The 60,948-nt window shown below is 39.7% G+C and overlaps 3 protein-coding genes across 5 annotated transcripts; 2 read left to right on the forward strand and 1 right to left on the reverse strand.

The window, feature by feature from the left end:
* The first annotated feature begins 610 nt into the window (after positions 1-610).
* Positions 611-15,985, forward strand: LOC124132364 (ankyrin repeat domain-containing protein 50-like). 2 transcript variants are annotated; one of them, XM_046496251.2, is made up of 6 exons: positions 611-718; positions 4,565-4,717; positions 5,625-5,673; positions 8,910-9,020; positions 11,705-12,400; positions 13,538-15,985. In XM_046496251.2, the coding sequence occupies exons 2-6, from the start codon at positions 4,613-4,615 to the stop codon at positions 14,452-14,454; spliced, it is 1,878 nt and encodes a 625-aa protein (XP_046352207.2). In that variant the 5' UTR covers positions 611-718; positions 4,565-4,612; the 3' UTR covers positions 14,455-15,985. The 2 variants fall into 2 exon arrangements, with proteins under 2 accessions (XP_046352207.2, XP_046352206.2); XM_046496250.2 differs by lacking the exon at positions 611-718 and adding an exon at positions 976-1,146.
* An 8,116-nt stretch (positions 15,986-24,101) lies between these two features.
* LOC124132366 (cardiolipin synthase (CMP-forming)-like) lies at positions 24,102-38,430 on the reverse strand. Of its 2 annotated transcripts, none has more exons than XM_046496253.2 (7): positions 37,920-38,430; positions 33,699-33,833; positions 33,098-33,227; positions 31,565-31,650; positions 29,367-29,435; positions 29,087-29,178; positions 24,102-27,526 (listed from the first exon to the last, which is right to left on the reverse strand). In XM_046496253.2, the coding sequence occupies exons 1-7, from the start codon at positions 38,421-38,423 to the stop codon at positions 27,433-27,435; spliced, it is 1,110 nt and encodes a 369-aa protein (XP_046352209.2). In that variant the 5' UTR covers positions 38,424-38,430; the 3' UTR covers positions 24,102-27,432. The 2 variants fall into 2 exon arrangements, with proteins under 2 accessions (XP_046352209.2, XP_046352208.2); XM_046496252.2 differs by having other exon boundaries at positions 33,699-33,836.
* Positions 38,431-38,625: 195 nt separating this feature from the next.
* LOC124132367 (glucosamine 6-phosphate N-acetyltransferase-like) lies at positions 38,626-59,673 on the forward strand. The gene is made up of 6 exons (XM_046496254.2): positions 38,626-38,856; positions 44,990-45,152; positions 55,272-55,334; positions 56,388-56,518; positions 56,651-56,712; positions 58,263-59,673. Exons 1-6 carry the CDS (start codon positions 38,809-38,811, stop codon positions 58,411-58,413), a joined length of 618 nt encoding a protein of 205 aa, XP_046352210.2. The 5' UTR covers positions 38,626-38,808; the 3' UTR covers positions 58,414-59,673.
* The last annotated feature ends 1,275 nt before the right edge of the window (positions 59,674-60,948 follow it).

The following is a 60,948-nucleotide window of genomic DNA, read 5'->3' on the forward strand; positions in this document are numbered from 1 at the left end:
TTTAATGCAATTATTCCTTAATTTGGAAGCAAAAATGTGAAAATGATAAATAGAATTCATCACGAGTGTTTTTTAATATGGGAAATATCAACCTCGTCCCGTTAATCGGTATTTGCCTCGCCAAAGGCTCGGCAAATACCGATTAACTAAGACTCGGTTGATATTTCCCATATTAAAAAAACACTCGTGATGAATCCTCTATATGTTGTTTAGCCCTATCCATCACTTGCTTGATAAAGGTGTTAGGATCTACACCGAAACGTCGCACCAATTGTAATAAAGAAGTTGTTCATCCATAGAACTCGTCTTATTCTATAGATAGTGTGATAGAAAACGCAGATTAATCTATTCTTTTTGAGAGAAAAGTACTACACTCGGTACTATATCGACGCATGGATACATTTATTATATTTTCTACACCGATCGTTTTCGATCAAAAGCACAAACAGGGTTCAGTATGATCCTAGACCGATCTTTCCTGAATAAACCGTCCGGGTTTGACAGTTTTTGGAAGCAACTTGTTTTATTCAGTTGTCATTTGGTTGGTTGGTTTTAGAAAGTGACACGAGTAGGTTCCCATTGAATCGACTTGTATCGACGCGCATGCGTACATGTCCAACAAATAGGAAGTTGGCCTAGACCCTGTCAAAGCTGTGATTCTAGACTATCGTAATAAACACTGCAATTGTTCAAGATCTACTTAGGCACTAAATCACGGGTAAGTATACGTTAGTAGATAACTGTTTCATCAGAGAAATGTAGAAAATGATCCTGTCAGTCTGGAAACAGAAGCTACAGTGACCTAGAAGGCCAAGCCCACCTATCGTTAGGCCTACTGTAAACAAACAACCCACAAACCATGACAAGTTGGGTTATGCCGACGGCAAACGATTAGATAAGGTCGAGATAGTCGCAATTCTGGGGACAGCTGGAATGAACTAGGTATTTCAAGACTTATTCTGGGTGGGACTAGATACATACCATGTGATCTTGCCCAACGTATATAAATTGTTTGATTTTTCAGAATTTAGTAGTTTACGTAGCTGACCTGTTAGGAGATAGTTACTAGACCTCTTTGAGAGTCGAAATAAGTTGGATTATTGCTACTGTAGACGATAGAAGAGGCCAGTCATGACAAGTACCCTGGTAAATTATGTCGTTGATATTTAAAAACATTTTTAAATATTACATTTAGAGTTTATATTAGATATGTGTTGACATATATGTTTATGATTCATTTTGAATAGATTAGAACCAGAAAATTATAAATTGTTTCAGTTTCAGACATTTGCATGGTAAGTCCACAACTGACATGTATTTTTATATTAATCCCACACTGACCTGTGTTATTGATGTGAACTGAAGGAATTAGTCTTGAAAGAAGGAGAGATTAGGATTCATTTAGAATCTAGACTACAATACTTCTGATTGTTTTTTACATGTCCATTAATGATACATGTTTTGAATGACCAACCTATCTCTTCAGATGTTACTGTTTTTATGTCTGTGTATCATTGTGTATTGGGAAACACATTTATTACACATAAGCCCAGTTGATTAATGAGCAGCTGAGGAATGACCCCATCATCATGATCATGTAAAGTGCCAGAATGTTCGGGCCCAAAAGTAGGTTTGCCAAAATCCTACGATCAATAGTTTGAATCCGAATTATGCCTGTCTATGGCTTTTGTATATATGCAAAAGCTGGACAAAACTTTTTTCTGGGTCCATGTATTTTATTAATACTGAAGATGGTAGACCTAAACAATAATACACAAACTTTTCATATACAAAATTGGTAACATCGTGTACGGCCTTTCATAGATGATAATGCTGTATCTTATCTGCAACTTACACATGGAACTAATAATCATATGTATGATAACTGATACTTTCAGATGTGTATGATTATTATATCCATGTGTAAGTTGCCGATAAGATACAGCATTATCATCTATGAAAGACCATACATGATGTTCCCAAGTATATTAAAAGTTTGTGTAATATTGTTTAGGTCTACCATCTTCAGTATTAATAAAATACATGGACCCAGAGAACGACTTTGTCCAGCTTTTACATGGTGTCGGAAGTGGGATATCTCACACTAATTAACTAAGGTCAGATACGTATTTGTGAACTTGTAGGGTGGTAACGTTAATTTGACATATAACATGTGTATAAAAATACTTCTTAATCAGGAATGTTTACAAACTTTTCCGAGCACAGTAGGAAACTGCCGAAGATAATGTAAGCAAAAGTGTGTGTCTGATAGCTACTTTACATATAGGCACAGCGTTATAAATTGGCATTAGTCCTATAGTGGGGTTAATCAAAGTGGTAAAGGCCTAGCGCCTTCCTTACTTGGGGCATTCCTGCCACATCAAGCCGACTCCCCATGGTATACCGTATTCAATGTAATAAGCGCTCCGCTCTAATAAGCACCCACGGCGATATTTGCTAATATATTGGCTAGTGAACAATACCTATTATCAATACCGATTGATCAATGTACACAACACTTATTTATTCGCGTATAATACCCACTCGTGTGTTATATTGCTTAATTATGAGCAATTAAATTCTGGAAAAATGTATCTCTCGTATATAAACATTTCAGGCTGTCAGCATAAACCACAAAATGTATCTTTCAACCCTGTTTTTTTTCCACCAAAATAATATTCTAATAAGAGCCCCCTATTTCTAATTTATTACTGTTCACAGCTGTCACAGACTCTGACAGGATTCGATAATACAAACTGAAATAACCTTACATGTGTGATAAACAGGAATAACCAACAGCTGACCGCAGTACAGTCATCTTCCCGAGGCAAGAGAGTTAACTGACTATAAAAGTCCAGTTTCCACCCTTGCTGAACTAGGCTGGTATTATGGAGTTACATTCTGGCTGGACTAACGAGTCTATGCATAGTCCAGTCAAAATCATGCAACGAAATCAAAATCCGGTTTGTAAACTGTCATGCAGATTTCAATCGATTGCAGGATTTGCAAAGCATGTGCACCGCCAACTCGTTGTCAGCAGATATTTTCCCAATCCTTTCATGTTTTTAATCAAGGTGCTCACGTGATTTGATGCATTTCGCGATGTAAGACCCGTTTTATCACAATATAGGTCTTGATTATCGATCAAATCGTCCTGACTGGGCGCCACCGTTTAGTGTGAAGCAAACGCAAGTGATACGAGAGGTGGAATCTGATTGGTCCATAGGAGAGGCTTAGAAGGGACATAACTGGTAATAGCCACTGGTGGCGCTACGATCGAGCCCTGTAATTCCAGCCTAGTTCAGCAAGGGTGGAAACTGGACTTGTTTAAAGTCAGTTAACTCTCTTGCCTCGGGAAGATGAAGGACAGTAGGACATGCATTATCAGCTGGTGATTCCTCCCTGAATCAACAACGTGTGTGGTAGGACATGAATCATTAAAGGAGTTTATATAACTCTAACCAGTGTCTTGAGTAATTGTGGGCGGTCGGTTAGCCTAGTGGTTAAAGCGTTCGCTCGTCATGCCGAAGACCCGGGTTCGATTCCCGACATGGGTACAATGTGTGAAGCCCATTACTGGATGTCCCCTGCTGTGATGTTGCTGGAATATTGCTAAAAGCGGCGTAAAACCCCACTCACTCACTCACTTGAGTAATTGTAAAATGTATTGTAAAATGTACATTTCTAGTAGGCTTGAGTCCACATATTGGTATGCTCCCTAGTCTATAGAATGTAGATTCAATTAATTAGCGTGCTCTGTTATCAACTAATCAGACCAAAGGTATTGATAATTAATGAGGTCATTCATTCTTCATAATCAATGGGCTGTTTGTGGACATCGAGTGTGATGCTATTATTAGCACAGGCTTGTTATTCTACTTGGATACAAGTTCAAGTGGGAGATGGGCGTGTGAGTGTAGGTAGTGTAACATTATGTTTGAGATGGTGAAAACACTTAGACTGTATCTTGTTATAATTGAATGGTGATTGTATAACTTAGAGATATGTTTACACATTCTGTGATCTATTGAATTGTTCTTCTGTATCCAAAATTTAGAGGAATATAAGTTCTATTAGATACACCACCGGACCCGTGAAGATCAGGGTTAGAATAGGTCAGCAACCCATTCTTGCCATAAAAAGGCGACTGCTCGTCGTAAAAGGCGACTAACGGGATCGGGTGGTCAGGCTTGCTGACTTGGTTGATGTATCCGTCCATCATGTTTTGTTTCTGGAGCAGAACTAAAAAACCATGAGACATATCTTAATCAAACTTGGCACATAGATAGGACTAGTGGTAAACTGTTACCTTTTGATAGTTTTGGATTTTTTGAAAATTTATTTTTCGAGTTTCCTTTGCAACGACTTTGACTTAGACTGAAAATGGCGGTAGCAGCAGATTTAAAAAAAATGTACAATGTTCCTTGCCTTGCACACAACCGTACATATCATATAGGCGAGGGATATGAGTATTTCATGCTTGTTATGTTATGTAAAGATGAAAATGTTTTAAATGAACCCAACAAACTGACGAAATGTTTTGATTGTTGCTTGTTTTGTTCAGGTGATCAATCAAGTACATCACAACCTCTTCCAATGCAGTCCTAACAGCATGGATCCTGACTTCCTTGACTCGGATTCGGATGACGACGCGGGTTTGGCAGTTATGCTGCAACGGTTTGGAATGTCTGCCAGATACCTACAGTCGAGGCTTGAGGTAAATCAGCTTCTGGTTACCATAGTTCCAAGATAGGATGTGTTACTTTAGAATTTCCAAGCCAGCTAAACTGAGGATTAGGTGGTCACAAATGTGGTCTGGCTCATGGATGTCTTCTTATCTCAAGGAATTAAATTGTTGCTCATGGTATCGACCACTTGCCTAGCCCAGGGTCACATTTTTACAGACTGTTGTGGTATAGCTGGTATATTGAAAAATGGGGTGTAAAACAACATTCACTCAGAAGTTAGAAGTTGCAAATATTACATGAATATGTTAAGATTATATGTTCTTAGTTTCTTCGTGTTAGGGGTCGTTAGGGGAACCCATTTCTGGTGTCCCTTGCCCTGATATTGCTGGAATATTGCTGAAAGCAGCGTAAAACCATACTCACTCACTCACTCATGTTAGGGGTCATTAGCTTTTGTGTGAGTGAGGGAATGTTGCATATATCTTATCTGTATTGAGGTGTTTTTCGATCATGTCTTCACATGTTACTTATTGTTTACACTCTGAAAGAAATTGACAACCGGTAATCCGGGGTAACTTGAACCAACTCACAAAACACTTTTGAGACAAGTAGGTGGTGCGCAGAAATTGGGCAAACATATTTGGTGGGTTACATGTAGAGAGGATGGACGCAGATTGTGCATGTGCGGGTCATGACGATGAAACTGATTTTGCTCCCGTGTACTCACGTGTTGCTCCTAAGACTATTAAGAGGTCGATGTGACAAGCGATACCAGAATTCTCTCAAAGTTGTTTGCTAGAATTCCTTTGGTGTACATGTACTTGTAATGTTTTAGACCAGAATTCTCTCAAAATTGTTTGCTAGAATTCCTTTGGTGCACATGTACTTGTAATGTTTTAGACCATTTAACATTATGTTTACTGTTATTCCTTTCAGAACGTTGTGGAAGATGACCGAAAAATAGATACATTGGTTGTATCGGAAGGTAAATCAATTTATTTTCTGTTCATATCTTGTTTTCTTTTTGTGATTAGTTGTAGGACAATATTAGGATGTTGAGAGAACCCACTGTGTATTGCGGGATATCGTGTCAGTGACGTGAACTGAATCTATCACAGTTCCATCATGTCTGATTAGCATTTTAATTTTTAAGCATAATTTTAAGTGTAATTAGCATTTGATTAGAGGAAATTGTAGCTTCATCGTTCAAAATATAAATCACAAGTGTTGGTAAGTGGTGTGAAACTTACGTGAAGCATATTGACATGTTATGATAGACCTGTAACCATGGCAACAGTTAATTTATTTTTTTTATCGGAATACATTAATTAGGAGATAAACATCTGTTTAATTTAGAATTAAGTGAACTGTGGATTTCTTGGTAATATATAGAATTTGGTATTTGAATTTGGAAGTGTTAATTCAGTGCCCTCAAATCTACTTGAAGTACTGGTAACTTAGCTCTACTGTTAAGAAACAGCCTCAATGTTAAATGCGCAGTGTCATGACTTCACATATTGACATGCTTGAGTTTAATGTTTTGAGAAGTTTGGCCAGTTATTTTTTCAGTTATTTCACCAATAATAACCAGAAAAGATTTATAGTGCTGCATATAAGTATACTCAAATATCATGTTCATCAAGCTTTAGGCCTTAATATCTCTTTGAGATTTTGTGACAAATTTCAAGCTCTCATTTCTCTGAAGTTTGTAACATCTACCGTATTCGACATAATAAGCGCCCAAGGCGCTCTCAAAATTAGAAATAGGGGGCTCTTATTAGAATATAATTTTAGTGAGAAAAAAACAGTTGAAAAACTGAATATTTCGTGGTTTATGCTGACAACCTGAAATGATACAAAAGAAAAGTCTGTGCGTATTACATGATTATACACGACGGATATATTTTTCCAGAATTTAATTGCCCATAATAAAGGGTGCATATAACACACGAGTGCGTATTATACATGAATAGATAAGTCTTGTGTACATTGATCAATCAAAGGGGTGCTAATTGGGATTGTTCACTAGCCAATATATTAACAAATATCACTTATTAGAGCGGGGCGCTTATTACATCGAATACAGTATATTATATTACCTACATTTGATGATAGCATGATTTGGAACTGTCTATGGAACAAAATTGAGAAATTGTTTTCTCATAAATATTTTAGCTTTTGCTGCTGTCAAATAGAGTTCGATTGGTAGAATGAAAGCAAAAATGTTAACCTCAAGACATCCACATCACAGATGATAATAGTTACACCTTAATTGCCTATAATTCATATCAACAGTTTTGAATGCTAAAATAAGGACTCAGTTACGACATAATGCTTCAGGTTTTCTGTGGGACTTAGTAAAAATGGATTCCTGAATGTTAGGTTTTATAAAATAAAAGAATTGGTTCTCAGGCAATGGCTTTTGAAAAAATAGTGCCAGCGGGCTGTGTCTTTTTGTTGTTGTTGAAACTGGTACGTAACCAAATAAACAGTTCAATCAACCTGGGAAGGGGCCTCCCTACATAAGGGAATACTAGAATACAGTATTTGACTACCATTTGACTACTAGTGCATGGATAATACACGCATATAATGATTTTATTTTACAACACGGAGATTTTATCACAAGCACACAACACCGGAAGAAGCATGTCAACAAATCCATACTGAAGTATGCATGTTAGTCCTGTTATTACACTATCTGGCTATAAAAGTGTTCATTGTGTATCTGGACTTATGTTTGTCATCCATTATATTACTTTTATCCAAGATTTCATTCAATTTTGTTTACATTAATTTCCGCGAAATCTTGTACGATTTGTGAATTGATCGGCAAATCACAAGAACTCGCCTTGAAACAAACATTAGTCGTTAGAGATACAATGTCTTCAGTTTTCCTATCACGCTATTGAAATTTCTTTTCAGTTATGTTATTGGCCATGACATTAAGTACCATGTAGAACTTGAGTTTATTAAAATTGTACGTAAATTTGTAGGAGCCATGCATTACTATGCACTTTAATCGAGTTTGCGTTATATTGGAGGGCGAAATAGCGAGAGAACACTGTATGTTTTAAACTAAATCACCCATAGATAGGAAAGAAGGTGTGTAACAGCTGGTTGCTATTTCCGGCTTATTTTATGAGACAAATAAATCTTGGACGCGACGTTAAACCCCATTTCACCTCACCTATGAAACAAATACACATGTAATCTTTATCTCTGCGTATGAAACATTGTCCGGCATACAGTACACAAATAACACTCAATTTGTAAATGTTATGTCTGGTGATGTTTTATCATAAATTTCATGTTTTCATTGACCAAATTTGCAAACGGTAAACCATTCACACAAACTCCTATTGATGCCATGACCATATCACGAGATGCGCAGTAAAGCAGTGCGCGTGTAAAGGGAAGTAACTGCATCGCTGTTTTGAATCACGTTTTTTTAAAGTATTGTAGCATTTCACTGCTGGGTTGTGTTAGGTATATTTAAGGATCTTTTTATTTGACAAGGGAAATAAAAAAGAAACGTGCGGCAGATTTTATAATGATGCGGGCAGTGCCTGAGAACCAAGACTATTATTTTTGTAGCCTTATGGATCTGGGACCCTTTCCACAAAGCCATTTTGGCGCCATGATTGTCCTAAGTCTATGGTAATGTATTGGACTTATGATCGTCTTCGCTAAGATCGGTTTGTGGAACAGACCCCAGACAGTCTTCCCCCCTGTTTCTTACCGTGCTATTTTCTCAACAGAATGTCCAAACCTCGTCTGTACCAACGATTCAACAGGTGCTAGTTATTTTAAGTGAGTGTGTATCAAGGGACTTCATACATCTGCTGGAAAGCAATTTCCAAGGCTTCTTATGTTAAATGAATTCTTCTTCTTTTGTATATATAACCGATTGACCATTAACCATGTTAATTGCAGGTTTTATTTCTATTTATTCTTAATAGTAGCAATCATCAACGTCTGATGGAAAGATGTGCATCTGCGAAATTAATAAATGATATTCATTAAAATATGTACAAGCATATTTCAAAAATTAATTTTACAAACTGTTTGGAATAAAATATTTGGAAATTAATTATTCTCTCCTGATATGTGAAAACAATTTCTAAGAGAAAGAGAAAAGTGGTTTGAAGTGGTTGTATGAGAGTGTTCGTCTCCAGTCGTCAGGATCTACAGTAGTGGATGTTGTTGTTGTTGTTGCAGAGACTCGCAGACTGCAAGCAGACATCTACGAGAGTGTCGTGCGAGGCGGTCCCGAGGACTACACGTTTCTGGCAGAAAACAAGTGCATCTTGGATCAGGTTATTTTCATAGGTAAGTTTTTCTGAGTGCTGGGTAGACATTCCCTGTAGGGATTCCGGGTAACCATTGGTCTCCAGCAGCCTCTGCTAGTCGTAAGTGGGGACGTAACGGATGGTAGTCAGTCTCAGTGAGGGGCGGTCAGGTAGCCTGGTGGTTAAAGCGTTCGCTCGTCATGCCGAAGACCTGGGTTTGATTCCCGACATGGGTACAATGTGTGAAGCCCATTTCTGTTGTTCCCCCACCGTGATATTGCTGGAATATTGCTAAAAGCGGCGTAAAACCATACTCACTCACTCACTCAGTCTCAGTGACTTGGTTGATGACGTGTCATCGTACCCCGATGGTGTGGATCATTGCTTGCAACATCAATCTCTGGATTGTCTGGTCCAGACTTGATTATTTACAGACCACTATCATATGTGCGGTGTAAGACAATAAACTCACATACCGTGAAGAGACATTGTTCTAGTGTTTTATCATGAGTGAGTGGAGGTTTGATGCTGGAACAGATAGATGTAGTGACATGATTATAGTTTACTGATTATTTAGACTTATTCTGGAGTCAACGAACCGATCATGAATGGTTAGTAGTAGGGTTGGGACGAGTCCAAATTTACTACCCGGGTTCCCGACCCTACCCGGGTACCCACTTCAAGTCTCAAGAGTTGGGAACAAAATGTCTGATTGGTAATTGTTTTACCACAGCCCTGGCTAAAACTATTTAGATACACATGTATCAAACAATCAGATCATGCGTTCACTGAAGTTGACTGAAGCTTTATCTTTTCTCAAGCATATATGAGTCAAAAGGAATGTGTGCATCATCAGAAAGAAATGCGAACATTAGCGACTTGTAGTGTAACCACTGAGCTATAGTGAGTTTTTGTCATTAAACAATACATCACGTGACTAACCACGGGTCCGGGTACTCCTGTGGGTACCCGGGTCCTACTCAGGACCGACCCGAGTACCTGAGTTACTCGTCCCAGCCCTAGTTAGTAGCTTGAGTATTCAATCCTGCGGTTGGGGTACAGTGTTACAACTACAGCCAGGTAGATCCTGCATGCTCCAACACCTGCAATCAGGTGATCACTTCTAGCTAGGTAGCACTTCACATGGGTATCTGTGCATTTCAATACATTGTGAAGTTGTGTCCCAATAAAAAAACATGTGTCAAAGACATCTCAAGTTAGTGAATGCAAGAAGCCCTCTTTCTGGATTGAATGATCCTCAGTGAGTTCTTGATAGAGAAAGTTAGGAATGAAGAGTCAGTGGTTAATATTGAATTGATTCTATTGTGTCTTTTATGAATTGTCTCTATTGTGTCCGTTATGAATTGGCTTTATTGTTTCTGTTACAAATTGGCTCTGTTGTATCTGTTATGAATTGCTCTATTGTGCCTGTAATGAATTGACTCTATTGTGTCTGTTATGAATTGGCTCAAGTGTGTCTGTTATGAATTGGCTCTGTTGTGCCTGTTATGAATTGGCTCTGGTGTGTCTGTTATGCATTGGCTCTATTGTGTCTGTTACAAATTGGCTCTAGTGTGTCTGTTATGAATTGGCTCTAGTGTGTCTGTTACAAATTGGCTCTATTGTGTCTGTTATGAATTGGCTTTAGTGTGTCTGTTATAAATTGGCTCTATTGTGTTTGTTATGAATTGGCTCTTGTGTGTCTGTTATAAATTGACTCTATTGTGTCTGTTATGAATTGGCTGTAGTGTGTCTGTTATGAATTGGCTCTGTTGTGTCTGTTATGAATTGGCTCTGTTGTGTCTGTTATGAATTGACTATTGTGTCTGTTATGAATTGGCTGTAGTGTGTCTGTTATGAGTTGGTTCTATTGTGTCTGTTATGAATTGGTTCTATTATGTCTGTTATGAATTGGCTCTGTTGTGTCTGTTATGAATTGGCTCTGTTGTGTCTATTATGAATTGGCTGTAGTGTGTCTGTTATAAATTAACTCTATTGTATCTGTTACAAATTGGCTCTGTTGTATCTGTTATGAATTGCTCTATTGTGCTTGTTATGAATTGACTCTATTATATCTGTTATGAATTAGCTCTATTGTGTCTGTTATGAATTAGCTCTGTTGTGTCCGTTATGAATTGGTTCTAGTGTGACTGTTATGAATTGGTTCTATTATGTCTGTTATGAATTGGCTCTATTGTTTGTTATGAATTGGCTCTAGTGTGTCTGTTATGAATTGGCTCTATTGTATCTGTTACAAATTGCTCTGCTATGTCCGTTATGAATTGGCTCTGTTGTGTCTTATACAAATTGGCTCTAATGTGTCTGTTATGAATTGGCTCTATTGTGTTTGTTATGAATTGGCTCTGTTGTGTCTGTTATGAATTGGTTCTATTATGTCTGTTATGAATTGGCTCTATTGTGTCTGTTATGTATTGGCTCTGTTGTGTCTGTTATGAATTGGCTGTAGTGTGTCTGTTATGAATTGACTCTATTGTATCTGTTATGAATTGGCTGTAGTGTGTCTGTTATGAATTGGCTGTAGTGTTTCTGTTATGAATTGACTCTAGTGTGTCTGTTATGAATTGGCTCTGTTGTGTGTGTTATGAATTGGCTGTAGTGTGTCTGTTATGAATTGGCTGTAGTGTGTCTGTTATGAATTGACTCTAGTGTGTCTGTTATGAATGTGTGTCTGTTATGAATTGACTCTATTGTATCTGTAATCAGATTGCCGACCTGGATGTAACTGTGTGCGGACATTCGAGAGCCACCCGCTCCGGGCCGAGGACACAGCCCCGGACCGTCTATCCCGTCCACTGGAGTGGATCAAGACAGGGAAATGTTCCTGTCTGCAGAGCAGCGAACACCCCATGCCAAGGAGGTGCGGCAAGACACTCGCCCACGTGGCCAGCGTGATGGGCAACCTGAAGATGCTGATGTTCCTCCAGGAACAGAACTGCACCTTCAACTACGTGACCCCAGTGCTCCACTACACTCCCCTCTTCCTGGCCGTCATGAAAAACCACATCCACATCGCTCAGTACCTGCTGGCCCAGGGTGTCAACATCAACATCCGGTCCAAGATGGAGCAGCACTCCCCTCTCATAGAAGCCATGCTCGACAAGAAGAAGGAGATCTTTGACATGCTGGTGCAGTCTGATGCCATTGATGTCAACACCACCAACTTCCGAGGCGAGAGCGCACTCATCGTCGCTACAAGGATGGAGAATGTTGAATACGTTGAGGCGCTGATGAATGCAGGGGCGAGTCCGGATGCTATGGATGTCCGAGGGACTACAGCCCTCATGCATGCCTGTCGACTGGGGTTTGTGGACATTGCCAAGCTTCTGCTACAGCTGAAGGCCAGTGTGGACGTGAAGGATGCTCGTGGGGACACGGCCTTGCAGTTTGCTGTGTATAGAGGTTGGTCGCATTAAAACTAGTTATTGGTTTCGTGGTTTCAAATGACCAAAGAATCCTGATTTTATTTTCATAAAATGCTCCAGGGCCCACTTGCACAAAGCGATCTTAGCGCTAAGATGATCGTAACTCCCATTCTTTAACATAGGCTTAAGATAGTCTTAGCGCTAAGATTGCTTTGTGCAAGTGGGTTCTGATCTTATTTTTGAGTAATATTTGATGCAACATATGTTCATAAATCTGGGTGGCCCAGTCGTCTAAAGCGCTGCGATTCGCTGTGCAGGGTTGCATCCCTTGGACACGCCAGAAACCTATGATTGTGGGTTCGAATCTTGGTTCGCCCCGATTATGTTTCTAGGTTTGTCAGCACCATACCTGTGCTCGTGGGTTTCACCGAAGTGGTAAACGTCTGAGACCTGCATCACATCGGGCTTTCCTCCCAAATTAAGCTGACACGCCTTGATATAACTGGAATAATGTAAAAGCAGCGTTTAACCCAATTCACTCTCTCATAAATCTGTACCCCTGTGGGTACTCCGGTCACAGGGGTCCTGATCAGATGGTCAGGCTCAGTGACTTGCTTGATGTGGATCGTTGTCATAATGTCAATCACTGGATCATCTGGTTCTGATTTAGTTAGTTCAGGCTGCCTTGATATAGCTAGAAAATAACTGAGTGCAGTGTTAAACTTCTGTACTAATACCTACCAAGATATCTGGCCCTTGAAATCCTGGGTGGAATAGGTCTTCAGCAACCCATGCTTGCTGTAAAAGGCAACTATGCTTGTCATAAGAGGCGACTAACGGGATCGGGTGGTCAGGCTCTCTGACTTGTCATCGTATCACAATTGCAAGGATCAATGCTCATGATGTCAATCACAGGATTGTCTAGTCCAGACTTGATTATTTACAGACTGCTGTCATATAGCTGGAATATTGCTGAGTGCGACGTCAAACATAAAAACAAACAAACCAAGATATCTAAGGGCGTGGAACTGGAATGGTTGTTTGTTTTTCAGTATGACTGTTTTAATTAACAGAGTGTTCGTGTTTTTTTTGGTAATCAGTATCTAAGACTAAACATAAAACTCATGAATTGTGGGCATGACTTTCAACTATATATGTACTGTTTTATCTCCAGAGGAGGCTGAGTTAGTTGATCTTCTACTTACGGGAGGTGCCGATCCAAACCACATTCCTGAAGACGGTTTCCCGGCACTGGTGGTTGCAGCTTACAGTGATTCCTGGGAGATCTTGGAACTGCTGCTGAAACATCGCGCAGACATCGCCGCCACCAACAGACACGGCTACACCGCACTCCACATCGCGGCCTGGAACGGTCATGTCAACTCTGTCAACCTGCTGTTGAAACATAGAGCTCCATGTGATACCAAGACGGCTGATCTTAACACACCCCTCTCCCTCGCTGCTCACGGCCGTCATTCGGATATTATCGACATATTGATACCCTACGGTTGTGATGTCAACAATTCCGACAAAGATCAAGACACTCCTCTACACTATGCATCCTACAACTCGGATGTCAATGCCGTGAGAATTCTCGTCCAAAATGGTGCCGATCCCAATGTAAGGAACCGGGTCAACGTGACTCCATTGTGGAATGCTACTTACTGTGGGAATAAGGACATTATTAAGATTTTGCTGAGCAAAAATGTAGACATGGAAGTCAAAAGTGTAGGCATTAACCAGCACCATCAGTCAGACGATGTTCTCTACATCTACAAGGAGGTTAAGACGCCTCTCTGGGTGGCCGCTGATCGTAATTACCCGGAGGTCGGCATGTTGTTGATTGCGGCAGGATATGACATGTCCGCTGAAAACTGGATCCTCTCAGACGCACTGCAAGAGGTCAAGGAGGAAGCATTCCGAAGCCTTCTTCACTACCATAAAACCACGCCCTCAAGACTCGTCAAAATATGCAGGCGATTTTTGCGTCAATATTTTGGCAACAATGTCGACACCTGTTCAAATCAGTTGGAAATTCCTGTAGTTTTGAAGAACTATCTTCAACTGAAAGATCTTACAGCTGACAATTGATATGAAACTGGCCATGTGAGTTGTGTTCAAAACCAGATAGACTTTGCTGTGATAAAACAAACTAGTAGTGCAATTTTGAAGAAATTCTGAATGAAGCCATGCTCTAGTGATGTTGAATGTGTATCAGTTTCCATTTGTGATTGTGGTTTGTTACATTGTGATTGTTTCATTCCGACCTTGCTCAGTAGTCAGCTTGTTTGTAGGACATTAGGGAGATAGGTGTTGCAGGGTCTTACACCTGCCAACTTAATGCAAATTGGCCATACGACTGAAAGAGTGTGATCGGAAAATGAATGGTAGCACACTTGTGAGAATATTTGGTGGGCTTATATTAGGCTCTGTTCAGTTCATTTTCTTAATGACATCTAATTCATAGTAAATACAGTTTATGCTGTATTTTTCAGCTTTTTATCAAATAATGTTTTTTTGAAGTTTGCCTACCACAAATTATAGCTCAATTATCATAACCAAGGAGATTTTCTTTGTGAGACAAAAGGCTCTTTGTGTTAAGCTACCAATTGTGAGGACTTGTTTTTGAAAATACATTAAGTATTATGTATATTATGTGGCATCTTTTAATGCATAATTTATCAGTCATTTGTGGCCGGTCGATGCTTTCTCTCAGGTTTGTCTGCAAGAACTGTTGATTGCAGAGATGAACTGGTAAATATTGACATGAAAACCTGGTTTGTTGATACTGGATAATCTGGCGTTTAACATTCTTGACATTTCTACTGATCTGAAACAGATGTCGGGGACGTCTCAGAGTCTCAATTTGCTGTGTGTTCGTGCATCACTATCAATGAAATATTGTTCAAAGCATCATAAAATCCAACTGACTCCTAAACAAATGTGAGGATTCCTAACGGATAATATTTCCTTGGGATTATTATTTTCAAACTGAAAAGTGCTGATTTGGAAGCTTGTTTATCATAAGGAAGAAAATTTAAGGATGTCGGCTTTTTTATTATGAGGAACACAATGTTTCAGAGTATAAACTTACCTTTTCATCAGGTGTATGATCAAGGAGCAAGTATATGTACTTCAAAATGTCGTGTTATTCATAGCAAAGAAGTTGACATCCATAAATTCTCTTCTCTTATGTGTATCACTTCTAAATCCCTTTCAAAGTCTTGTTTATCATGTTCACAAGATGGCATATCTGGAACAAAATGTCTCTTGGTGCTTATGAATAACATTATAAATAGCTTAATTACAGAATCTTACGGTAATATTTGTATAATAACAGAATATTGATATTTTGTTTGGTAGCTGGATGATGTCTTTCTATAAAGGTGTATTATAAATGTCACACTTTCCGGGAATTATTTGCCACGTTATGGAAGCTGACTAGAGTAATAATCCACCTACTTCTTAAAAGTAACTTAAGTGGTTTTCAGTTTCAGAAGGGTAGCACGGGTGGCCCAGTCGTCTAAGGCGCCGCGATTCGCTGTGCAGAGTTGCGTCCCTTAGGGACGCCAGAAACCTATGATTGTGGGTTCGAATCCCTGTTCGACCCGATTATGTTTCTAGGTTTGTCAGCACCATACCCGTGCTCGTGGGTTTCACCGAAGTGGTAAACGTCTGAGACCTGGATCACTTCGGGCTTTCCTCCCACATTAAGCTGACACGCCGTGATATGACTGGAATACTGTTAAAAGCGGCGTTAAGCCCAACGCACTCACTCAGTTTCAGAAAGTACTATCAGTTTCTGGAAGAGTATGATAAAATGCAAAAATATTTCTTCTTTTCACCATTAGTTTAAAGCAGCTCCCTGTTCCTGATCAGGACATGATACATACTTTGTAAACTTCATCACAGATGTTCTACATACTGTACTGCCAGCAGGGGGGAGCACGTTACTGTGTTGATGTGAAGTCTCGAGCAGATCACATGCAGTTTAGGCAGACAGGTGGTGTATAGTTCTATTCTGTGATGACTATTATGGGATGTTGAGCCAGTCAGGAACAGTCCTGTTTATGCGGTCAGTATAGTTGATCATGCTGCTGTCAAGGGTTATGGCCCCATGGGCATTCCAGATTTGAATTGCTCCCAAGCAACTTATATGCCATCTTCCCAAGGCAAGAGAGTTAACTGACTATAAAAGTCCAGTTTCCACCCTTGCCGAACTAGGCTGGTATTGTGGAGTTAGAATTTGGCTGGACTAACGAGTCTATGCAAAGTCCAATCAAAATCGTGCACCGAAATCGAAATCCGGTTGGTAAACTGTCATGCAGAGTTCGGTCGATTGCCTAGTTCGACAAGGGTGGAAACTGGACTTTTAAAGTCAGTTAACTCTCTTGCCTCGGGAAGATGCTTATATGCTAGTCGTAAGAGGCAACCAAATGGATCAGCTCGTCAGGCTTGGTGACAAGGTAGATTGGGTGTCCCCTAGGGCTGAGAAGGGTAACTCGGGTACTCGAGTCAGGTGGGTACTGAGAAGGACCCGGGTACCCACAGAACTACCCGGACCCGTGGTGCGTCATGTGATATATTGTTTTATGACAAAAATGATCTAGAACTCTATGGTTACACTGCAGGTCACTAGTCACATGTTCGCATTTATTTCGGACTATGCACCCATTCCTTCTGACTTTTATATGTTTGAATAAAGAGACAACTTCAGTCAACTTCAGTGTATGCATGAGCAGATCGTTTTAAATGTGTATCTAAATACATTTTGTCCAGGGCTACGGTCAAACTATTCCCAATTGGACAGTTTGAGACTCATGGCGGGTACCCGGGTAGGGTCGGGTTATATGGGGGCGGGTAGTATATTTGGACTCGTCCCAGCCCTAGTGTCCTCATACCCCAATGCCTTCGATTCAGTGAACCCACAAGTTAAGTTTCAGTTGGATTATCATGTTGAGCATGACGGTTGTTTCATAATTAGTAAATATTTGTATTATGATCTGTACAACGTATTAAGATCTGTACAATATTTGTATTATGATCAGTACAATGTTTGTATTATGATCAGTACAATGGCTGTATTAGAATGGCTGTATTATGGTCAGTACAATAATTGTATTATGATCAGTACAATGTTTGTATTATGATCAGTAAAATGGCTGTATTATGATCAGTACAATGTTTTTATTATGATCAGTACAACGGTAGTGTTATGATCAGTACAATGGTAATATCAAGATCAGTACATTGGTAGTGTTATGATCAGGACAATGGCTGTATTATGATCAATACAATGGTAGTGTTATGATCAATACAATGGTTGTATTTTCGATACAATGGTAATATTATGATCAGTACAATGGAAGTGTTATGATCAGTACAATGGTAACAGTGTGATCAGTACAATGGTAGTGTTATTATTAGTACAATTGTTGTATTATGATCAGTACAGTGTTTGTATTATGATCAGTACAATGATTGTATTATGATCAGTACAGTGTTTGTATTATGATCAGTACAATGATTGTATTATGATCAGTACAGTGTTTGTATTATGATCAGTACAGTGTTTGTGTTATGATCAGTACAATGATTGTATTATGATCAGTACAATGATTGTATTATGATCAGTACAGTGTTTGTATTATGATCAGTACAGTGTTTGTATTATGATCAGTACAGTGTTTGTATTATGATCAGTACAGTGTTTGTATTATGATCAGTACAATGATTGTATTATGATCAGTACAGTGTTTGTATTATGATCAGTACAATGATTGTATTATGATCAGTACAGTGTTTGTATTATGATCAGTACAGTGTTTGTATTATGATCAGTACAGTGTTTGTATTATGATCAGTACAGTGTTTGTATTATGATCAGTACAATGATTGTATTATGATCAGTACAGTGTTTGTATTATGATCAGTACAATGATTGTATTATGATCAGTACAGTGTTTGTATTATGATCAGTACAGTGTTTGTATTATGATCAGTACAGTGTTTGTATTATGATCAGTACAGTGTTTGTATTATGATCAGTACAATGATTGTATTATGATCAGTACAGTGTTTGTATTATGATCAGTACAGTGTTTGTATTATGATCAGTACAGTGTTTGTATTATGATCAGTACAGTGTTTGTATTATGATCAGTACAATGATTGTATTATGATCAGTACAGTGTTTGTATTATGATCAGTACAGTGTTTGTATTATGATCAGTACAGTGTTTGTATTATGATCAGTACAATGATTGTATTATGATCAGTACAGTGTTTGTATTATGATCAGTACAGTGTTTGTATTATGATCAGTACAATGATTGTATTATGATCAGTACAATGATTGTATTATGATCAGTACAGTGTTTGTATTATGATCAGTACAATGATTGTATTATGATCAGTACAATGATTGTATTATGATCAGTACAGTGTTTGTATTATGATCAGTACAGTGTTTGTATTATGATCAGTACAGTGTTTGTATTATGATCAGTACAGTGTTTGTATTATGATCAGTACAATGATTGTATTATGATCAGTACAGTGTTTGTATTATGATCAGTACAGTGTTTGTATTATGATCAGTACAGTGTTTGTATTATGATCAGTACAATGATTGTATTATGATCAGTACAATGATTGTATTATGATCAGTACAGTGTTTGTATTATGATCAGTACAGTGTTTGTATTATGATCAGTACAATGATTGTTATGTTAACTACAACACATAGTATATATTCTGTTTATTATGTTGTTATGATGTGTTTGTTATAAAACACCAAGATGGGAGACACATTTCCTAGACGTCTGTGATACCATTAATTTTCTTCAAAAGAGTTTAAAAGGCTGGTTATTTGTTGAATGTCAAGGTTCCTCTTGTTGAATGTCAAGGCCCCTCCTGTTGAATGTTTTTCAGTGTAAATGGCAGATGTTGATCTGATGCACTACTGACAAGAAAACTTAATCAATGTTTTAGTGCCCAATACATTAAAGTGGGAGATTTAACAAATAGAATTCACCTGTGAACATAGTGAGTAGAAGAATACATCTTCCTGAAAGGTATACATGGAAAGTTTGATTTCTTCCACATTGTAACCATGGCAACTATTATGAATGGAAAATATTTACTTCACAATTTATAGATTTTAACAGTAAATATGTCCTCAGAGAGGCCCAATGTATTTTGGGAGGAAATGGGTCCAAGAGTTTTTGAGAGGATTCTCACAGTAAAGCTTAATCCTTTTAATTAATGCCTTTCATCACACAAAAAGGCAAGAAAAAAACAAATTAAATAAACAATGTCTTGAATGTTACAAATGTCTCAAGTTTCAAACTTTTGCTACCCAAAATATTCAGTCTTTACTTAAAACCTAGGAACAGTTGTAACAAAGTTAGTGCATGAAATGCATGTTTTGCCATCATAGCTCACCATTCAGCCCTATTGAAATGTTAATTGCTCCTGCCTTGTATTCCATTTACTCCATCAAAACATTTATTACATTTTTTTGGGTATATATTTATTTATGATGAAGTATATATGTCCTCACAATAACTGACGATGGAAGTACTCCGTGAAACGTGCAGTGCATGCTGTCATAGTCGTGGTCCATGGTGCAACGCCGTGGCGCTGAAGTGTTTGTTCATTTGAGTGTAGAACGAATATGGAGCCCCACAATATGCATGGAGATGTGTGCAGAGTAAAAATGCACCCCTATATTTGTGTATTTCTCAGCTTCTGCTTTTTTATTGAGGTCTTTTTTCAGCAGACAAATGTGGTGGTTCCAATTAGTTGATTTAATATCGATGGAGCATGTATTTGTATTCATTTCTTGTCTTGTGTGCTCTTTGTTTTGTCATGAACGCTGAGTATCACAAATGAAATATGTTTGCATCATAAATAAGGGTTGGTGGGAACCATATCATCTGGCTTTTTCGGCCCAACTCTGATTATATTTAAGCCACGTACATCTTGTTCTGTACTTCCATTTTCTGCTGTGTCCGATAGAGCTGGGACGGGTAACTCGGGTACTCGGGTCGGGTGGGTACTGAGAAGGACCCGGGTACCCACAGAACTAACCAGACCCGTGGTAGGTCATGTGATATATTGTTCAATGACAAAAATGATCTTGAACTACATGGTTACACTACAAGTCACTAATGTTCGCATTTTTTTTTTTCTGACTATGCACCCAGACTTTTATATGTTTCAATTTAATAAGATAAAACTTCAGTCAACGTCAGTGTATGCATGAGCAGATCGATTTATAAGTGTATCCAAATACATTTTGTCTAGGGCCATAGTCAGACTATTTCCAATTGGACATTTTGTACGGGTAGTAAATTTGGACTCGTCCCAGCCCTAGTGTCCGACTCCATGTTCTCCCTGGATGTATACCATGAGTCAAGTCTTAACATGTCAAGTGATGCCATTGTATTTATGATAAATTATGATCAATCCACAAGCAAATTGAAGGAAAGTTCTCAGATTGAAGAGGAGATTTGGTTCTATGTCAAACCCTTCCAAGGAAATTAACGTCACTATAAAACATCATTTGTCAGAGCATCATGGCGCTAGTTTGGAATTGTATTTTCTTTTTGTGATCAGGTTTGGTGGTTTTAAAAAGTTGAATTCTACACCTGCAAGTGCTTGTAATACTTCGGTATGAAAGATGAAATATAAAGTTTTGCTCATTTTTTGTTTGTGTTTACGTCTGCTGTCTCTCCCTGTCTGCCATTTTGGATATTGTGTTGTCTGTCTGCTTGTTTCACAATAAATATATTTTGTGGGTTTAATGATCAAATAAACTTTATTATGTAAAACTGTCTTGTTTATTTATATGAAGTGATAACAATGCAAGCCAGGATCCAGGTCCAAGCACCATCCTTGTCCAGAAGGCGTTTGTCCAACAAGCATGGCAGACTTGGGAATCAGGGACACATTTAGCCCTAGGTGAGGGACACCACGCCCATGAGGGGAATTAAGCCAGGTCTTCGGTGTGATGAACAAACACTTATAAATCTACGCTAGAGTGGTTGAGGTATTCAGCAGTATTGCAGCATTGCTTTCAGTTGAGGTTTTGCAGGTCTTACGCCTGTTTAAGCAATTTCAGCTGGAGAAATGAATCATGGACTTCACACAAGGAGTGAGTGATTGAGTATGGTTTTACGCCGCTTTTAGCAATATTCCAGCAATATCATAGCGGGAGACACCAGAAATGGGCTTCACACATTGTACCCTTCAGGCATCGAACCCAGGTCTTCGCGCTAAATTTAACGTTTGAAACCTCACGCTGCGTGTTCGGTTCCAACTTCAATTTAGTGGGGTTAAATCTACAGGTAACCACCTCTCCAGTGAAAACACATTACATTTATCTCCTTATAGAACGCTTAACTTATATTTACGTCGTTCAGATATTTGAAACGACTACTTTTGTCGGTGTGTTGAAATTTTGCATACCAAAATCTCGGACAATATGGGTTAATATTTGCAGCCATATTTCAGACAGGAAATTTAACGTTTTACATCTCTCAGTGAGTGAGTGAGTGAGTTAATATTTAACATCACATCGGCAATATTTCAGCCATATCGTGACGAGAATTAATACATTAATAACAAATAAGTATATATAATTTATAAAAAACCTGTCAGCAAAGGACAGTACAATAACTAGAATATCACAGAGTGTATTAAAACTAGTTGAGGAACATATAAAAGCAGAAAGAATTAACAACACAATATAAAAATGGGCTAGAGATCGTCAGTAACTAAAGGGAGAACACCATACCAGGGACTATGGGGACTTACAGTGCCTTTGCTTCCTGCATGGACCCTGGCTGGATTGATATCAGTCCTTCAGTCACTGGCGATAGTTGACCAGTTAAGCCTTAGATTAAAATGACAAAAATACTACGTTTTAAAATTCTGGTATGCATAACAATACATTGAATGATGTGGGACTTACATACCCTCTTAGGGGGACAATAATTTTACGCTACTTCAACCCCCCTCGAGGGTACAGCCACTAACAATCTAAGTTATATATTAGCACTACCAATATATAAAAACATATTATGTACATCAAAATTTATGTATTAAATCAATTTCCTTTAAAAAGTGCAATACTAAATGAGAATTAACTTGACTAAATACATCTCTCAGTAATATTATAGTCATGATAGTCTGAGGTCAACCAAGGGCCGCAATATTTTTGCACAATGTTCACTTATCCGATCATATGAAAATGTGCGTCAGAAATATAACCTGGCATCATATAACACTTTTGAATGCACGAGGAACGACGAAATACACTGAGCACTTCGACATGCAGTTATCATATACACGGCGGAACAAGCTGATTAAACTCAGAATGTATTACAAATTGCAGCGCCACCTGACCTTCTTTATTGTCAAAGTTGTCCTTTAGCAGTTTATTGTCCTTTTTTGTGCACTGACGTTCTTTAGCACACTTTGTTCTTTCTTTACATACGATATCTTTTGTTTGCGAGTTGTTCATTGGCATAGTTTTGTATGTTGAATGCATTATTTTTATGTAAACAATGAGCTTTATTTGTAACATTTATTCTTTATTCGTAACATTTCACTATTATTTTGTACTTTTGTCCTTTATTTAAACTTTGTATTTTTATACCGAATGGCCGCCCATACTTCTGTCCACTTTTAGGTCCCGTGAAGATTCCGGGGTAGAATAGGTCTTCAGCAACCCATGCTTGCCGTAAAAGGCGACTATGCTTGTCGTAAAAGGCGACTACAGGATCGGGTGGTCAGGCTCGCTGACTTGGTTGATGCATGTCATCGATCCCAATTGCGTGGATCGATGCTCGTGATGTCAATCACTGGATTGTCTGGTCCAGACTCGATTATTTACAATTGCGTGGATCGATGCTCATGATGTCAATCACTGGATTGTCTGGTCCAGACTCGATTATTAACAGAACGCCGTCATATAGCTGGAATATTGCTGAGTGCGGCGTTAAACAACAAACAAACCAAACAAACAAACCACTTTTATCCACATAACCATGAAGGCGGTGCTAACAAGATGAGTCACAGAATGCAGAAAGCTGCTTGAAGATTCAGGGGCAGAACAGACCCCGTTATCACATGCCATATGTTTGTCTTGACAGCTGACTTATTGAGGATTGGATAGTTATAACATGTGACCTCAGCCTATTGTTTCACCATACCATGACAATGTCATTTGGTGCTCATACCGTCAACCACTGGTTTGTCTGGCTGGGATCCTTCTTTACACACTGACACAGAGAGAAAATTGCTGTCTGTGGCATAAAACAACATTCACTCACTTGTACTGAATGTTTCTTAACCTTGTTCACGATTTGTTTCCTAGTTTCACATTAATACCTCGCTTGGAATTTGAATCCTATTTATTACCCGTGAAGATCCGGGGTAGAATAGGTCTTCAGCAACCCATGCTTGCCGTAAAAGGCGACTTTGCTTGTCGTAAAAGGCGACTAACGGGATCGGGTGGTCAGGCTCGCTGACTTGGTTGATGCATGTCATCGATCCCAATGGCGTGGATCGATGCTCATGATGTGAATCACTGGATTGTCTGGTCCCGACTCGATTATTTACAGACCGCCGTCATATAGCTGGAATATTGCTGAGTGCGGCGTAAAACAACAAACCAACCAAACCAAGAATCCTATTTATACCTGACCTGTAGAAAGGAAGAACAAAAATTGTGTTTGATTGTTATTTTAATAGGATCACCATTATGAAGCACCATTGCAGAATAAGAATATTTTATAGTCACAGAATACCTCAGCTTTGAGAAGCATGTTCATAACATAATATGCAACTATCGCAATCACACCACTCCGATTAACTACTGCAACAACAGTATGATGCTAATATCATCATACAGCTTCAGTCTTCATCTTACAAAAAAAGACATACAAAATATAAATGTCAGATTTGTGCTCCTTTTGTGGGAAGCCATCATGTCTCCTCGGACCCACATGAAATGGACAGATTTAACTATGCTTGACAATTCCTAAACTCTCTAAAAGCAGTTTATGCAGAAATTGTGATTTGACCTTTCACCTTAACATTTTGGCTTGCTAGAAAAATCGACTTACCGTATTTGACGTAATAAGTGCCCAGGGCACTCTCAAAATAAGAAAAAGGGGGGGGTTATTGAAATATATTTTTGGTGAACAAAAAAAAACAGAATTGAAAGATCGTTAAGTTTGTGGTTTGGCGAACGCAGAAAACGAACGCTCTAATTTTTTTACCACTTTAGATATAAATGATAATGCTTGCATGTATTAACTTAAATATCTATGTTTCTGTGATACATGTATATTTATCCAGAATTTAATTGCCCATTATGAACTCACGAGTGCATTTTATACTTGAATAAGTAAGTTTTGTATACACTGATGAAATGAAAGGGGCGCTTATTGGGATTGTTCACTTGCCAATATGTTAGCAAATATCACCATGGGCGCTTAATAGATCAGGGCGCTTATTACGTCGAATACGGTAATACGGTACCATCTAGATTTGTTCTTATTTGGAAACCAGAAACCAGATGTAACCTTTGCATATGTAACGACATGTCTTAGCATTAAATTTTGCCAATGTTAATCCACCAATAATTGTCTAAATTACTTAACAGCAGTTTGAGAGGGTTGAACAGTGAGTCAGTATGGTTTTATGCTGCTTTTAGCAATATTCCAGCAATATCACTGCGGGGGACACCAGAAATGGGCTTCACACATTGTACCCATGTTGGGAATCGAACCCGGGTCTTCGGTTTGACAAGCGAACGCTTTAACCACTTGGCTACCCGACCGCCCCTGGTTGAACAGTATGTCAATTATATGACATCAAGCAGAGTCAGTTGGACTGTTGAGTAAAGCATAAAGTTATGCAGGTTGTAGGCTTTTACCATTCAGTAAAACTCAAGGGGACATTTATAGTGCTGTAAAATCTGGAATATTAGCAACACAATATTTGGATCCTGGCACAAGTAAGGGAAATAACTCTGCACAACGAAACCCACAAGCAGGAACAGCAGGAAGATTTGGTTCTGATTTAGGATTTACTCACAAGCTGTTGGTTTCTTTGAGGGTAAGGGACACAACTCGACCTAATAAAGATCCACCATGCCCTCATAAACAAATTAGGCAAATATCCATTAATATCTTTTCAGAAAACCCAAAATATTGTTGGCAGGACGGAGGTCAGACCGGTGTTGAGGCTACACCGGTAAAAGAACATACGTGTTTAAAAAATTCTAACATAACAAAAACAACTGCAAGACAATTTTCGAAACATAAAAACTTTAAGCAAACAAAATAAGTTTTGGTATGAAAAGATGCACGATGCAAGATGCAAGATGCAAGATGCACAAAGAGCAGCCAAACAGAGAAACAAGGTTTGCTGGGATATAAATGGAACCCATAAATGCAATAATCTAAACATAATAATTGTCTTAAAACAATAAGAACATTTTTCTGCTGTAGTGTATAATGCAGCACTTCTTAGAAAATAGTTCTCAGTGTTGAAACACAACTTGTGTGGAGTATCAAAAAAACATACATCTGTCAAATTCCACATCTCTAATAAATAATATTTATTTCCTACCTGCAATGAGAATGAAAGCTTCATTAAAACAATAGCTACCTGTCATTCATTATAATTTTGTATACAAGTCTTCCCATCAACAAGCACGCACACCTCTCGATAATCTGTCAACATGTCCATGTAAACAGAGTAATTGTCCTCAACAAATATGGCTGATCTTGTCAATCCTGACTGCCACAAACAATACAGTTATGAACATGGCGCCATCATGGCATCACGATCCACATGCTGCCTTAATGCCATCAGACCAACTGTAGAACCATGGAACATGGCGCCATCATGGCATCAAGATCCACATGCTGCCTTAATGCCATCAGACCAACTGTAGAACCATGGAACATGGCGCCACCCATGCATCACGATCCACAAGGTGTCTTAATGCCATCAGACGAACTGTAGAACCATGGAACATGGCGCCACCCATGGATCACGATCCACAAGGTGTCTTAATGCCATCAGACGAACTGTAGAACCATCGAACATGGCGCCATCCATGCATCACGATCCACATGGTGCCTTAATGCCATCAGACGAACTGAAGAACCATGGAACATGGCGCCATCATGGCATCACGATCCACATGGTGCCTTAATGCCATCAGACGAACTGTAGAACCATGTACGTCAATGACACATTCAGAAATCAATGTTATTGGCACTCTTGAGTTTTTAACCAAATCAGAAGCTAAATGGATGATAATCTGGATCCTCTCTTGGACTGTGCTGCTTAAATTGGAGATAAACTTATGTAGATTTTGTGTTATCATTACCATTCGCACAATCTTACATTCTGCACTCCCATAGCGCTGTACTCTAAAAATAGTCGGGGGCAGATTCGTCACTACTCGTAACCTGCAAGAAGACTCGCCCCCCTATCGACGAATGTTAGAAATGTTATAAATTACGATTTTACACCTCTCTTGCATCTAAAATGCACCCGAGATACAGTAAAATGTGTTAAGTCATACTGTATAAATACCGTAATTCTTGATGTGTCTTCAACAGCATCTCGAATATACATGACAAGGGAAAATATATGTGAATCATTACGCACTGAGTTGACAATTCTCTTCACTATGCCCGTTTGCACTTAAATGGAACCCAGTCACAAAAATAGCCACGAGTCGCTATTCGGCTTGTCTCGGAATAACATGAATTGGTCACGAATATGGGGGCAGTTATAAGCATTAATAGTTGTGTGGTGCTAATTAGGTTATCATAGGTATGAAATCATGTCATCAGTAAAAATCTATATCACTGTTTCTGCGAAATGACTTTGACTTAAAATGTCATCAGGATGTCCTCACGGTTGTGAGTATGACACCATGTCATCTCTATGCTATCAGAATCACACAACGGTATGGTTCACGTCACCATATTCTCCAGGATACCACATGACCAACTGTACCCACGATGCACCTCACTTCTTGCCCTGATTCAGTATCTTGACACTGTCTCTCCAGTAGACCACATACAGCACACCCGAGATGAACGTTGTGGACCCCGTTAGATACCTGTGACACAAACAACTTTGATTCATTTCATGGATATGTCACAATGATGCCTCAAATTTAGGTTTGGGGGTGGCAAGGATTGTTTCAGGATTGTGCTGAAGAAAATATTTCCAAATACAATTCTAAATGTAACAACAAACTCAATATATTTAGCACCATTAAAATGCAAAATTTCAACCTCAGGAGCAATTAAAATATTTATTTTTAAAAATGATATATTGTCGCAGTGGAGATTGTGAGTGTTGAAGGGGTCAATTGTGTCTGTTATGTTTAAAGCTGCTTTTAACAGTATTGCAGTTATATCTCGGCGTGTTCGCTTAATGTGGGAGGAAAGCCCGAAGTGATGCAGGTCTCAGACGTTAACCACTTCAGTGAAACCCACGAGCAAGGGTATGGTGCTGACAAACCTAGAAACATAATCAGGGCGAACCGGGATTCGAGCCCACAAATATACGTTTCTGGCGTGCCCAAGGGACACAACTCTGCACACTGAATTGTGGCACCTTAGACGACTGGGCCACCAGTGCCCCCCGGGTCAATTGGGGCATGATACAGACAGCAATATTTCAATCATGTCACACAACCAGAAGTACAATCCTTCAAGTAGTCTGTCTGACTAGTAATAGTCTCCGCCATGATCACAACCTCTATCCCCTCCAACACTGCTCCTTTAATAAGGATCATCCTCGATCGTCCAGGGTATTACATCTCCATTCTATTACAATAAACACCCTGGACCCATTCGCCATCATCCTTTGTTTCAAGTCCAGTTCGAAGGACACAATGTCAAAAATAGTGTCCAATCAAATTATTATTCTTTCACTTTTGAACCAGAGGTGACATCAGCAGTATTAGATTAGACTTTTGTGTGTCGTCTAAAAAATATATCCATAACGTCTTGTAACAAAATGACTTCCTTCCCCGATTCTTAGTACTTAGGAAAACATCTTTTCCAGCTAAATGTTGACCTATACCAAATATAGACCTATGCCAAACAACACGTTCAGATGGATGAGCCGAGTTTGGCATAGGTCTATATTTGAAGTCACGGCCTCAGTTCACATTCAGATGAGGCAGCCGTGAAGATCCAGGGTAGAATAGGTCTTCAGAAACCCATGCTTTCCATAAAAGGCGTCTATGCTTGTCGTAAGAGGCAACTAACAGGATTGGGTGGTCAGACTTGCTGACTTTGTTGATGCATGTCATCGATCCCAATTGTGTGGATCGATGCTCATTACGTCAATCACTGAATTGCCTGGTCCAGACTCGATTACTTACAGACCGCCATCATACAGCTGGAATATTGCTCAGTGTGGCATTAAACAACAAATAAAACAAACAAATCAGATGAGGCATAGTGATTGGTTATTGATTTCAAGTTCATGGGTGAGAGATCTTGAGTTCTAACTTAGTGATAAGACAGTGGGGCTAATGATGTCACTTCTGAAACAAAGATAGCGTTAAACTGTTCCAGAGTATCGTAATATATTATAACAGAATGAAGATGCTGGATAATCGAGGATGAGCAACTATTGTCCCTGGAAATCCAACTTGACTTACCATAGTCCCTGCAGCAGGGGATGATCAACATAGTTGAAGACAGGCGCAGCCAGGGTGAAGGCCACGAGAGAGAGCTGAAATGCTGTGTTCCACTGGAAAATAAAACAGAAAGACGGATTAGAAATGAAGGATTAGAAATGGGTCCTTCTAGTTTGTACTTGCTACTTTCTTCCTCAGGTGAAAGATTCTGGCTCGCTTCCTTTCATTACATGCATGAACACATCCTAATCCTTGTAAAATATCCAACAGAAGTTTGAAAATGTTTACTGAAGTTCCCTACCTTGCTAATCAAAAATGGTTCCAACTTTGCTGAGACTAGTGTCACATCAAAATATCTTGATAATGTTTTCTGGAAAAAAAGAGATAGAAAACTAAAATTAAAAGCAAAAAAGATCAAGAATTCTACCACTAACAAAAAATCTAAAATCAAACATTCAAACAAACTGCAGCAGAGAACAAGCATCACCAGAAGATGACAAATCCCCCCCGCCCAAATCAAATCATCTGACTGTTATTTAAGTCCAGCTTGATGAGAGATTTCTGTCTAATCTGTGTGTATACCATGGAATTGGGATTCGGAACTTAGCATTTCCTATGACAGGTAAAACTTCCATTTCTATGTAAAGTCAAACTTGTTGCCATGGAAATGGATAATATACAAATTGTAAAAATCCTTAAATAACAAAAGGCACCAGTCGACAACCTGGTCTTTGTGTGTGCACAGTTTCATGAAAGAATGCCTAGTTTTCAAGATATGGTTCGGACAAACACACCACGATGAACAGAGTCAAAGTCAAACTTGTTGCCATGGAAATGGAAACTATATAAATGATATGAATCCCGTAAAAGCAAAAGGAACCAGTCGACAAACTGACTATGCATGACACAGATTTACAAGAAACATTGTCCAAAAACAATATGGTGCTCCATTTTGTTTTTTAACGTGTATAATATAAAGGTAACGCTATTTTTCAGGGCATTATCACTTGCAGAAGCTCAAAGTCTTCCATTAACTCCCCGACAAAGGAAGGTAGTTGAAAAGACAGAGGGCTTCTGCAAATGATAATGCCCCAAAAAATAGCATTACCATTTTTATAGCTACAATGGATAGAATTTGTTATCAATAAAAATATACAACAATATTGGTTTTGAAACATTTACTGAAATCAACACATAACAGATGTCACTGACCCACTTTTACAAATATAAAAAACGTCATAGAACAAACCAGATGGCGTCACTATAGAACATGACGTCACCTAACCCTACCCTATGACGTCACCTAACAACGGGCGTGATAATGGCCTGTCGTCAAGCAATATGAGGGCATTATCAAGTGGCCCGCTCATTTTTGATAACATGCGGGCGGTTTAATGACAATTCTATCCATTGTAGATATAATATACAGTGAAACATGGTAATTCATATTCAGGCAACTTGATTTAATAAATTTTAAATAGTTTCCCTATGTTATCATTATTTCCCTGCTCTCGGGCATTTGTGTTTACATATGTGTGCTCCTGTGTTTGAAGAAGTCCGGACTTATGCCAGTTTCATAGTGCTACCCCACTGAAATGCCATGTCGTAGTTTAACAAGGATACCCCACTCATGACACAATATTGACTCCAGTTTGACCAATTGTTGTTTTATTCCCATAATGCCAAGAGCAGGCAGGGCAACAACAAGTACCACTTTTAACGCGACTGGGGATCAAACCATCAACTTTCCACTCTCTAAGCAGACACTCTATCCATTACACAACTGAGGTAATATTCATGTTAACAAGATATTCAGCAAGTATGGTGAGTGAATTTACCATAAAGCCACTTAAAAAGATGTCTGTTACATCACAGTGTGAGAGACCCATGAAGATCCGGGGTAGAACAGATCTTCAGCAACCCATGCTTGCCGTAAAAGGCGTCTATGCTTTTCGTAAGAGGCGACTAATGGGATTGGGTTGTGAAGCTCGCTGACTTGGTTGATGCATGTCATCGTATTCAAATTGCATGGATGTGATGTGATGCTCATGATGTCAATCACTGGATTGTCTGGTCCAGACTCGATTATTTACAGCCCGCTGTCATTTAGTTTGAATATCGCTGAGTGCGGCGTTAAACAACAAACAAACAAAACACAGAGTGAGATCTTCTTATGGGATGAAAACACAAAGTTATTGGATTGGTGTTTACAGGCGAAGGATCTAGAATAGGGTGAATCTGAGACTTGAAACCATAACAAGCAGATCCTGGCATGTTTAAGGGGCACAACTCTGCAGAGGAAAAATCATTGCAAAATCATCATTGAAAGGTAAAACTAGAGTAAGTAGATAGGATTTCTCACATCTGGTCAGAAATCTTAAAGCTACCATGTAACAAACAGAGTCAAAGCAAGTGGATGACAGTGTGAACATCAGTCTGACCCCTATTGTCATCAGCTTTTATAACCAGCATGAACATAATAAGGATGTAACTACTCACCGGAGGAGGCAGTGTGATGTATCTAAGGTAGAAGGCTGCAGCAATGAGAGCCACGTCCCGCCCTACTATTAATGCTGTTAGAGGCACTGAAACATCATCATGATCATATAAGTACTAACAAAAAAAAGTCAAACAACACAATTTTTTCATATGACTATAGTTAATTCGTCATTACACATGAGAGATTACATGAGAGATTAACTATAGCCATTTTAAAAAAGCGGGTGTTCTTCAACTTCTTTTGAGTAGAATATAACATTCACTGACATGGATATTAAGGGGCAACTCATGTATACCATGGTATACATACATATCTCCATCTTCCTGAGGCAAGGGAGTTAACTGACTTCAAAAGTCCAGTTTCCACCCTTGACGAACTAGGCTGGAATTATGGAGTAATATTTTGGCTGTACTAACGAGTCTATGCATAGTCCAATCAAATCCCATGGACATGGCAACTGCTGTGACGAATTTGTTCAATTGCAGGATTGCAGCATTTTACCTTCATCTGGGCGTCGACAGATATTTTCCAAATCTTTTTCGTGTTTTTTATAAAGGTGCTAAAGTGATCCGATGCACATTGGGAGGTGGTTGTCAGTGGGGGGAGGGGGGGCATAGAAGGGACATAACTCGAAATAAGATTGCTAAGATCAAGCCTAGTTCAGCAAGGGTGGTTCCTGGACTTTTACAGTCAGTTAACTCCCTTGCCTCAGGAAGATGACATATCTCTTGCAACCAAGTTTCAGAAACTAAATGTCATTATTATATCAGAACACAGTGGTTGGAATTAAAAAATATTGCATGGCTACCATCAGGACCCACAGCCTTTAGAAGCTGCAGACCCTGACTAAAATGTTCAGGCCTAGTAAAATATATGCAGCAAATTGTGACAAATAAGTCGACACATAAACTTACTGCAGGCCATAAGGAGTGAGTGTGTGAGTGAATATAGTTTTATGCCGCTTTTCGCAATATTCCAGCAATATCACGGCAGGGGACACCAGAAATGGGCTTCACACATTGTACCCATGTCGGGAATCGAAACCGGGTCTTCGGCGTGACGAGCGAACGCTTTAACCACAAGGCTACGAACCAGACACATATTTCAAACACTGCCAGAACCTATATATTTTTATTACATTTGAGGCACTTGAACTTGACACAAGTAAAAGTTGAGCAGAGACCATTTTAGACCCTGTTTGAAATGAGTGAGTGAGTGAGTTGGGTTTAACGCTGCTTTTAACATTATTCCAGTTATATCCCGGCGTGTCAGCTTAATATGGGAGGAAAGCCCGAAATGATGCAGGTCTCAGATGTTTACCACTTCGGTGAAACCCACGAGCCCGGGCCTGGTGCTGACAAACCTAGAAACATAATCGGGGCGAACCGGGATTCAAACCCACAATCATAGGTTTCGGGCGTGCCCAAGGGACGCAACTCTGCACAGCGAATCGCAGCGCCTTAGACAACTGGGCCACCTGTGCCCCCTGTTTGAAATGAATACAAGCATTGGAGAATACAGTTGGTATTTACAAGGTATAAGGTTGACCGACGTCAGTGTTAGAACCAGGACACTGACAAGTATTTTGTCGGCCATGGGATCTAAGGCAGAACCCAGGATGGAGTTTTGATTCTTGAAGTTTCTGGCAATGTAACCATCCAACTGAAAAAGATTAAAACCAGAGTGGAGGGGTACAATAAAATCGATAATGGTTTAAAAGGAAAAGAAGAAAAATGGCATATACAGGGTCAATATTGTATTTGAATCAACATTTTTTTTGGATTCTGGAACATCTAAGGGACACAACTCTGCACAGCTTTAGGCAACTGGAACATTTGTGCCACTAGTCAAAAATAAAATCGCCATGTCCAGTGGAGCCATATTGCAGCAAAGCTCAGAAAAGGGGGGTAATTTGTTTGTTTCAGAGGCCAATGAGAAGCGATTCTTTTGGTCCACTTCTTTTTCTTATTTTACTGTTCACCAAAAACTTGATTTTGCAAACACCAAGATACATCCTTTTTCAAGCTGAATTTGTCCTTCTCTTTCTTGTCTTTGTTAATTCAAAGACGCATATGGATGCATGTATGTCTTTGGTTACTTAAAATGGTTCTTAAAGACTTCCAGGCAACTTACCAAATCACTGACACCAGCAAAGGCAAAGAGTCCTAGTGCCCACTCAAAGTTCTCACTCATCACCATGTATCCAAGAAATGGCGCCGATAACATACGTCCCACTGTCAGCAAGTTTGGAATTGTGTAAATGTTCTCCTTCTGAAAACATTTCTCCGATATTTATAACATAATGAAATACTGTGTACAGCAATATTCTTTTTAACTGACAAAAAGGTTAGTTTCACACAACTAAATAACATTATCATGGTTATTGGTTTGAAGAAAATAATTTGATTTGTACAGCATGAAATCAAGTCATTATAATAAGTATCATAAACTATCAATAAAACATGTTTGTTTTGCTTGTCTGTTGTTTAATGCTGCACTCAGCAATATTCCAGCTATATGACAGCAGTCTGTAAATAATCAAGTCTGGACCAGACAATCCAGTGATTGACATCATGAGCATTGATTCATGCAATTGGGATTGATGACATGTATCAACCAAGTCAGCGAGCCTGACCACCCAATCCCGTAAGTAGCCTCTTACGACAAGCACACATGAGTGAGTGTGTTGGGTTTAACGGCTCTTTTAACAGTATTCCAGTTATATCACGGCGTGTCATCTTAATGTGGGAGGAAAGCCCGAAGTGATGCAGATCTCAGACGTTTACCACTTCGGTGAAACCAACGAGCACGGGTATGGTGCTGACAAATCTACAAACATAATCTGGGCGAACAGGCATTCGAACCCACAATTATTGGTTTCTGGAGTTCCCAAGGGACGCAACTCTGCAAAGCGAATCGCGGCGCCTTAGACGACTGGGCTATGTGTGCCCCCCAAGCACACATGAACTGTTAATACTGACTAAATGATATTAACGTATTCTCGTTAGAACAAGCCAACCAATGTATACAAACCAAACTTTAGTGGACAGGTAATCTGGTAGTGCATATGACAACTTAGATCAATCAACATCTGTGCATATGTGTTAAAGCAGGGTCTTTTGAAAGATGCCCACCCAGGGTTAGAAGTTAACACTAGAGGTCTTGTACAAATTCCTGCGGGCTAAAGTACTGTCGGAAATGCTAGAAAAATACTTTTCTGGTTTCATTTAATAAATACCAGTCATAGGACTGTAAAAGGAACATATATCAAAATAACGCAAATTGCTCTTATCTAGCCTGTCCTGACTGACATTGTGATTACCCTTAAAATGTAGTTTTACAGGTAAATTGATAAACTTAGAAAATATTTGTGTGTTGTCATGCAATTATGAAATGGCTATAACCTGAGGTAATTACCTGACACCTGTCCCGAGGTGATGACCTCACACCGTCCCGTGCATTCTCACAGGTGAAAATGTCACTGAGTTGGGGGTGGTCTCAAAATATTGCTGTTATTGTAGTTAATTGACATGCGTTGATGGGGAAGCAATTTAGGACATATACTGCATTATATTTGCTTGCAATCATGATGGAATAGTTAAAAGCTATGGAACGGGATGAGTATTGAAAGGTTGTGGTTTTGGAATCAAGAAGTATTTGTTGTTCTACAGATGGTTTCTTGAGGTAGCATTTACCTCCACTGATGACGTATATGAATCTGTACCTTTGAATGTCGTGTTATGTCTTGCCACCAACCCTTTACACGTAGCCAATATAGACACGACAGGGTTGAGCTCACAATGTCTGACTGGCGTATGTAAGACAACGTAACCATGTTGTGCCGCCAGCACATGTGGTTCGTACTTTACTGGTTTCTTATTCAGTCAAATTTTCTCCATGAGTTGAACTTTCGTTTCAGATGGTCTGAAGTCGACAGTCATATATACCTGTATGGTCGCCTTCAGACTACTCATGGTCGGCGCGACAGTATCTGATTCCGGGACGTTATATTAACTGGCGTTATCCATGACAGTGACACTGACGTTGTTAAAAATGGGCAATAGCTGAAGTTCCAACCAGTCTATGAACACATCACCTCCTATAATTTCCTTATGAAAATCACCAGTTTTCTTTTTCACCTTGAAAACTAGCACACATCCATCAATAAGCCCCATACCATGGGTTGCGGCGTGCAAAAGAATGACACGATTACCTTTACCTGATGGTACCATGGGTACCTGACTGTGATAGTTATGAATGGTCCGGAGATAATGTCACCTCATTGATAGGATGGAATATTTTGATGATCATCGCCACGCTCAGAGTATTGAAATCCCATCTCTTGGGGAAACATTAATTGTATCTTTAATTTCCTCCCAAATTCTACAAGTCGTGGTTACCTTCTGCTCATAAAACTTGTACACTATACGCCTAATCACCCTGTATCAAGGCTGTCGAATATCTTTTTACGTCCCGATTTCATTTTTGAGACCACCCCTATACCTGTTTTGTTTTATTTATCATACCATAGACTTGATGGTGTGAATTGAAAACCCCATAGCTTGGGCAGTTTGGTAATTCACCCTATCTAAATTAATGGTTTCTCTCTATTTCTCTCAAGTGTAAAGAACTTGTATACATTTCCTAGTACAGACTCCATGTCGTGTACCATGGCTATGGCTATGCAAGTGTAATGTAACATGCATCATGGGAGCAGTGTTGACAAAACAAACGCAGAGTTATTTTGTCATTTAAGAGTGAGTGAGTTTGGTTTTACCATGTTTATGCTGCTTTTAACAATATTCGAGCAATATCACGCAGGGGACACTTGAAATGGGCTTCACACATTGTACTCATGTCGGAAATCGAACCCGGGTCTTCGCCGTGACGAGCGAATGCTTTAACCACTAGGCTACCCGACCGCCCCTTGTCATTTAAGAAGATGCACATCTAGAATTTTCTCCCAATGATTTTTGTGTGTGGATTAGATTTTTAGGAAGACTACATTAGCATCTTTATAACGCATATGCGTATGTTTGAGACTGCTATCATTAGACTTTGAATAAATGTGAACTTCGTTTGAATTTATCTCCTGTAAACTTATCGATAGGACTCCTTGTGACTGAAATACTTCAAACCACAGATAGGTCGATCGGTAGTTACTCAATATTTCAATGACAAAGGTCTGTGAAAAATTCTATCCTTTTTTAACAGGCAAAAGGCATTTTTCTAGCATTTCCGACAGTACTTAAGTACAAATTTCCCCATTGTTTTAACGTTTAGCAGGGCATTTCTTCTTTACCATGTTTATCCAGGCAAGTAAAACTTTTGAGTTTAGTTCTAACCCTGAATATATATATCCAAGATTTGACATCATATATATATATATCATTATATATCAATATATATATATCTATATCAAAGACATCCATGACATAAGGGAAATCAACTCTGAGAAACCATATCTCCCCTTGGCCCTCTGAATGGGTTATAGCGAAAACGGCACCTCGGCAAAACGTCACCGGGCGAAAACGTCACCGATTGGCGAAAACGGCACCTCGACTCGAGCGAAAACGGCTACTGTGGCCTGGCGAAAAAGGCACCTTATTTTTTCTTTTACCTTGGTCAAATTAGTGCTATTAAACTTATATGGTAACTTGCAAACACCAATAATTGTGACATGCTAAAACAAGTGTACATTAGAAATTAGCCTCTATTCCAACTATAATCCAACTTAGCTTATACGCAACACAACTTATTGTGAAAACATGACATGCTTTGAAGAAAAATAATAGAAATTAAACTCAAGTCGTCTCTTACAAACACAAATAATTGTGAAATTGTGAAATAAAACAAGTAAGAAATTAAACATCTAATCCAATTTACTCGCCGACTGATTGGGAGGCGCAGTTAACTTAATGTGAAAACACTATACGCTTTCAAGTTTTAAGTACCTTTACTCAATTTAAACTGAAACTGTATTTAAGAGGCCTAACATGGTGCTGTCAGATCACAATTATTCACAATGGCCTTTCGATGTGTTGCATGAGAGAAGAATGTCAGAAAACAACAACATGCTGTGATAACTGTGACCATGTAAATAAACCATATATATATATTACTACAAAAATCGTTCTTATCCTTATTAAAAATAGAGGTGCCGTTTTCGCCCGACACATAGTAGACGTTTTCGCCAGAGAAATCGGTGACGTTTTGCTGGGGTGCCGTTTTAGCCTGCACCCCTTTGAATGAACCATGCATATGTTACTAGTGATTGTACAATAAAAGGGGCAGTAGGCTTATATATCATTTTGGGGGGTTTGTACATGCTTTGTATTTGAGCTATGAATATACCGGGGACGAGGTTGTTGCTTCTTTCAGTTGTTTCCCAGCACCACTGTTTATGTTTTTACATAAAACATCAACTTTTAATCTTCTACAATCGGTGCCGGACTGTTTGTGAAGAATGGTCGATATCACAGACACAGTTGTCTCATTTCTCCGACATATAAGTGATGCAAAGTTTCTCTGAACACTGACATTAGCTGCCTGCATGATATTGTTGGAGACCGAGACATTGTTCTGTTTATTTCCATACTTTTGTTTTGCGTGTGAGTAGGGACCACGGTCAACGTGAAATAAACTCGCATTTCGACAGTTTGTGACGAGTTTGAAGTTCGAACGTCCAGTAAGTGTACTCATATTGGGAACACCACATCTTTTCAGAATTATTGATGAGTACATCCTTTCAGAGCATCGACTACAAAAAGGTAACACAGATGACAAGGGCATGTCACACATAAAATCACGAAAATCAGCGGCATGTTTGGCAAATACACGCCTCAAGGGCGCAGCCATTTTGAAAGTAATCTTTAAAATTAATTAAGGACCAAAATTCCACAGATATTGTTATATTTGGTCATAATACCTCCCTCTATATCCTAAAATAGTTATTAAAAGATTACACATAGCTGTTACTGCAAATAAATGTTGTCTTATCATTACTGCAGCTGATCCGATTATCTTAGTCTGTTTAGAGATTAACAGCCGGGGTCACGAAAGGCCATAGCGCACCTGCTTGACCAATGACAGGAAGCCTAACAAACCGGGAAGGGCAGCGCTACCTCCAGTGTTGGATCGCATGTCACTTGAAGTCGTGATCGATCGCGACGTGGATATGTTTATTGACAAAAGGGTTAAACTTGAAACCCGGACACGTTGACAGAACCTAACTCTCTGTGGCATGTACAGACGATTGAAGATGGCGACCGAGAGTGGAAGTAAGACTGAGGTAAGAACTCGACCATTCGATTTGTTGACAGCCAGAGCCTCGACACGGCTGACACGTTATTATTGTGGTGACAGGTGCTTGGAGTGGCACATATATATATCTAGAGTAAGATTGATATTGATTTCGACCCAAACCCGTATTTCGGTGAATTGAAATTTAATATTTAATGCAACAAGGCGAATACCAACACTGTGGATGTAGGCCGCAAGTTGTATATTATTATGAAATTGTGTGAATTTATTAATAGAAAGTCTACTGAAAGTGATTTCGAGCATTTTAGCTTCACTTTCAGTAGACTTTCTATAGTCTTTAATACTATTCATAATTGTTTGCTTTTGACGAAACCTTTTTTGTTTTTTTGTATTATATTTCAATTAGATTCTATTTCTCTCATCTAAGGATGAACAGCTTTGGTCTAAAAGTTAGTATTGGCTTATTTCCAGTTATCGGTCTTTGTCCACAATATAAGATAGCTGCGCAATAATTCATAAAGAACAGTGAAGAACGAAATGTGGTATTTTTCACGATTAAACATTTTTCCACCATGACGTCATTTCTGGAGGGCAGTCAGGTAGCCTAGTGGTTAAGGCGTTCGCTCGTCACGCCGAAGACCTGGGTTCGATTCCCGACATGGGTACAATGTGTGAAGCCCATTTCTGGTGTCCCCCGTCGTAATATTGCTAAAAGCGGCGTAAAACCATACTCACTCACTCAATCATTTCTGGAGATTCGAACATGTGCTTGTAACTTGATACACTGTATATATGGTGACATTATTTTTGAGAGAGGAGTGTCTAGTGAGTTGTTCCCCATAGACGTAGCTGGGTAACGCAGATAAATATGATGGCTGAACGATCGCATCTCAAAGCTGGAGAGGCCCCTCATGGTTTATTCTCCCTGCAGTGTATTATTTTACTCCCACTCGTCATTTATTTCTTAATTAATTGCTGATGTAGCGCATGTGTGGTTATGGGAAGGTGTCTCTTAATAGTAATCTATTTGAAGGGATTGTCAAGTGGGGTTCAGATAACACTGAGAGCTAACCAGGAAGTCATCTTTCATGCCAGTCATTATTAGTAAAGATAAAACGAATTATGACCAGGATCAAAGGTCTATATGTGAGCTTATCCATCTGTTATATTTGTTCATGGTGTTAACATATTTAAGTTTACAAATGTAGTTTTTTTTTTAATTTATAAAAAGTCAGTTTGTGAAAAATGTGTAAGAAGTCGTGAAATTTGAACATTGATAGGATCTATAGTATAATGATAGGTTAAGATATATTCATGCCAGTCGTGAGAGACAATAAATATACCGTATTCGACGCAATATGCGCCCCTTTCTAATAAACCCCTCAGGGATATTTGCTAATATATTGGTGAGTGAACAATACCAATTAGCACCCCTTCCGATTGATCAATGTACACAAGACCTATTAATGCGCATATAATATGCACTCGTGTGTTATATGCACCTTCATTATGGGGAATTAAATTCTGGAAAAATATATTTGTTGTACATAAACAATTCAGGCTGCCATGAAATTTATCTTTCAGCTCTGTTTTTTTCACCAAAATGATATTCTAATAAGAGCCCACTATTTCTAATTTTGAGAGCGCCCTGGGTGCTTTTTATGTAGTGAATAAGGTGAAGAAATATAAGGCTTTTATCTAGCATGTCTACATTTACTGTATTTTTAAATGAAATCTCTAGGTATATTTGGATGGTGTATCGATAGTCTATTGGTTAAATTATGTGTTCGTCATGCCAAGGGACCGCCTCTGTGGTCTAATGGTAGAATGTCCGCCCGGAGAGCGGATTTGGTCCGGGGTTCGATCCCCAGCCGCGTGATACCAAAAGATGTTAAAAGATGGTACTTGTTGTTACCCTGTCTGGCGCTCAGCATTAAGGGGCTAAAACAAGGACTGGTCGGCTCGGAGTCAGTATACTGTGTCTGAGTGGGGTATTCATGTTAAACTGCGGCATGGTATCTCAGTGTGCTAGCACTATAAATCAGCATCAGTCCGGACTTGTACAAGCAGCCATACACGTGCATGCACGTCACTATATAAGTGCAATAATCTTGGACGCGACATTAAACCCCATTTCACCTCACCTCGTCATGCCAAGGGCCCAGGTTCAATTCGTCTCATGGGCACAATATGTGAAGCCCATTTCTTGTTATCCCAGCCTTGATATCGCTGGAATATTGCAAAGAGCAGTGTAGAATCATACTCACTCACTCTGCCTACATTTGCTTACAGAAAACTGATGCACATTATGACATTGCACCTGTAGTGAAAATGTTAGTTTTGCCAATTACTCAGTCATTTTTGCATGTATCGTTAAGAAATTTACGATGCAGTAAGTACCACAAAGTCTTGTTAATCCGACACTTGTTATTCCGACGATCGGCTTTAATGCGAGACTAATGATAGGAACCAGTTATATCACTGCTATTTAGACCCGTTAATCCCATAGTTTGCACTCCGACCCTGATATACTTATTTTGCAATGGATTGCTGAAATCACCCTTTAATTAGTCTCATTATATCCGACACAGGGATCATTTTACTCAGTAGTCATCTGACCGCTAGTACACAGCTGGTGTGTGCCCAATGTGCCTACATCCCAAAGTGTCTACACTTTTATCGAAACAATTTATAAGGGGTGAAACGATACAGCAAGGTCACGGTACGATACGTATCTTGATACATACATAACGATACAATACTTATTGCGAAACACGTATTTACGTCAAATTGCTAGAAACTTCTTGACTATAAATATTTCAGAGCATGTTCTAAAGGAAAAGCTAGCTGTAGACACATGTTTCGTAGCTGCTATTTTTAGTTGTGATTTTTTTTAAATTTTATTTTTAAACGCCACACTCAGCAATATTCCAGCTATATGACAGCTGTCTTAAATAATCGAGTCTGGACCAGACAATACAGTGATTGATATCACGAACATCAATCCACGCAATTGGGATACGATGACATGCATCAACCAAGTCAGCAAGCCTGACCACCCGATCTCTTTAGTCGCCTCTTATGACAAGCATAGTTGCCTTTTATGGCAAACATGGGGTGCTGTTTTAGTAATGAACTTGAAATGCTAACTTCAACACATTTGCCATATTTGACTGACAAAATTGCTTGGGGGTCATTAAACGAGTAGTAAGTGATATATTTTAGAAAGTGTGCCATCTTGTATGAATACAGAAGAAAATGTATCATGTATCGTATCATCTCATGAAAACTTACGATGCACCAATGTATCACTTCAAGCATACAATGTATGGTGCAGTGGTTGTGTATTCATGTACCAATATGTATTGACTTACCCGCAGAATATGAACTTTTCCAGTGTATTTTAACCCCCAATGTGCTTAAACATTAAACAGTTTCAATATATTCCGCTTTTTATTCAAAAGATGTACAGTGATCACCTCACATGTTGGTTCTATTCTCCAGTGTATTTACTGATATCGATCTATTCAGCATTAGTCTGCCTTGGTGTCTTTCTTACCCATGTTCCTTCTTTGATGTATACACAGCTAGGTAGAAGATTAACAATGTTTGTTTGTTTGTTGTTAATTGACACACTCAGCTATATGGCAGCGGTCTGTGAATAATCGAGTCTGGGTCAGACAATCCAGTGATTGATATCATGAGCATCAATCCACGCAATTGGGATACGATGACATGCATCAACCAAGTCAGCAAGTCTGACCACCCGATCCCGTTAGTCGCCTCGTACGACAAGCATAGTCGCCTTTTACGGCAAGCAGGGTTGCTGAAGACCTATTATACCCTGGATTGGAGTATTCTAACTTCTTCCACATCCAGGTCATGTTCGCAACTATAGGTCTGGCAATGTGTTCTTGCTAAAATATGGTTGACCACTACATTATGTTGAAGTTTGCATTAAAAACCTGGAATTTGAGAGCATTTGACATAAAAATTTAACCATACATTTTTTTAGTGGTTTTGCATTGAAAGAATTAGTCATCTTCCCGAGGCAAGTGTGTTAACTGACTGTAAAAGTCCAGTTTCCACCCTTGCCGAACTAGGCTGGAATTTCCAGGCTGGATCATAGCATCACCAGTGGCTATAACCAGTTATGTCCCTTCCATGTCCCTCCTGTTGACCAATCAGATTCCACCGCTCATATCACTTGCATTTGCTTCAAACAAAATGGTGGTACAAGTCAAGATGATCTGATCAATAATCAAAATCTATGTTGTGATAAAACGGGTCTTACCCCGCTAAGTATATCAAATCTCGTGAGCGCCTTGATTAAGAACATGAAAACATTTCCATAATATCTGTCCAAGCCCAGTTGGCGGTACACATGCTTTGCAAATCCTACAATTGACCGAAATCGGCACGTTGATGTCCATGTTGTTTACATATCAGACATCTAATTTGTTACGTGATTTTGATTGGACTATGCATAGACTTATTTGTCAAGCCAACATGTAACTCCATTATCCCAGCCTAGTTTGGCAAGGGTGGAAATTGGACTTTTATAGTCACTTAACTCTCAGGAATCAGTTCACCCCAACTATTTAATGAAACATGCTTCCAACACATAGTTAAGCAAATCTCATTATAAAGTTTGTTTCCTTTTTTTTGAATGTAGAATAATTTATGTGGATGCATGGTCAATTTGAAACTTGTAAGGACTACCTCATGACAGCCTAAAATTTTTTGAACCAGTGACTGACCTTCACCTACTGAGCACCACTGGCAGATATACCATGTTCACTGTTCGGGGACTTGAGGGGCAGATGTTTTTTCAGGGTCATTGGAAAAGGCAACTTTACTAATAATCAGAAAGATAACATGTTTCACAAAGGTTTGAGAAAATGGCTTAAAAATCATGGTTGCTGAAGGAAAACATATTACAATGAGGTTTTTGCAGCAGCGTAACTTAAAAAGGGGAAGGGCAGGATAAAAGTTATCTTGTCCGCATCACAAATATTGGTGAACATATCTTAAACATTTTGACAGGAAGTAAATAGCTGAGCTCGCTCATTGCAGACCAGAAATAAGGCTGTGTAGGCTGTAGCCTTATTTATATTGGGAAATTCAGGACCTTTGTGGATTAGCAGTATTAACTGGAATTAAACAAGAATGTATAGATGTTTGTTCTACTGAAGTCTAACAGAATGAATCCCTAATTGATAATCTTTTTCACACACACTATGTAGGCCTTAGGAGACCAATTGTGTTGACTGCCTGGTCGTTATGGAAATATACTAATGAATCATTGAAAGACATGGTGGTCACATTCATAAACTGAAGCTGGTGATGCGGTTCATTATTTGTTGAATCGAGGTCTGTTACGAAAGTGTTGTGTACAAAATGGAAGATAATATTGTGGTGGTAAGTATGAATTTCAGTGAATTGATGAAGCAGATAATGAGTTGGATAGTCTTGTTTTGTATGTTAATGTCACTTTACTGTACACAGCTAGTGTTCATGTGTTGGTCGTGTTATGCTTCGCCTGTGCTTTTATATCGTTTAGTGTTAATGTTGGCATGGTATGGATGGTTTGGGGAGTCGGCATTGGGTTTAATAATTAAATATCGGTTTAAACATGCCCTGACACGAAGTGGAAGAGAGATATAGGAATGGGTGCTTTCTGTCTGTCACATTCATTTCCAGAGCAGAACTAAAAAAAGATCTAGATATTTTAACCAAATTTTGCACATAGGAAGGTCAAGTTGTGAACTGTGCCCTTTGATAGTTTGGGATTTTTGAAATTTTTTCGAGTTTCCATGGTAGCAACTTTACTGAAAATGGTGGTGGTGCGTGCTACTTTCCGGGGCAGATTTTGAAAACTGTACAATATTCTTCACCAAACTTGGCACATAGATAGGCCTAGTGGTAAACTGGTACCTTTTGATAGTTTGGGATTTTTGAAAATTTATTTTTCGAGTTTCCATAGCAACAACTTTGTTGGTAGTTTTCGTTTCCGGAGCAGATCTTGAACACCCTACAACATGTACAATATTTCTTGTACATAACCAAAAATGTCATATTGGCGGGGGATATGAGTATTTTATGCTTGTTATTACTTATTTTTTCATGACTGATTAACAAGTGCTTTTCTTTTCCTTCAGAACGGCCTTGTGGATGGGCAAGAATGCTATCAGTATGACCCCGAGATTCTGAAACTGATCGATTTTTCTGAGTCTCCCGCCCAGTACAAGCCTCCAGTCTCCCCGGCTCATCCTGGGGACAATCTGGTGATGCGGCCCCTGTGTTTAGCAGACTACGATAAAGGTGAGGACAGAGAACCCTTGTAGACCGGACACTTCACATTCCAGCAACGTCACATGCATAATGCTTGATTTATCCTGGTCATGATTATTGGAATAAAAGACTAACGAAATTAGTCTACACTTGGGCTTTGGGCCAGTTGCTTTAGTATCAGTCTGCTTTATGAGAGGAGAGTTCTGATTGGTTTATCTCTGAGGCTACGATCGCAGATTGTACTGTCTTGAACAATCAGTGGCTCTCTCTGACAGTTTCCTTGGGGCAGGTATGGAAATGGAAAAAGGTACACCACAGGGTGTAGGTTGGCTGGTTGGGTATAGAAGGCCTTGTGGACAGTTGCATGTACATCATGAGGTTACCTAGGGTCTATATTCCTGTATGTGTGTCCTGCCCCCGTGTCTTAGCACATATTTATTACTGCAGTACTGTAGTAGTATAAACCTACATCACTGACCGCCCCCGTGGTCTAGTGGATAGAGCGTCTGCCCAGACAGCCTCTGTGGTCTAGTGGATAGAGCGTATGCCCGGACCGCCTCTGTGGTCTAGTGGATAGAGCGTCTGTCCAGACCGCCTCTGTGGTCTAGTGGATAGAGCGTTTGCCCGGACTGCCTCCATGGTCTAGTGGATAGAGTGTCTGCCCAGACTGCCTCTGTGGTCTAGTGGATAGAGTGTCTGCCCAGACTGCCTCCATGGTCTAGTGGATAGAGTGTCTGCCCAGACTGCCTCTGTGGTCTAGTGGATAGAGCGTCTGCCCAGACTGCCTCTGTGGTCTAGTGGATAGAGCGTCTGCCCAGACTGCCTCTGTGGTCTAGTGGATAGAGCGTCTGCCCAGACTGCCTCTGTGGTCTAGTGGATAGAGCATCTGCCCAAACTGCCTCTGTGGTCTAGTGGATAGAGCATCTCCCCGGAGAGAGGAGATCGGTGGTTAAGTCGCTAAGATAGGTGGTTAAGTCCCTGTGTCATACCAAAAGATGGTACTTGTTACCCTGCCTGGCGTTCAGCATTAAGAGGATACAACAAGAACTGGTCGGCTGGAATCAGTGCCCATGTTAAACTGTGGCATGGTATCTCGGTGGGCTAGCACTATAAAACAGGCACAAGTCCCGACAAGACCAAGCAGGCAAGCACACACACATGTATACACAGCACTTTATAAGTGCAATGACCCGTGAAGATTCCAGGGTAGAATAGGTCTTCAGCAACCCATGCTTGCCGTAAAAGCTGACTATGCTGGTCATAAGAGGCAGCTAACAGGATCGGGTGGTCAGGCTCTCTGACTTGGTTGATACATGTCATCGATCCCAATTGCATGGATCGATGGTCATGATATCAATCACTCGATTATTTACGGACCGCCGTCATATAGCTGGAATATTGCTGAGTGCGGCGTTAAACAACAAACAAACCAACCAACTATAAGTGCAATAATCTTGAATGTGACATTAAGCCCAATTTCTCCTAATCTCATCTCATATCATTTAATTAATTATGGTACAGTGAACTAGTTAATGATGGTAGTCTTGGAAACAATATTGAAAGGAGAGTTAAACTTAACTCACTCACTCTCATTAATGTGATAAGATGCTCTCAGTATGATGTGATTTAGGACTTTTGTGTGCATTCATTGATGTTTTAAGACTTCTTGAAGATCTAGGGTTAAGAAATTCTGAACATTTCAAACAGGAACTTAGATGACCTACTTTGAAACATGTCTACCTTTCTACAAGCCAATTATGTAATAGATCTCCAGCTATTGGTGTGAGTTGGGTGATGTCACAGTGTATATGTTCCGGTTGAATTGTGGGGTAGGCTGCTTAAGACTATCCTCCTTGTGAAGACAATACCCTCACCCCTGCACCATGTGTAGCATTGGCTCAATGGCTAGACACTTGATAGCCTAGATCCTTGTATATCTAGCCTCCTGCATTGGAGTGAGGCCCTAGTTTCCTAACACCACTAAGCCTGGATGGTTTGTAATGGACTTTCCAAACAATTTTCACATTCCCCCAAAACAGAAATGTGTTGCTTGATATACAACTATGGCTGCATATTGGAGTGCTGTCACACATTTTTTAGTTACTCAGTAAAACATGCTTTAAAAACCGTGTACCACATCACAAAAGACTATAAATTCCACTTTTTCAGAATTTTATTAGACTTTGGTACTTCTTGGCTTAAATTATAGCCTATTTGGGTTAAGAAAGTCCCATTGGTGTGGTATCTGCAGTGTATTTTCTGACAGGTGGAAAGAATTTTGGCAGGGGTCAAATTTCATGACCTTTTGACCTCTGGTGGCCTATATAATTGCCCAATATTACATGCCAACATATAGAGCATCAGGCTACCAACATTTTGAGAGGTCATACTTCACTATGTTAGTATTGCTTGTATTCCACTCTCTAGCTTCCCCTATCCCGAAATCTGGTCCCTCCGATTTGACTCAGGTGGCTGCGTTTATGTGGCGAATACTACCTCTTAGAGGTGAGTCCCGTATTGCTTTCAAAGTTTTATTTTCATCTTTGGTTATATGACTTTCAAAAAATCATAATGATATTTTGACACCCCAGGTTGTACCAATATCTGGTCTGGATAATGGACTATATAGCATATGATAGTGTCAAATGTCAGAAGAGCTGATATGTATAGAAACTGATTTTGTTTAGTCAAATTACATTTTAATGAGATCTCTGTATAACATGTAAGCAGCTACTTAAAACAATCTTCTTAATGTTCACCTTGCTTTAAAAATTCTTCAATTCCCTCACAGATGTTTTTAAATGTTTGTGCCCAAACATAGTGTGAAACATCAAAGGCTGGTGTTTTCCTTCAGAGTAAAAGTTAAGTGTGGTAAAAAGTATAACTGTGCATGTAGGTGGCATTGCATCCCGGAATACCGAGGTCGCCGGGCGGCCATGTGTAAACACGAGAGTTTACCCACGGATTTACGTCACTCGTAGCCCTTCATCAAACACCCATTTGTGTTTGCAGAAACCTCTGTTTTATACATGACTGTATTTTTCAATGGGGTTTTCATTCATAAGTTAACTAATGACTTGCAGTAAACAGAGACCGTCAATCAGTAAGACGTAGTGTGTCGTATTGCAGCTGCTGTTCTGGTAGAGTGATTTATGTGAATAGGCCACTTGTATTGTGCTGTATGTGGAACATGAACTATGTGTGTTGGACGTGATTTAGAAAACAATTATTACGACCCTTTATAACAAGCTCAAGTACAGTTGGCTTTGTAAGATTTCATTTTGAATTTGTGAAATTTCGGATACCAGTGGCTGTAAAAATAAGACAAAAATATTATGCACAAAACGTACATAATACACTTTGTGTGTTGTGACAGCATGTTGATGGTTAAGTTTGAAAACACTTATTGGTATTATTCATATTTAATTATTGTGTTTTATTTTGTTAAATTACAACCATTGGTAGGGATCCAGCTTAGGCCACACTTTATTTATTTATTTATTTATTTATTTATTTATTTATTTATTTATTTATTTATTTATTTATTTATTTATTTATTTATTTATTTATTTATTTATTTATTTATTTATTTATTTATTTATTTGAAAGTCAGTCTGCTGTGGAGTTAAAACTGCAGGTGGCCTCTTGACTCACTGATAGTGATGAAGACATGGAATTTATATATTAATGTTTTATTGTATAAGAGGGTCTTTATTACTAGCAGGATACATTATAGAAATAGATATTTTCATGTTTAATTTTTTTCTGGACCAGCCACTTTTCAGCATTAAAAATTAAAATTAAAATTAAAAATTCAATTAAAAATGTGTGGCCTTTCCATTACTGGCCCTAACAGTGATAACATACAAGGACAACCCCTTAAAAATGTAAAATTCTACTGCAAACTGAGGCTAGCAGGCTAGTTTAGTGCCCAGTTACATTCCAGCAATGGAAAGATAGATTTATTTTGTTAAATGTCAAACATAAAACAGTACATGCATATTGAAAAACGTGTCTCCAGCATTTCCCTAAGCAGCTGTCTCAGATGGCTAGAGGTCTGAAAATCATCAGTTGAAAAGGATCAGTGGTCATGCTGCCTTGCTGTTATAAACCCTGTCCACATCACTTGTATCCATGACAGTGATGGTGACTGCAGCATCCAGAATGAGTCTCTCACCAGGTGAGCTATAGTCTCCTGTGGCTGTGCACATTAGCCTGTGGGTTATTGAGGGTCACACTGCACAGGGTATTGTCACAAGTCCTGTGTATTTGACATGTTGTCAATAATGTCAGTTACATGCAGAGACATTTTGGGGTCCAATCAGCAGTTGGCTGAAGCTGGGAGAGCTATGTAAACATTTTATCTTTGACCTCAAAATCCCCCTTTAATCCCTGTGGAGATTCTGGGTTAAAAAAGATCCCAACTTATGGTGGTAATGAAGCAGGTGCTCGGCTGGGTGTCCTTGTTGATTGTGTGCCATTGTACACCATCAGCATAGATTGTTGTGTTATGTTGGTTGTAAGAGGCGAAATGAAGCAGGTGCTCGGCTGGGTGTCCTGGTTGATTGTGTGCCACTGTACACCATCAGCATAGATTGTTGTGTTATGTTGGTTGTAATAGGCTGTATCCAGGCTGTATTATTTACAGAACACCGTCATATAGCTGGAATAGTGACTACTTCGGCATTAAGTAACAAAGATAAAAAACAATACCCCTTTGAACTTAATTTTTGAAATCAAAGCGGCTTCCCCGCGAATCTGGGCAGACCTGTGGTCGATAGCACGAGCATAGAGTAACAACGTGGGCCAATTTTGTGTAGCACTGCCTGGAGAGACTAATTTTATCAAACCCTGTTAGTTTTCCAGAGGTTTTCTATTATGAAAGCTTTTTGCATTTCTGTGAATTGAAATTAAAGTCAATTTATAAGACCCCTCACACACGTTTCCAGACCTCAGTCAGTCAGCTTACACTTTTGAATAGTGTTGTAAATCTGCATTAATTGAACCTGTTGTCAATGTACTACTCGGGGCAATTTAGGACATGTACTTTGACACATAGTTGAACATGGCTCATGATTTAGGGAGGTCTACCTTAGCTCATGATATCTGCAGGGTCACACTTGTCTGTGTGCTGGTGAGAAAAGGAACCATTTGATAATGTTGGTCAAACCCCCTCTGGGGGAGAACAGATCCCTGGTATATCACCCTTGTCATAAGAGCCCACTAAGCGGATCCGACTCGGTGACATATCTGACTGTGTGTAATCGTATCCTGATCAGGTGGGTCATGCTTTCAGTCGCTGGTTACCCTGGTTACCCTAGTTTATTAGCCAAGTGGGTTTTCGTATTGTTATTATCATATACAGTTAAGTCCCGTTAATCTGACATGGTCGGTTGCAGATAATTATGTCAGATTTACGAGTATATTGGATAAACGAAATTAAGGGTGCATCCCCTGTTGGCCTACGTCCCATATGGCCTAAAGAAACAGAAATGACCTTTCCCATTTAGCCTACCACAGATTATTTTAAACAACCTACACCCCTATTGACAATAATGGTTTGGTTTGAGCTTACTTAGCTCCTGTTATTTCACACAGGTTCTTCTGTGAAGTTGGTTAATGTAACTATCTCACAATTGGTTGGTTGGTTGGTTTGTTGTTTTACGCCGCACTCAGCAATATTCCAGCTATATGACGGCCGTCTGTAAATAATCGAGTCTGGACCAGACAATCCAGTGATTAATATCATGAGCATCGATCCACGCAATTGGGATCGATGACATGCATCAACCAAGTCAGCGAGCCTGAACCACCCGATCCCATTAGTCGCCTTTTACGACAAGCATAGTCACCTTTTACAGCAAGTATGGGTTGCTGAAGACCTATTCTACCCCGGAATCTTCACGGGTCTCACAATTAATTAATCCTTTTCTTATGTTCATAAGGATTGTGTATAACTGGCTTCTTTGCCTGTTGTGTATTTAGTCAATAGGATTAACTATTATTGATTTTATTTCTTTTATCACATACCATTGTATACGGGTAATGATAACGAAGTTAATTTAATAAAAAAACATTTTTCTTAGTATTCATAGTATAAAAGTACTAACGGTTATCTTAGGACTTAGGACTTAGGACTAGTGCGACTCTACAAGCAGAGTGCCGACATCAAGCAGTGGGTGAGACGAGCTGCTGCTCTGCCTCTTTTGCCTCCCGCTGATGTTCAGGACGTATGGTTCGAAGCTATTGAGGCTTTAGAACAGGCTAAGGTTGAGAGTCCTGCATTTCAACTGTTCAATGATTATGTCCTGTCAAACTGGGTTGGGGATGATGCTAGATTTGGTGTTGAAATCTGGAGTCACCATGACAATGTTGGTCCAAGAACTGATAATCATCTGGAAGGTTGGCACAGCCACTTGAATGCCAAGATGAACTCTGCCCATCCAACAATGTTCGGCTTCCTGGATGTCTTGAAATCACTTGAAGCTAGGGGCGGTCGGGTAGCCTAGTGGTTAAAGCGTTCGCTCGTCACGCCGAAGACCCGGGTTCGATTCCCGACATGGGTACATTGTGTGAAGCCCATTTCTGGTGTCCCCGCCGTGATATTGCTGAAATATTGCTAAAAGCGGGGTAAAACCATGCTCACTCACTCACTTGAAGCTAGCCACACCAGACATCCAGCCCAGCTGGCCCATGGTGCCAAGCCTCCATCGCGGAAGAGAAAATATGTGTACCTCGATGGTCAGCTGCCCAGACTCCGAGACAGACACCAGCAAGGAGAAATATCTTTCTTGGCATTAGCAGATGCAGTAGGAATCCTTATTATATTACATTAAAAAGATTCTGTTAGCTTGTATTTCTCTGTTGTTGGACTGGTTCATTTTCATCACTCTGGGGGAGACAGGTAATTAGTGAGTGATCAACCAACCGATTACTTACCGTTATTAAATCCTCTAAAAGCGTAGGCCAAATGGGAAGTAGGCCAATGGGGAGGAGTATTTTCGTTTGTGATAGAAAATCGGACAACTACATGATAGATAACAATACAAACACGTTGTTATAAACAAATGAAAAATGAAATATTCATATTGTTACATTGTTAGCCGAATATGTATTCTAATCATGAAAACTCAAAAGCTTAACTCAAAACTATGGTTACGAGCTGTACGACTGAAAAAAAAGAGAAAAAGAAATATTCATATTGTTATGTTACATTGTTAGAGGAATGTGTTTTCTAATCATGCAACCTCGAAGGCTCAACACAAAACTACTGTTACTGGCTGATTCAAAATACTTTTAGAAGCATAGTTTTGAATGGAAGTCGCTGGTTTGAAACTAGTGCTGCAATGCTTAAGAAAGCTGCTTTCTTAGTGGCTAATGTTGACTCCGTGTTAGTAATTTCATTGGTCAGTCAAATTTGGCGAAAGGTCGTTCTGACATGACCTGTAATGGGATGTCCTCAGCGGTAGTGAGAACTTGTGTCTGATTTTAATGAGATTAAGGCAATCTAAGCATGTGATTAATATTGGTTTGTTTATTAAAAGCTTAATTGTTTATTGTTAAGCAAGTTTATCTCCACTGCCGTTGTAATATGCATCTACCAGCCAACTCGTCTCCAAACATGGGCTGTGTACTCGCGGGCAGATGACCACGGAGTACGCTGATCACTGTGTCGGATTAATGAGACTGATTAATGAGTGATTTCGGTAATTTGTTGCAAATTTGGTGTGTCGGAGTCGGAGTGCGAGACTGTCGGATTACCGTGTCTAAATAGCACTGATTTAATAAGTTCCCATTATTAGTGTTGGATAAAGCCAATTGTCAGACTAACGAGTGTCAGATTAATGAGATTTGACTGTATAAGGAATAATCATTGTATTATGCGAGCCTTTGATGAACATTATAATCTAATATTTGATATTTACATACAAAAACACACAAGGGTAATGACCTCTTTATCATATAATGTCATCGTGAAATAATCAAGTTAAGGATGTGCTACTATTCACTGTAGTAACTTTAGAAACCCTGTAGGAATATAATATGATACGATAGAGTGCAAAATGATTTGCAGCCATGATACCAAGTTTTTCGGATTGATTTACGACAGTGATAACACTAACTTATCTGATACTATTGTTTTACAAGATGCCATAGTATGGCTGACTGGCAATATATCCAGATTTATCAGTTGGCAATATTCCAGCTGTATGGACGCAGCTTGTAAGGAGCTGAGCCCTGGATATAGTGATGCTGTTGAGCTGCTGTTTATGGACTTATGTAAAACCACTGAAAAAGATTTTGTTGGATGGAAAGCATGCGAACTGTAAACCCAATCTTCAAACTTAAAGGGCAAGTTCACAAGGAAATGAACCTATTTTTCGTGTACTTTTTGCACATTAAAAGTGTTAACCTAGTATTGTCATAGACAAAAATATAAAAATATCACAATTAATTAACATATTTTTCGCATTAAAACGATTTATATTTTTCACATTTACCAAGTGTTCTATTTCCACAACAAAAACACCATGGCTTATGCCCCTTGCAATATGACGTCATTGGTGCCAATTGATAAACATTATGACGTCATCATGCTTTGTTAGAGCCGCTTCACGTGGTGTAGGTACAGGTGTGTGATTCTAGCGTCTCAGATGTCAGCCAGTCTAGTGTTATGCTGAGTCACCACTGCGCCGGAATGTGTCGTAGGCCATGTTGTTTTACCGCAAACTGGTAGTTGATATCTTTTGCGTTGAGAATAGACAGGGACCCAGTTGAATTGGCACCAATTACGTCATAATCTAAGGGGGATAACTCAGGCCTGTATAGCTCGAAAAACGAAGGCCTCATAACGGCATACCATTTTCACACTATTGTGAGCTTCCTACTTTCACTGTGAAAAAAATGAGTGTATATTTTCAAACACAGATACTAACTAATTCTAAAATTGCGTTTTGTTTAGAAAAAGATAGAAAATGATTTTTGTGTGTACACTTCCCCTTTAAGGAATTGAGATTTTTGTCAGACATTGAATTTGTTGACTAAAGGTTGATGAAGAGAATGATGATGCTGTTCACATGCATATATACCTTTAGCATGTTTAGTTCACTATTCATAGTAACAGAGGTTTGATCGACCCTTGCTCTGAACCAGGGGCAGTCTCTGTTTCTCCATACAGATACTATAAGGGTAACACTATTTGTCAGGGCACTATCATTTGCAGAAGCCTGTGGTCCTCCATCAACTGCCTGATGAAGGAGGGCAGTTGAAAAGACCAAGGGCTTCTGCAAATGATAATGCCCTGAAAAAGAGCGTTACCATTATTTTAGCTACCGGTAAAATGGATGAAATTTGATATCAAATAAAAAGAAACAACTATATCGGTTTTGAAACATTTACTGCAATCAACACACAACGAATGTCACTGACCTACTTTTACAAATATGGAAACGTCACAGACCAATTGAACATCAATATGACGTCACCAAACAATGGGCGTGATATTGGCCCGTTGTCAAGCAATATGAAGGCATTGTCAAGTTACAGTGGCCTGCTCATTTCTGATAACTTGCGGGCGGTTTCATGATAATTCTATCCATTTTAGCTGTAATATTATTATGGTGATGACCCACTATACAGTTCTTCTGTATCCCTAGATCCCAAATGCCATTGGTTGAAGTATGTATTATCACATAGAAAATAGTTAGACATGACTAATAACAATTCGATGAAGATATATGCCACTCAATTACAGTTGTGTGGACAAAGACCTAGTATAGACAATGGAGTGGGGATGAGTCAGTTCCTGGGTGAGGGGCAGTCAGGTAGCCTGGAGGTTAAAGCATTGGCTAGTCACGCCGAAGACCCGGGTTCGATTCCCGACATGGGTACAATGTGTGAATATATGTGCGCCATGATAATGCTGGAATTTTGCTAAAAGCGGCGTAAAGCCTTACTCACTCACTCAAATTTTAATGTTTTCATGAATAATGAATTCCCTTGTGTGAACATAGGTGCTCTATGACACTGACTATAGAGGGATATTTTAGGGCAATTTTGTTCATTACCACTGTGATATGAATACTCATCACAACATTATTTGTGTAAAACCTGTTTTGTATTTTGAACTCGCTATTCTTGGTCTTCCAGGTTTTCTACAGCTGCTGACACACCTGACCAAAGTTGGAGATATAAGCAGAGAAGAGTTTGAAGGTAGGAGGGTTTGTCTCAAGTCGGACATTTGTCATGTGGTTCGAGACCTGTGAAGATCCGGGGTAGAATAGGTCTTCAGCAACCCATGCTTGTCGTAAAAGGCGACTATGCTTGTCGTAATAGGCGACTCACGAGATCGGGTGGTCAGGCTCACTGACTTGGTTGATGCATGTCATCGATCCCAATTGTGTGGATCGATGTTCATGATGTGAATCACTGGATTGTCTGGTCCAGACACGATTATTTACAGACCGCTGTCATATAGCTGGAATATTGCTGAGTGCGGCGTAAAACAACAAACAAACAAACAAACCATGTGGTTCGTAGCACCCATTTACACCCATTTTGTTTAATGATATGATTATGGATGGCCATGACAACAACGTAAAACAGTACCTTTGTTTTATGAAATACTTATGGACATTGTCATGAGACCATATGCTCATCCATCCTCTGGTCATCAGTTCTTCAGACCATATGCTCATTCATCCACCATTCCATCGATCCATATGCTCAATAATCCATCAGTTCACCAGTCCATATACTCATCCATCCACTAGACCATTTGCTTATCCATCAGTTCATCCATAGGTCCTCCATTCATTATTCATCAATCAGTCCATCCATCTATCATTCATTCATCATCCATCCATAGATCTTTCAGTCATCATCCATCCATCCATCAGTCCATCCACAGGTCCATACACCTTTGAATCCACACCCATCCATACATCCCTCCATTCATCCATATCAGTATCTGTTAATTTATTCAACAAACTAACCTTCATTGTACTGATGTGGTCTGGCTGTGCTAGAGTAGATTCAGACCCTGGCCTGGTTGTGCTAGGGTAGATTCATACCCTGGCCTGGTTGTGCTAGAGTAGATTCAGACCCTGTTCTGGCTGTACTAGTGTAGATTCAGACCCTGTTCTGGCTGTGATAGTGTAGATTCAGACCCTGTTCTGGCTGTGCTAGTGTAGATTCAGACCCTGTTCTGGCTGTGCCAGGGTAGATTCAACAAACTAACCATTCTTGTACTCATGTGTTTTGCAGCCCGCTTCATGCAGATGAAGAAGTGTCCGGAGAACTACTACGTGACGGTGATAGAGAACACAGAATCTGGGCAGATCATCGCCTCCGCCACACTGGTGAAGGAAACCAAGTTTATACACCAAGCCTCTGCGGTGAGTTACCCAGGGTTCATAGAGTAGGATGTGTCCAGTGTGTGCCTGTCAGGAGGGTGGCTGCATTCATGTGGCTACGATCACTAAGATAGACTTGGACTCCCAGTTAATAATGTCCTCTGTATGTTTCAGAGGGGACGCGTGGAGGACGTTGTGGTCAGTGACCTCTATCGGGGGAAGCAGCTCGGAAAACTGTAAGTACTGATAGGTTTAGTGAGTTTATAGAGTCTGGCTATTAGTTTGATTCAGACCTTGTTCTGGCTGCATAGGGTAGATTCAGACCCTGTTCTGGCTGTGCTAGTGTAGATTCAGGCTATGGTCTGGCTGTGTTAGGGTAGATTCAGACCCTATTCTGGCTGTGTAGGGTAGATTCATCAGACCCTGGTCTGGCTGTGCTAGGGTAGATTCAGACCCTGCTCTGGCTGTGCTAGGGTAGATTCAGACCCTGCTCTGGCTGTGCTAGGGTAGATTCAGACCCTGTTCTGGCTGTGCCAGGGTAGATTCAGACCCTGTTCTGGCTGTGCCAGGGTAGATTCAGACCCTGGTCTGGCTGTGTAGGGTAGATTCAGACCCAGTTCTGGCTGTGCTGGGGTAGATTCAGACCCTGTTCTGGTTTACTGGGGTAGATTCAGACCCTGGTCTGGCTGTGTTAGGGTAGATTCAGACCCTATTCTGGCTGTGTAGGGTAGATTCATCAGACCCTGGTCTGGCTGTGCTAGGGTAGATTCAGACCCTGCTCTGGTTGTGCTAGGGTAGATTCAGACCCAGTTCTGGCTGTGCTAGGGTAAAATCAGACCCTGTTCTGGCTGTGCTAGGGTAGATTCAGACCCTGTTCTGGCTGTGCTGGGGTAGATTCAGACCCTGTTCTGGCTGTGCTGGGGTAGATTCAGACCCTGTTCTGGGTGTGCTAGGGTAGATTCAGACCCTGTTCTGGGTGTGCTGGGGTAGATTCAGACCCTGTTCTGGGTGTGCTAGGGTAGATTCAGACCCTGTTCTGGCTGTGCTGGGGTAGATTCAGACCCTGTTCTGGGTGTGCTAGGGTAGATTCAGACCCTGGTCTGGCTGTGCTTCGGTAGATTCAGACCCTGTTCTGGCTGCGCTAGGGTAGATTCAGACCCTGTGCTGGCTGCGCTAGGGTAGATTCAGACTCTGTTCTGGGTGTGCTAGGGTAGATTAAGACCCTGGCCTGGTTGTGCTAGAGTAGATTCAGACCCTGTTCTGGCTGCGCTAGGGTAGATTCAGACCCTGTTCTGGCTGCGCTAGGGTAGATTCAGGCTCTGGACTGGCTGCGCTAGGGTAGATTCAGACCCTGGTCTGGCTGTGCTAGTGTAAATTCAGGCTCTGGACTGGCTGTGCTGGGGTAGATTAAGACCCTGTTTGGCTGTGGTGGGGTAGATTCAGACCCTGGGCTGGCTGTGCTAGTGTAGATTCAGACCCTGGTCTGGCTGTGCTGGGGTAGATTCATTTGCTTCTTTCATACCAAACTCCATCTTGTTCACGGAGGCTAGGAGCTGATGCAGACAATAACAATGACAAAATGCATTAATAATAAAATATTCAGAAATACCCTCAATAATTTGTAATACAAGACAATGTAATAACAAGAATTTGATGAAAATTATGAATTTTATACGATCAACAACACAGTATCATTATTACACCATTTTGATTGATGATATGAAAGTCATTGTGGAAATATTGATATTTGATGATTCTGTACCATCTTATTCTTTTTCTTCTGCAGCCTTGTAGACAGCATGACCTTGTTGAGTGCCAAGGTCGGGTGTTACAAAGTGTCGTTAGAATGTCGAGACCCCCTCGTCAAGTTCTACTCACAGTTTGGCTTCAAGAAGGAAGAAAACCAGAATTACATGATGCAGAAGTGGTGGAATTGACCACTGCTTGGACTGCTTCGGCTAGGAAATATTTTGTTCTTGGGCTTGTTATGTTTTCAAAGCATGGAATACTGAAAGATCTGGTTAGTGTAAATCTGTTGGTAATTTGAATTGATTAATTGGTCAGTGTCAATTATCAGAATCTCAGGCCTGTTATCGTTCGCACAAAAAGTAAATTATGTTATATTTATTTTGTATGTTCAACATAACGAGAAAAAGTTATCCCCTAATTAAAATTACAAATCATTTACCAAATGATTTTGAAATTAATTTCCTGAGGATCAGATGATTGATTTTTATGTAAGCTTGTTATCATTAGAATAATGTTTTGTTAATGATGTCAGGGAAACTTATTTTTTTACTGTGAAGTCAAGAATGGCTGTTGTTCCCTTGTTAATAGCTGTATGAGTTTCAGACCCTGTTCTGGTTGTGCTAGAGTAGATTCAGACCCTGTTCTGGCTGCGCTAGGGTAGATTCAGACCCTGTTCTGGCTGCGCTAGGGTAAATTCAGGCTCTGGACTGGCTGTGCTGGGGTAGATTCATACCCTGGCCTGGTTGTGCTAGAGTAGATTCAGACCCTGTTCTGGTTGTGCTAGAGTAGAGGGAAACTTATTTTTTTACTGTGAAGTCAAGAATGACTGTTGTTCCCTTGTTAATAGCTGTATGAGTTTCATCTGTGATCACTTGAAGATCATCACAGCCAATATCAGTATTTCAAGGGACAAATAGCCCTTAAGCTTTGATGCTAGCAAGTGGTTAGGATGAAGTGAATGAATCACAATACAGTAGAACATGGATATAACTGTAGATATTTTAATTCAGTGGTTGTATCGGGCTGCAACACATAACATTACTACTCACAGAAACAATAGATTTGAGTTGGTTGTGAGTTGAGTGAAGGCAATCAGGAGTATTTTAACATGATTAGAGATTATATGATAGCAACCAACATTGATATTAAAACATCAACTCGTTTTAAAACGTTTATTGGTTTTCTGAGAGTTAAAAGGACACCACATTGCAATGCACTGGGTTCGAGATAATTTTTTAGCTATTGAGTATTTAATGCCATGTTATCATTTTCATTGGGTATTCAATACATTTTTACTCCCTTAAGCTAATGAGTAGACAGGTTTGAAATACTGTTTAAAGTTCCAAAATTTGATTATGGGATTTTTTTTTTGTTTAACGCCACACTGAGCAAGATGTCAGCTATATGACAGCGGTCTGTAAATAATCGAGTCTGAACCAGACAATCCAGTGATTGACATCATGAGCATCGATCCATGCAATTGGGATACGATGACATGCATCAACCAAAGCAGCAAGGCTGTCGCCTTTTACGACAAGCATAGTTGAATTTTACCGCAAGCATGGGTTGCTGATGGCCTAATCTACCACGGATCTTCATGGGTCTATGGAAATGTACACTGGCAACTATATAGCACAGAATCCGTGGTGTCATGAAAGGTGTTATCGCAAGTGACAACTGTAGATCCGTTTTTAGGTTGGCACAGAGATATTTGTTGATGAAATGACACGTTATTGTTTGAAGTTCAAGATTAAGATTATAAAGGATAAAATGCTTTATTTAAACCCAGAGTGAGGGTTCCATCCTACCAGGCTTCAGAAAACTTTGATAATCTGGCAACTCACTCTGGCTGTTTGATTCGTACATCCCTGTACGGGCCATATGGTCACACATTTCTGAATACAGGAAGGCACCTGGGGTGCCCAGATGACCACGACCCCTTCTACATAAATAGGGGCACTGGGGAAGGTCAGTGGTTAGAGTGTTTGATTATCTAGCCTGGAACCATCTTCCAGAGGCAAGGGAGTTAACTGACTATAAAAGTCCAGTTTCCACCCTTGCCGAACTAGGCTGGAATTCCTGGGCTCGACCGTAGCGCCACCAGTGGTTATTACGAGTTATGTTCCTTCTAAGCCTCCCCTATAGACCAATCAGATTCAACCTCTCGTATCACTTGCATTTGTTTCAAACAAAATGGTGGCGCCCTGTCAAAACGATCTGATTGATAATCAAGATCTATATTGTGATAAAACGGGTCTTACATAGCGAAGTGCATCAAATCACTTAAGCACCTTGATTAAAAACATGAAAAGACTTGGAAAATATCTGTTGAAAACGACTTGGCCGTGCACATGCTTTGCAAATCCTGCATTCGACAGAAATCTGCACGACATTTTACAAACCGGATTTCGATTTCGGTGCGCAATTTTGATTGGACTACGCATAGACTCGTTAGCCCAGCCAAAATGTAACTCCATAATACCAGCCTAGTTCGGCAAGGGTGGAAACTGGACTTTTATAGTCAGTTAACTCACTTGCCTCGGGAAGATGGCCTGGAACCTGAGTTTCAATGTTTGAATCCACTTCCTGGTGTCCCTAGCTGTGATGTTACTAGAATACTGCTTAAACTCAAACTCTGTTTACTTGTTGCAGCTCTAGGTGTTCTCTTGTCCATGTTGCCATGGTTACTGTATATATCTATCAATATTTATTTTGATATGAAT

Source organism: Haliotis rufescens, unplaced genomic scaffold (genome assembly GCF_023055435.1).
Source record: "Haliotis rufescens isolate VD_foot unplaced genomic scaffold, xgHalRufe1.0.p SCAF_3, whole genome shotgun sequence".
Taxonomy (NCBI): domain Eukaryota; kingdom Metazoa; phylum Mollusca; class Gastropoda; order Lepetellida; family Haliotidae; genus Haliotis; species Haliotis rufescens.

Excerpts from the sequence above, each read along its gene's own strand:
- LOC124132367 (XM_046496254.2), top strand. The coding sequence starts at position 38,809 with ATGTACAGACGATTGAAGATGGCGACCGAGAGTGGAAGTAAGACTGAG. Across the intron at positions 45,153-55,271 it reads TTTAGCAGACTACGATAAAG|GTTTTCTACAGCTGCTGACA; the intron begins GTGAGGACAGAG and ends TTGGTCTTCCAG. Across the intron at positions 56,713-58,262 it reads GGGAAGCAGCTCGGAAAACT|CCTTGTAGACAGCATGACCT; the intron begins GTAAGTACTGAT and ends TTTCTTCTGCAG.
- LOC124132364 (XM_046496250.2), top strand. Across the intron at positions 4,718-5,624 it reads ACCTACAGTCGAGGCTTGAG|AACGTTGTGGAAGATGACCG; the intron begins GTAAATCAGCTT and ends TATTCCTTTCAG. Across the intron at positions 12,401-13,537 it reads GCAGTTTGCTGTGTATAGAG|AGGAGGCTGAGTTAGTTGAT; the intron begins GTTGGTCGCATT and ends TTTTATCTCCAG.
- LOC124132366 (XM_046496252.2), bottom strand. The coding sequence starts at position 38,423 with ATGGCTGCGCCCTTGAGGCGTGTATTTGCCAAACATGCCGCTGATTTT. Across the intron at positions 33,228-33,698 it reads TTGCTGGTGTCAGTGATTTG|TTGGATGGTTACATTGCCAG; the intron begins GTAAGTTGCCTG and ends AATCTTTTTCAG. Across the intron at positions 29,436-31,564 it reads ACATCACACTGCCTCCTCCG|AAAACATTATCAAGATATTT; the intron begins GTGAGTAGTTAC and ends CTTTTTTTCCAG.